This window comes from Papaver somniferum, unplaced genomic scaffold (genome assembly GCF_003573695.1).
Source record: "Papaver somniferum cultivar HN1 unplaced genomic scaffold, ASM357369v1 unplaced-scaffold_16, whole genome shotgun sequence".
In the NCBI taxonomy this organism is placed as follows: Eukaryota; Viridiplantae; Streptophyta; class Magnoliopsida; order Ranunculales; family Papaveraceae; genus Papaver; species Papaver somniferum.
Window position 1 is genome coordinate 1,498,998 of NW_020625486.1, and position 72,089 is coordinate 1,571,086.

At 35.8% G+C, this 72,089-nt stretch overlaps 1 pseudogene; it reads left to right on the forward strand.

Annotated features, from left to right (window-relative positions):
- The first annotated feature begins 7,446 nt into the window (after positions 1 to 7,446).
- LOC113337424 lies at positions 7,447 to 26,350 on the forward strand (annotated as a pseudogene).
- Positions 26,351 to 72,089: the final 45,739 nt, after the last annotated feature.

The window sequence follows — 72,089 nt, forward strand, 5'->3', positions numbered from 1 at the left end:
CTAGAAGTGGGCTTGAAGAGGAAGAATTGTTTTTAAAGAAGATATGGGCTTGGAATACCCAAGGCCCAAAACCCTTACCCAAATCCATTTCCATTATCCATACCCATCTCCATCTGAAGCCGTCAGTTTTGTCGTATCTCATCATCCAGCGGTCGCTTCTATCGCGTCGTTGGATCATTCCGTTACCTTTTCATCCTACGCTTTCGCTTCGCTGAGCATCAACCTTTGATACACCCGCCTCACACCCTAGCATCGGAACCTATACCCTTCACCCAAACACTCCCTTCCCTTCTTCCCATCAATCTTCTCTTCCCCAAATTTCTTTCTTCTTCCCCCGACAACAGTCTGCAACTCCATCCCTTCACCCTCTGCGCCACCATCTCCATACCCTGTCCATCACCAAAAATCCCATAAACCCATTCCCTAGTTGCCTCTCTTTCTCGTTCTTAGCACCCACACACCTTAGGTGCTACAATCAAGACAGAGATGAAACTAGGGTTTCATCATAGTTGAAGAGGAGACCCAAATCGAGGAGTTGAGCCAGCAGACAATAGCAGAAGAGAGATGGGTTCGACAGAGGAGACAAATTCAGGGCATGGGTAAGTTGAGTAACCCAAAAAAATTGTCTACTGCTACTTTTTGTGTAACCCTAATTTTTCTTTTGGGTATAAAAATTGAAGAACTGTAACAACATTGAGTCATCTCTGGGCTAGCCAGTGAAAAATATTTGCAATCTATTTTCATTTTCCAAATTCCATTTTAGCTACAGTTGATTGTGTGCAACCTGTGTGCATGTTGTATCTTAATTTAGCTTATTTGATGAATGCTGTTGCTAGTTACATGTTTAGCATGAGCTAAACTGCATTAGGCTGAGGCTCAGTTGAAGCCTTATGCACTGTCAAATGATAAGTTGCTAGGATAGTTAACTCCTTGCCCTGTTTTGCTTGAGCAATGGGAAGAGATTGATGCTCATAGTGCCTGTGATTGATTGTTCTGTCAAAAGACAGTCAATGCTAGGGGCAAACTAGTGAGCAAATTAGTTTTCCTCCCATTCTAGATGTATGCATAGGATATTCAACTCAACCTAGAAATATGTTGTTTGATTAGGACACAAGGTGGATCCTAAGCCTTGGCTTAACCACAATCCCATTTCAGTCACTTACAATTTCAGTTCTGTTTTGGTTCCCTGCTAAATTTACCTTCCTTCACTGTTTTTCTTGCATTTTGAAGTTGTTGTGCACTGAAATCAGTGCACAAACTCCCCCTGCCCTTGGCTTACAGCCTTGGTTCCCTTCTATTGTTATTTTATATCCTCTGCCATTTAATCTTTGATGTGCTGCCATTGTGTGTTAACTGCTTTGCTTTGTTAACTGTTTTAGTTCTTTGCATCTGCCACATTACCTTGCTTTGCTCACTGCCACAGTGCTTTGTGCCTATTTATAGCTTAGGAAAACTTCTTGTATGCTCCCACTCCCTGTGGACTAACCCCTACTCATCCCTATACTATAAAGCTTGGCCTTGTATACTTGCAAGTTTTGTGGGCAACCCCATTTCCACACCAGGACGCTTTCAGAATTTCGTCTCCCGTAGAAGAAGTAGTTGCATTGCCGAAGGAGGTCGCACCCGGGACTTAAGAGAGACACGATCCAAAGAAGATAAAGGCAAATGAGTGTGGCTGGGGACTGCTGAAAACTACGACCATCTCAAAGATGCAAGCAAGCTATCATTGTGATTCTAAGATGTCCAAAAACGAGGACATACTTAAGAGAGCAGACGTATTGTCGAAGACCAACGATATGTATGGAAGTCTATGAAACATAACGTAGACGCAAAGACGATCTCATGATCAGCAACTCATACGATCTTCATCAATATTTGGTTCAACTCCAACTCTCTTCCAAATTATTTCTTCAGAAACCCAGAGCATCTATCAAGTTGAAAGCTCAATAGATACTCGTGGGCAGGGGACTGTCCATGAGGAAACATCAAGGAAGCTATCGATTCCATCATCAGCTTCTCCCTATAATAACGAGACGATCTCTACCATTATATGAAGACTTCCATGTTCGTGCAAGTAGCTACCACGCCTCTCCCTGCCGGTCTCTTTTGATTACAACTGCTGCCAAGAATCGTTGTTTCTCGCCAGAGCTTCAGCATAGCAATAACCACTACGGACAGAGATAGATCCATGTAACTCACGCTTGGGGACTGAAGCTCAGCATTAAATTCCTTCGCCGTCAGTCAAGGACTTCTTCAACACAAGAGAGACGTTCGATCAAGAAGCATATAATTTGCAAGGGAAAATCAAACTGAAGGTTGGTCGGATCCTTAACCATTATTGTTATCTCCCTTATTTCGAATTACCGGAAGAGAGTGTTGCATGCATTGAGATGTTACAATAAAAACAATATTCTTTCCCGTAAGGAGAAAGCACGACTGGCCGGCCAGCATAATTTGTGTGTCGTCTTCCCATATGCCATATAATATCGCCTCAAAAGAAGGGGAAGAACTCATTTTTCGAAAATCAAGGGTTAAGGGAACCCTCACTGGAGTTCGCTCCAGAAGCCGCTTCAACGCACGCTCTTCCCTGAGGCTGTTTCAACGATCTCTTTTTAAGAAGAAGACGTTTGAACGCATGCTCCAGAAGCCTTCAACGCACGCTCTCTCCTGAGGCCGCTTCAACATATGCTCCAGCCTCAACACGCGCTCTCCCCTGAGGATGCTTCAACGCTCTCTCTAGAAGAAATCGCTTCAATGCTCTCTCTCCCGAAGCTCCTTCAGCTCTCTCTCCCGAAGCTCCTTCAGCTCTCTCTCCCGAAGCCGCTTCAACACTCTCTCCCAAAGCCGCTTCAGCGCTCTCTTCGGAGGTCGAAGCCGCTTCAACCCCTTACCAGCAAATTCAATGGAAGTACGTCTTTCAAGAGAAAATAAGCTCGGGATAATTACACCTGGGGAGTGCCAGCACAAGATGCCTTCACATCTCTCAACAGGTTTATTTCTAATATCAACATCATCACTATTGAAGATTTACGAGCCGCATAAAAATTCTCAACATGAAGATGTACATGTACATTAAAGACTCCAAAAATACAAATCGGGGATGTTTTCACGTATCTAGGCACGCCATCGTATCTGAAGTGTAACTGGGGACTGCTCATCGCATCCCATTCCATACAACCATACAAGATTTAGAAGACGATTCAAAAGATGTCTCTTGGAATGAAGTCCTTGAAGATATCCCAAAAAGCATCATACTTCAACATTGAGACGATGGCGCAATACTCAGTGACAAAAGCAACATGAATGAAGGATTATTATTATTCAATTAAGCCCCGACTCCAGCAGCATGAAATAAAAACTATTAAACATCAAAGAAGTGTCATCAACGCCAGGGAAAAGGGCGCCTTCATTAGAGTCTTTTCCAGAAGATGCTTCAACATCCTCTCAAGCCGCTTCGGCACGCTTTCGGGAAGCTACATGAACGTTCTCTTTGGGAGATGCTTCAACATCTTTTCCAGAAAATTGCTTCAGCAGCCTTTTTAAAGATATTCCTCATGATGGGGCTCGTCCACATCAGAGTCGAGAATTATGACGTCGTCATGAAAAGGGTATTCATGTTTATCCAGGAGTTCATGTTATGCTCCACCCTCCTTCACTTTAGGCGGGAAGCAAAAATTTCAGCACTAGCACTTGTTAGCTGAGATGCTTCACCACGCCTCCACTTTTTCTACATGCTACCGAAGCCAGGAAATTACGGACACGCTCTCGAACGATACTCAGATGTGCAAGGGACTTGGAACGCAGTTTAAGATCCCAAACAACAGTATGCCTAATCTACCTGGGCCGGCCGACATCATGCTAGGGGAACGCTTATATGAATGCCTCTTGAACGTGACATGTTTTAAAGATAGGCCAACCCATCTCTCTTGGTAACATCTAACTTTGTCTCATAAGTTTTACCTTTATTTGTCACCATCTAGTGCTTGCCCCGCAATAGTGTAACTATTACGTGCTAAGCAGGGGACTTAATGTTGATGGTGGATTTTAGTTCAGGGCTAAAATTATAAAACCATTATTCAATGCGCTATCACCATGCAAAGGGAAAGGCCGTTTAAGAAGTGATGAGTGCAGAAAACCTCCTCACTTTATTTGAAGCAATTCAATATATATACATCAAATCCACTCAGAATGGTGCAACAATCCCAAATATTCTGTGAATTCTGTTAGCATTATTAATTAATGCATGATTTGCCTAGTATTTTCCGTGCTATGTTCTCATCCGAACTCTCATCATTGACATGACATGACGATTAGGTGTTCACTCTCAGCAGAGTAGCATGAATCTCCCGAAGTGCCAATATTGAGATCTGCATGAAATACCCACATAGGCTACATCACTCTCTAACAAAGAGAATCTTGCATTGGCACACTTTTGATTAACGTTAGCTTAAGCAAACATGTTGAAATTCCTTAAGGAAAACCTAGACTATACATATCAGTCTCGGAAACGATCACAGACACATAAATTGGACGCGCAATTTAACAAGCCTAGCCAAACCCTGGCAGGAATGGGCAACCATCACGATGGCCATCGGCGGGCCCACCAATGTTCCGACCAATCGGACCTTGTCCAAACACCTCCAAGCACCGTCAAACGCCAACCCCAAGTAGGGTGGTCGCACTGCTAGAAAAGGAATTCGAACGAACATGGACTGTCCATAGAAGTCTCAAAAGTATCAAAGCCGTCCAACTTGGAAAGCTTGGTTGGACGACTTAGATTGCTCCATGAATGATCAGGGAAGTGCTAGCACGCACACCGCGGCCCCACTTTTCCCTCACTCGAACGATTTTCTCACGACGGGACCATAGAGCAATGAACGCTTTCCAAAACCATGGCAGGTGTGACGCTTCTAAACCCTAATTTGGGCCGCAGATGTACACTAACGTCTTAAATCAGTCACGACCATCCAACTTAGCCAGCCTATTTGGATGACTTAGATCGTATTTCTGATCATCAGTAAGGTACACATAAGTTCATCATCAGCCCAACATTGTCCCCACATGATCGATTTCCCCAAAGATACCCAATGACATGCCAAACCTCTTGGTTAAATTCGCGTGGACGTGGCGGTTTCAAAACCCTAATTAGGGTCTACGACAACGTGCATCTGTCGTAAATTGATTGTGACCACTCATCTTCTCCGGTCGAATTGAGAGGCCTAGATCCAATTTCTGATGAACCAGGAGGTGTAGGCATGCGCGCCGATGGGCCATTCCCATCCATGCCCGATCGATCCGTGTGGATTAGCACTAAGTGCTTGAAATTCGATTGGCCAAACAGGGGACCTTTGCACGCCCCTAAACCTTATTTTTTATCAACAACGGCAAACATGTGCCGCAACCCATCTCGTTCGTCCAACTTTTCCAGCTCGGTCGGACGACTTAGATCAAATACTAGGCTTTCAGTGAAGTATCTCAATGATCATCCGTCCACCACTTTGTCACAAGAAGCGATCGACCAGATGATGGCTCGTTCATGCGGCTTTCAAACGATCACCTGAAGATGGTTGGATATGCTGCTATTTTAAGATGCATAATCTGTGACTTATTCAATCAAGCTTTAAAACAACGATGCTTCATGCATATCGATTATTTTGAGCTGCTTGCTTAAAAGCGATGCATTACATACATCGAGCACGCACAATATTTTATGAATATCAACTCCATAAATAACTTAGTTATTTAACCTAATAGCACATCATGATATTTTTTGCGGCAGGTCCCACGACTTACCCACTCATTCGAGACATAAAACATGTCACAAACTGGGGGATACTTACAGGGGTATTGGTCTGGCGGTTTACAGCGTGCGGCGTGCAATGCGCCCATTACGAGAACGTGTTAGGAAAGATAGACGGTTAACATGACGAGGAAAGTGGGAAAGACGTGATCGTGTGACAATCACCATCCCAACACGACCCCACTACTCCATCACTTAACTTCTTCCACTTCCTACGAGATGAGGATTGCGTTCAAATGATTTGTATAAATAGGTTCTTCGACCTATTTTCAAACACACAAAAAACCAAGTCATGTTGTTAACACCATATCCAGAAACACCAAGAACTGATAGCTTACATTGTGCAAGCCAGTTCAACATTCTGATACAAGTCATAAACAACCAACACCTTCACAATCTCAAACACCTTCTTCCCTCCCTAAGATCAACCATTCTCCTTCGCTTTGTGACCTAAGTAAGTCTAGAACGACCATTCTTTGGTTTAGGATAGAATTGTACAGATTGATCCCTCGAATATAAAGTACTCCCATGCACTGCATTTGTTTAGGGTTTGGATTCGTTTCTCATCAACACACCCAAATTTACCAAAAATAGCTGATTCAGTTTTCACTCATAAACACCGTGTTACCATTAGATATGTTAGATGTGACGTCAGCAAATGGTGGGACTGATCCCAGTTATGTTACTGTTAAAAGGTAAAGCAGAATCAACAATAACTAGTGATTAATTTTGTGATTTATCATGGGATTATCCCAAACTTTGCTTCCGTTCTTCCCAATCCAGATACTCCATACTACAACAAGGGGAAAAGGTTTTGGGGCGCTATTTCTATATTTTGTGTATAATAATTTTCAATTTAGCATGACTTCTAAATATTATGTATTCTTATTATGATTACATTATCCACTTATTATCTATATTGCACTGGCCATAATTCCTACACATTTGATTTAGTCGATGCCTTTTCTTTAATCACTGGCATGGATGTTCTTTATTTTCCTGCATCATCTGTTTACATACATTGGTTTCCATTGGTGAGGTATTCTTTTGGGTATTTGTACTGATTTTGTTGTTCATTATCCACGTAGCTTGAGTATTTTCAGTTGCATCGATTATAATATTATTAAATGCTCTAATGTTCTTAGAAGAAGAAATGGTGTGATAATACGAAAAGTTCCTCTTTGAAACAAAAATAACGTAGGAGAAAAGATAATGATGAAAAAATATGTGAAGATATGTTTTTAGTTGCATACTTGTTGGGTGAATATATGTGAAATATTCAATAAGATTTCTTGACTAGATAACCAGCATTAAATCTAGTGTGTGCTTATGTCAGAATTCATGTATCTAATGGTAACCAAAGATATACACAAAGCAAAAATCCTTTTATCTTGGGTTTGATACCTCCCTATCCGACAGTGGCACCACTATTGAATTTCATTGGCAAAGTAAAAGATAGATTTTGTGTGGGACCATTGGCCCCCTAATTCCACACAAATCTTTTCATTCTAAATTTCTAATTTAATTAACCAAAAAAGAAAATAATTAAATAATAATAAAACTTCCTTTATTCTTATACCGTGGGACCCACAGCTAAAAACGCTGAGAAAATCGCAAAAGAAAGAAGAGAAAAAACAGAAGCTTGCCCTCTTCCTCCTGCTCCTCCGATATCCGCATTATCCGGGAAAAATGGTTCACGATTTCCGCCCTTCGTCTATAAATACGCGATGTTCTTATACTGGAAGCTTCTTTTTCTTTCTCATTTTCCAGTCTCCCCATTTTCTCCTTCTCTCAAAATTTCTCTCTCGCTCTGAAATTCTTCTTTTCTCTAGCTCAAGTTTTTCCTCACATCATCACCATCAAGCGTTTGATGAGAGTTTCAGTAGACGAAAAAGACGAAATTGAACCTGTAAGTCGTACTTTCAGTTGAAATTAATCTGATTTTACTTTCTCATTTTCTCCTCTTGAGATGATTTTTCAGATTTTTTTGGTGGATTTTGATAATTGGACTCTAGATCGATCTTAAAATGATTTTAGTGACTCTATTGAGTGATGATGATTATCGAACTTCATCTGATTTGAGTGTTTATCGAGATTTTTTTTTGACTAGGTTGATTTTCTAGGGTTAGTTTTCTGTTATGATTATGATGATGGCAATGTGAGATTCAGTAGACGAAATTGAACGTTTGAGAAGTCTCTCATCGATTGCGATTAGTGTTCTTTTCAGATTTTCTTGGTGCATTTTAGTTTGAGGTTTGATGAAGAAAGCTAGTTATCATTGTTAACAAATGCTGAAATTAGGCATTTATCTAGTAAGATCACCATCACTTGAAAGCTTTATTTTACTGTTATGTAGTTAGTTGTTAGATCCAAATCTCACTGCATGAATGTATTGTTAGCTTGCCGATTTCTTTTAGTGAGGAATTGATTCTTGGATTAGATATTGTTAGTTGTTGAGTTTCTTACAAATTATAGTATTATCAAATGCTACTATTTATAGATATTGTTGGTTGTTGAGTTTCTTACATATTATATTGTTATCAAATGCTACTATGAGTGCATGGATTAGATTGTTTAATACTAATAGTTGAAACAACTGAAAAGAATTTGTTTTAGTAAACGCCTGAATCTTGAAGTGGTCGTAATGTTTGTATACTAATTAAATTTTCGTTGGGTTCAGGTTTGATTTGTGGTTGACATCAAAAATCCGATCACATGAGAGCATTATTACCATAATGGCATCAAGGCAGCACGAACCCGAAGCATCAACGTCATCAGGTCCACGAGGTTTGGCCAATAGGCCGTCAACGAGTACTGCCACAACAAATTTCTCGTTGGAAGTCTTTGATAATGAAGTTGTGCCATCTTCGCTTGGTAGCATTGTCCCTATACTCCGTGTTGCAAGTGAGGTCGAACCTGAACGCCCTCGTGTTGCTTTTATTTGTAAGTGTCATCACTATACTTAACATACAAATTTTCCATAGTTAGTCTTTGTTTCTTTTATAATGTTGATTAAAGTTAGTTTACTGAAGAACAGTGTGTGTCCGAACTTTAATTACAAGGTCGATTATACGCGTTTGAGAAAGCTCATAGATTAGATCCGAAATCCATTGGTAGAGGTGTACGATAGTTCAAGACAGGTCTCTCCCAGCGATTAGAACGAGTAAGACATTTCTCTCTGCTCTCTTTTATGCTATATGTGCTGTCATTTTCAGTTTCAGTTTTGAACGGAAAAAGGAATATCTAGCAACACAATCTATCCAACAATAGATATTTCCACAACCTTGTACTTCATGGTTGAGGACCTCTGTTAAAATGTCTATGATTCGGTTATTACTTTTATTGCTGGAATAATTTATCATTCTTCACTGTTAATTTATTCCTTTAACTGCTCTGTATATTGTCAATAAGATTTGAAAGACTGGTTCAGTACAGTTGACACCCCCTCCAAATAAGCTCCAACATATAGTTGTTACCCAGCTGCTCAACATTTGCTTGTTTATCTTAATGTGCAATTCTTAGATCCAGATTAAGACTTTAAGTGAGCAACATAAAGTTATGTACAAGCGCAGTCATCGTTTGATATTTTTTGCTTGCATTGCTATTGTATATGATATATAGTCATGTAAAATTTGACTAATTAGTTTCTAATCAATTTAGTTAAATATAGGCATAGCTTTGACAGTTTTATTTACGGTTTGTCTGATTGATTGAGCAGGATAGGGTATCAACTCTCGCTACAGGGTTAAAAAGACTGATGAACGGGAAATTGAGAGCTTTTATCGGCAATACTATGAGCAGTATGTTAGAGCCCTAGATAAGGGGGAGCAATCTGATAGGTAATTTATGTTAAGTATGTCCTAGTTCTGTTAATTGGTGTGAGTCGTCTGATGACGACAGCCTTAAAAGGAAACGTAAGGTACTTTCATTAATGTATCTCATGCTCAAAAGGAAATCCATCAGGCTTCAGCACATCTAACAGGTTTTACCATATAAACCCATATGTCATTCTAATGGTTTGGCACAAAACAGCACTTCAAAATTCAATCTAAGCAACTTTGTCAATCCACGTGCATTGCCTCTATCCAGTCTGATGATAGACCATTACTGCAGTTTTCTTTTCAGCACGGTGAAAAATCCTCTAAAGTAGTATGCCTGTTGGAGTGATTTCCCAAGAATCACTCGAGGTTTGAGTATCCGAGTGACTTAATTTAGACTTACCCAACAGAAACTTATTTGTTGCAACAGTCAGCTATGATTTCGTTTGGAAAATGAACATAGTTAGCCTTCACTAACATCTAGCACTTGGTGACTCATCAGTTATCCAACTTACCAATTTTTGCAGAACTATGGATACTTAATTCGGCACATATAAGCAACTATTGGATGACTTTTTAATTGACACGTGGCCTACAGAGACAAACTTGGCAAAACATACCAAACAGCTGGAGTGCTTTATGAAGTGCTGTGTGGTGTTTCGAAGACTGTTTCTCCTGAGGTTCGTCCTTTTTCGGTGTTTTTCTTTTTTGAGACTTTCTTTTGTTATTTTTCTGCATATCTCAGATATTTTCAATTTTTGGCATATTTGGGGTGTTGCTTTTTGAGTAGATCATTGCTGCTGCTAAAGATGTCCATGAAAAGGAGGCAATCTATAGACCATATAACATTCTACCATTGGGTGCAGCTGGTGCATATCAGTGTATCATGCATCTTGATGAGGTACAAGATTCATTGGGTTCCTTCACCTGCTGGCAGTTAATATTGTTCTGTACTTTATTTTGGCTGTTTTATTTCTTTTTACCCCAGGTTAAGGCATCTGTTGATGCCCTTGGGTATACTCGTGGATTGAGATGGCCGTCTTCATTTGAGCAGCGTAGACAAGAAGTAGCAGAGTTGGACCTTTTGGACTGGCTAATTGCTATGTTCGGATTTCAGGTAAAAAGATCTGCATGCATATGATCAAATTTTTATTAACATGGATGAAACTTTTACATTAATCATTGTGTTTGCAGAAAGAAAGCGTTAAGAATCAAAGAGAGCATCTACTATTAATTCTTGTGGACGTTCACATAAGACTAGAGCCCAGGCCTGAACCCCTTAACAAGGTCTCTTCTTGTAAGACTTAGTATTCTCTCTCAACTTAGATTTAATTTTCCATGCATTTGTCACAATTTAAAGATGGCACTTTATTCTAGTCTGATGCATGCTATAGTAATAACTTAAGTTCCATGAACTATGCTGTTTCCATAAATTGCATAACGGTTTCCATCTTATGTAATTTATGTATTTACGCGTATCGTGGTCATACACTCTTTAGAGAGTCTGTCACTGAGGTCGACTCGTGAATGGTTGTTGTTTTTTACTTCTTTATGCGAATTGCGAAGTTAAAAAGGTAGAACGAGGTTCCACTCTATGTAAAAGCTGTTGTAACTTCTAGAGGTTGTAGTTTATCTGTTGTTCAATTTCAACTTATTTCTGTATTAAACCACTTGGACTTTCTTTAGCAGAACTCTGAATTGCATGCATTATCCTTCATCAACACCAAATCGATAATCCGTTTCCTTTCTCCTAACCTTTATGTTTGTGCAGCTTGATGGGCGAGCAGTAGATGCAGTAATGAACAAGTTGTTTAAAAACTACAAAACATGGTGCAAATTTTGGGAAAAAAGCACAGTTTGCGGTATGATTTAGTAAATTGTGTTTATTACCAACCTCTTCCACATATAGAATTTGACCTTCGATTCTTACAGGCTCCCTGAAGGACAGCAAGAGATGCAGCAGCGAAAAATACTCTACATGGGTCTTTATCTTCTTATTTGGGGTGAAGGAGCTAATGTTCGGTTCATGCCAGAATGCCTGTGCTATATCTTTCACAATGTGAGTGCAGCATTATGTGGTTCCCTTTCCGGTGCAAGTTATTTTTGCCTGGATAAATGTATTAAATTGCAAGATTTGAATGCATCTCCAGATGGCAAATGAACTTGATGGTCCGTTAGCCGGAGTTATCAGCATCGTAAATGGAGAAAATATCAAACCTTCGTATGGGGGAGAGGGTGAAGCATTCCTCAGAAAGGTTATAACACCAATATATCGTGTAATTGATAAAGTAGGGTTCTATGAAATATGTCAATTTAACCATCTGGCTTCCATTTGTATGACGAACTAATGATGTTCATTATCCAGGAATCCCAGAAAAGCAAAAACGGAAAAGCCCCTCATTCAGCCTGGTGTAACTACGATGATCTAAATGAGTATTTCTGGTCTGTATAGAATTTGATGAATCAAGAGTGAAACTAAACTTGAATTTCCTCTAACTGGTTTAATAATTGTGTTTGTAACATATTTTCAGGTCAGCTGATTGCTTCTCTTTGGGCTGGCCCATGCGTGATGACGGTCATTTCTTCAAATCAACGCGAAATAAGGCATGTATCATCTTCCTTTCTAGTTATCGGCAGCTATGACTTGATCAAGTTTTCATTTATCCTTTTTGGATCAGTCAGAGAGAATTTGCTTTTTCTTTTTGGTACATTTTTGCTCCTGAGGAATCTTCTGACCACTATAAAACTGATTGCCAGGGGAAACAAGCAACTCAACAAGAATCTGAAAGCACAGGAAAATCTTATTTTGTTGAAACAAGAACATTCTGTCACATATTCAGAAGTTTCGATCGGTTGTGGACCCTGTATTTGTTGGCACTTCAGGTATTTTTCATATTTGGGTGGTAAGCTTCACAATGTTGCTTGTCTCTTAGCATGAGAAATCACCAAATTTTAATTGGTTGTAATTCTTAGTTGATCATGGTATGTACTTACTGGTGCTGATAGATGTCTGGCAAGGATATGCTATTAGCTTACATGTCTTTTAACTTTTGGTTGCTGGCTATGATAATTGTTGCATGGCGTGGAAGTTCACCATCAGATATATTTGAAAAGGATATGTTGTATCATGTTTCTAGTATATTCATCACAGCGTCTTTCTTGCGCTTCCTTCAAAGTAAGAATGCATACAAGATTCAAACAGTTGTTTATGTTTCTAGGTTGCAGAGATATGACTGTCTTTTTTTTCCTTCCAAATTCGTATTTCCGAGTCACTAAATAGTTATTTTTCACGCACCAGTATACAACAATAAAATAGTAAAATACCGTCAATCATGTTAGAATAAGCTCTTCTCGTATGGCTGTAGTTAGTTTAGTGTAGGGAAAACTAGGCGAGGAACTCTGATCAAATTAGGTAATGGAAGGTGCAACATGCAGTTACACTCTTATTTGGTCCAGCGCGTTGCTATGTTTCATCAATGAAGAATCGTGAAATCAGCCAGCATCTTTGAAGGAGGTCTATACAGCACCTCTAATTCGGGATCGCTTAAAAGGTGTTCCAAGTGTTCAAAGTAAACTGTGTAGTGGTCCTATCTTAGTTCATCTTCTAAAATTTGATTTTATGATCCACTTAAAAGCTGAAATTTGGATACACAGTACGAGCTGCTGATTTAGTATTGGAAATGCTATTGAATACTGGACAGAGTTGGAGGTGTTCCTTAGAATCCACAAATTTAACCTGTAAAATGCTATTGATGTACAAAATAAATCACTCTGGTCTGCAGAGTATGTGATGGCTTTGCTAGAAATCCAAAACCTTATCCTGCTCTCTTGATGGAAAAATGACATATCAAAATTTAGTTTCTGTTTGCCGTTCTTATACTAATGTTCTTATTTCCTATGCTTCTGTTGTTTGCTCTTACCTTATGTTCTACTTTTATTCAAGAATCGATGTTTAAATTCACCTGTTCCATTTCTAAGTCGTTGAATAGATGTAGAAAGTATGACACCAAATATCTCGTCGCTTATTTTACCTATGATTCTCATATTCCATTTCTAGATTCTTTTTATAACCTGTGATTGTAATTGTGTATCACTATTGGAGTTTGCTGGATTGCTACTAATTCACTGATCTCTTCCTCCTTTCATGTGATGTCAGGTGTTTTGGACTTCATTCTGAACTTCCCAGGCTACCACAGGTGGAGGTTCAGTGATGTGTTGAGAAATCTTCTAAAAACAGTGGTTAGTCTTGGGTGGGCAGTTGCCCTTCCTGTTTGCTACATGCAATCGTTCTCCGTGGCTCCCGAAAGAATTAAAGACATGCTGACGTGGTTTCCTCAAGCGAAAGGCATACCAGCTCTATATATGATGGCTGTGGCTGTATACTTGCTTCCGAATATACTTGCAGCTGCATTGTTTTTTTTTCCAATGCTTCGAAGGTGGATTGAAAACTCAGACAGGCATATGATTAGGTTTCTTTTGTGGTGGTCACAGGTATGCCAGTTCGTCTTTCTTTTTCTTCTCTTGACTTGATTCTTTCATTTGTTCATCTCATAGGTATACTGAACGTGTGACGCAAAAGGTTACGTTTCTTTAGTAGAAAACTGACTTGTTTAACTGGAATAGGACTTTTTAGAACGTTCAGTAACTTGCCATAGAAATTTATGAAAGAGTAAGATGGAACTCGTGAATGTGCATAAATGGTAGCTTAGGTATCTGGGAGACTCGGACTTATCTCGAGAGTCTTGGCCGCTCATGTTGTTTTAGTTTTTAGTTATGATTCTGATTAACAACACACAGGTGCCTTCATAGAGTCAAAGCAAACTATATCTCTTTGCGCTATTGTGGAAGTTGGTGTTACGTTAGTATATTGTCTGCTCGAATACTTTACTTTTTTCCTTTATTACGTTGTTTCATTGTGTTTCTTTGCAAGGCTGCCAAATGAATGAATTCCCGTAGAACACTTTTGTACAACCTAGCAGTATAAAAAGTTTTAGGGAACTTTAGAAGGCACTAGCTCGCGTACCAGGTCAATATGAAAGTGCATTAAATAAGAAAGTTGAAATGAGTAAATTTGGTGTGTCTGACCTGACTAAACATATATGACTAAAAAGCCGCCTAAATTGTAACCATGTCCAAGGTGTCTCATTCCTTTATACAACTGTGAAACTTGAGAATGACTTTATGAGATAAATTTGTTAACAATTAATACTAGACTCAATTTGTTCCACAATTTTGTCTTAAATCTCGTTCTAGTATTATTTGTCATTATTTTAGCATTGTTGTGGACTGAAAAATGATCTCTTTTGGAACTCATTACACTTTTTTTTAATGATTCTCATTTTAATCCTTGCTAAATGTGGAATTTGAATCGGTCTCTATTCAGTACTTTTCTACCAAGAGAATATGCATAAGTATATGTTCTCGCTACTGTTTTGACATATTGGGTTTATCGTTGTAATGTAATAATTTTAATATTATGTTGTCCTTTAAGACATGGCCCTAAGGTATTGTCATGTACAATGTTCACCTTTAAGTGCTCAAACTTTAAGTACAGTTGGTAGTGTGCATCTTGTTCTGTTTTGATACATTAGCTGTTATTGTTGATCATTTCGTTGACTTACGTACATCCAAGAATTTACGTGGGAAGAGGAATGCATGAAAGTCAGATTCAACTTATCAAGTGAGTCTTAAGATGCACACTTGTAGTCGCATATTTTCGATCTGGTATGAGTTGGATTTATATCATGTTATTTTGGTTCAAATTTACCTGCTGTCTCTTTGAAGGTATACCATTTTCTGGTTGCTACTTCTATCTTCAAAGTTAGCCTTCAGTTACTACATCCAGGTGAGTTTTCGCTAAACGTTTTTAATTTCTTTAAAGTCTTTAGAACAATTTAATGGTCACTAAGAAGTTAGTGTCTTGTTAAAAGTGAACTTTAATTAGGTTTCTTGTTTCATTCATCTATGCCTTTCAGATTAAGAATTTGGTGAAGCCAACAAAAGATATTTTAAATATTCGCCATGTTCAATATGCTTGGCATGGAATTTTTCCTAATGGTATAGTATTTAATTTCCCACAAATTCATGAATACACCTTCGAGTTTTTATTAATGCCTTTCTTATATTGTGGTAAATCATAATCCTTTCTGGTCAATGCAGCTATCCCCAATTATGGTGCAATTGTGGCTCTTTGGGCTCCGGTTATTTTGGTAATTTTAACTTTGTTACTAAGATTTAAATTTTCAATAGTTTATTTTGATTCAGTTTGCGGCGAATGGCTACTTCTTTTTTGTTAGATAGATGTTCTCATAAGCGTGTTCTATGTAGGTTTATTTCATGGATACTCAGATTTGGTATGCCATATTCTCAACTTTGTATGGTGGGTTTGTAGGAGCTTTTGATCGTCTCGGTGAGGTAATAGGTTCCAGCATAAATAAATAATACAATTATTGTTTGATAGAAATTAAACGGAATGTCGATTTACACATTGTTGGAGTACTAAATACTAAGGAATGGATACCATAATATGGGAGACATACATCCTCATCATTTTACACTGTTTGCTATTTCTAAGGGAAATTAGTGTGCTTTCGCACTTTAGTCAGAAAGATCTTATCTTAATAGCTCGATATATGCATTTTCATTTCTGATTTTATTTTTTTTGTTAACCTGCTTTTCATTTGCCTTGTCATAGATAAGAACTCTCGGCATGCTAAGATCGCGTTTCCAATCTTTACCTGGAGCTTTCAACGCAAATTTGGTACCCTCAGACATGAGTCGAAAAAGGGGTTTCTCTTTGTCAAAGAAATTTGCTGAGGTTGTATTTCTTGTTTACGAAACTAATTATTCAGCAAACAATATGGTGAATAATGTCCATATCTTTGTTTATGTGGTCAACCTACTTGTTTAGGTTCCAGCAAGCAGGAAAACTGAAGCAGCAAAATTTGCTCAGTTGTGGAATGAAGTCATTGGCAGTTTCAGGGAAGAGGACCTCATAAATGATAGGAAAGAATCCTAACCATGTCAGAGACTCAAAAGTTTCTATGTGTACATATTCAACTCTTTGGTTTTAATATCAACTTAAACTGATCTTGGTTTTGCTATCGGTTCAGGGAGATGGATATGTTGCTAGTTCCCTATACATCTTACCCCAGCTTAAAAGTAATACAGTGGCCTCCCTTCTTGCTTGCTGGCAAGGTTGTTTCTCTCGCCTGTGGTTTTTATTTGAAGTCGTCCAGCTGTGGTATTTACTGCTGGTACTTAATTTTGTTGCAGATTCCGATAGCATTGGAATTCGCAGTTAAATTCCAATCCAGAGACACTGATCTTTGGAAGCGTATATGTGCTGATGAATATATGTAGTGTGCTGTGATTGAAGGATACGAGCTTCTTAAGCGCATCCTGGATCTCCTGGTTGTTGGGGCGAATGAAAAAAGGTAACTTTTGTTTCCTTACACTTTTGAGACTTCCGGGTGTCTTCTTTATGAATTGTTACCATAATTAATTACTAGTATAAAAACGAGATCAACCGAGATCTACATTGTTCACTTTGTACTGTTGTCGGCTAGTTTGAGGTAATTCACTGCGGTCAGATGTTTCTGGTTAGCTTATTCCATGTAACCCTTCTTATTACGGTCCTCTTATTCCTGGATGAGGCCTGGTTGGAGATGCTTTATGGGTCAATATATAAAGAGGAAGTTTCTTTGTCATCTTGATGAGAATCATTCCTCTAAGAACATCTCCATATGAATCCGTCAAGCTGGAGTAGCGGAAGTGTATGCATTGTTTTAATGGTCGTTAAGGAAAAGTAGCATGTTATCCCACCAATCGATGTAGTTCTTTGATATGGGTGTATGCTCCCGAGTGTGAAGACCATCAAAACATGTGCATAGGGCTCATATGAATAAGAAATTTCTTTCATTTTCTGTTATTTTCAGTTTCATCCTGAAATTGTACTCTTCAGACATCCAGGTTTATTAATTGACATTATTTGTTTATCTCGTAGCAGGACTATAGATGGATGCAACTTGTGTTTAGTTTTAGAGTTTTAGATATCTTAGTGTATTTTTGTGGAAGGAGCGACGGAAAAGGGATTTAGAAACAAAGAGTAGTAGAACAACTTCAGTATCAATATACTTGAGGACTAATGATATAAAGATTTCTCTTAAGAGTATAGCAATCAGTTATTTGATTATGCGCGTTTGTTCAGTGTTTCAGTATTAAAATTTCTCATACCATTTCTATTAAACAGGATTATAGGTACTATCATAAATGACATTGAAAGTAACATAGAGAAGAATACATTACTTGCAAATTTCAGAATGAATCATTTACCCGCTCTCTGCGAGAAATTTGCTAAGCTTGTGGAGATTTTGGTGAGTCATCTTAGAACGTTTAATTTGGTATACCTTTCCTAGTTTGTTTTCCACTTCTGTGAGTTTATACATCTGCACGCTGTTTTCTTTTTCCTTTTGTTTGTTTCAGAACGAGGGTGACCAATCAAAACGAGATGTTGTGGTATTATTACTACAGGACATGTTAGAAGTAGTTACCCGTGATATGATGGTTACTGAGATTCTGTAGGTGACTTGTGTTTCTTTCCTTCAGTTGGTTTATAATTACAGATGGTATGCTTTACCAAGCTAACTTTAGGTTGCTTTCTCCGAATTATTTTACAGTGAATTGGCTGAACTTGGTTACACTAACAGAGTTCAGCTTTTCGCTGTGATTGACCCAATACCCGCTATTGTGTTTCCGCTAGTAGCAACGGCACAATGGCGAGGGCAGGTACAGAAAATGACATAGCTCTATCTCACTCTCTCTTTTCTACCATCAGTGTCATCGTAATAAGATGACATAGCTCTGATCACTTTGTTTCAGATAAAGCGTCTCGTACTCCTTTTGACAGTGAAAGAATCTGCACTTAAAGTTCCAACTAACCTTGAAGCACGTTGAAGGATTGCGTTCTTTACAAATTCTTTGTTTATGGAGATGCCACGAGCTCCCTGAGTTCGTAAAAATGCTCTCGTTCAGGTTTTAATTGTATTGCTATTGACACAATTAGCTTCAGCCATATTTCTGTAGTCACTTCTCCTCGGTTTGAATCGTATTCCTATTGACACAATTAGCTTCAGTCATGTTTCTTTAGTCACTTTTCCTTATCACATCAGAAGATGTGGTATAGCACATCATATTATAGGCTTCATAGAAGGGGTATATCAACTGTTAGTTTTCTTAATTACAATCATCATTTTGAGGGGTTGCGAGTTCTCTAATAATATTCTCATTCTTATTCCTATTTTGAATTTATGGTGTCAGTGTCATGACTCCTTATTATAGCGAGGAGACGGTGTACTCTAAAAGTGACCTTGAGTTGGAGAATGAAGATGGTGTATCCATTATCTTTTACTTGCAAACAATCTTCCCAGGTATGAAGTGTTATCAGATAACAAAAAAGAATTGACAGTGTGACTTACCTTAACTACTTTTCACAGTTATAGTGTTTGTGATTGGTATCACTAATGTTATCTTGGCTGTTACTTGATTCTTCAGATGAATGGAACAACTTCATGGAAAGGCTCAAATGTAAAAAATCGAGCGAAGTGTGGGAAAATGAAGAGAACATCTTGCATCTTCGACACTGGGCATCTCTGAGAGGACAAACACTGTTCAGAACTGGTAGCTAAACGCACTTGATTCTTCTTCTTTTGAATCCTTATAATACCTACCTTCTGAATCTTTTCTTATGAACTATGTTGGTGTTTCAGTTAGAGGCATGATGTACTACCGGCGGGCTTTGAAGCTTCAAGCCTTCCTTGACATGGCTGATGAAAGTGGTAAGCGAACAACCACATCTTCTACAAATTTATATGTTTGACAAAGTTTGAAGTGCCTAATAAGTTGATGTATTTGAACTTCAGAAATTTTGGAAGGCTACAAGGCAGTCTCCATTCCATCAGAGGAAGAGAAAATGAGCCAGAGGTCCCTCTTTGCTCAACTAGAGGCTATTGCTAACATGAAGTTTACGTATGTTGCTACTTGTCAAAATTATGGGAGTTAGAAGCGAAATGGAGATCGCCGTGCAACAGACATTCTGAATCTGATGGTTAAGTATGTTCTGCGTCAATAAGTCAATTCCTGTTGAAACTTGAAAGGGCTCTCTTTTTCTTCAGAAGCTAATATTTGGTGCTTTCTCATACAGTAACCCATCTCTCCGCGTAGCATATATTGATGAAGTTGAAGTAAGCGAAGGTGGCATTCTACAGAAGGTCTATTATTCCGTGTTAATCAAAAGCTGTTGATAACCGTGACCAGATAATTATCCTTTAGTGTCATATTCTCTTCCACTGGCTTGGGAGACTGAACAAAGAAACAAATGTATCCATGATGTCTAGCATCATCATTTCACCTTTTTAAGCTACAAATTTCTTAAAGTGATTTCCCTTTACTTGAACAATGAATCAAGTTCAGATGCCTAGTCAGCAAAAGTGAACTCCACCTTGATGAAGAGGTCGTTTTATCCAATGGTGAATAAGTTGTAGTTTTGGTATTATATATCATGCCCTTTTTTAAATATTTTATGGGAATACAAGTTATAGTGTTTGGTACACCATATATTGTGCATGATATCTCATTACATTCATGGTCTCGCGGAATAAGTATCACACTAGTTACATATAATTACGGAGGAGATCTTAACTCAGTGTGTGAGACTAATTCGTGGTTTTAAATTTTTTCTGAATTTCCAATCTCTAAAATAGAAATTGATTGGTCCGGCTTTTTGTTCAGATCAGTCTTGACCCAATTTTGATGGTGAAGGTTCTAGGTTTCTTTTGTTTTGGAATTTACTGATATAAATGGTTATGTAGTACCTTCTCAAATTGTTTTGTCATTATCTAGTTTGTGCATAATATTTTTGGTAGAGATGACATTACAAAACATGGCTTTTCAGATCTCCTGTTCTAAATGATTACTCCCAGTGCAGCTCTTGTCAGTTTCTCATGGTTTATTTTTTTTCAAAAAGGAAATTTACCGCATAAGATTTCCGGGGCCAGCAAAGATAGGGGAAAGAAAGCCTGAAAACCAGAATCATGCTATCATTTTTATCAGAGGAGAAGCTCTTCAAACCATTGATATGAACCAGGTAATTCATGTTGCAAGTAACTTAATGTAGTGTGCTTTAATGTGTTTTCCGCAGCTAGTTTATGTATTTGATCTGTATTGTAGGACAATTATTTAGAAGAGGCTTTTAAAATGCGCAATCTCTTGGAGGAATTCAATGAGAACCATGGAGTGCGTCCGCCTACAATTCTAGGTGTTCGTGAGCACATCTTCACTGGCAGGTTGATTGAGTTGGTTAGTTCTTAATAATATGCCATGAAGTTGCTTAAGTCCTTTGATTTGAGTTATCTATAATCGTCTTTATTTGACATGGAATGCAGTGTTTCTTCATTGGCGTGGTTTATGTCCAACCAGGAAACAAGATTCGTCACTATTGGTCAAAGAGTTCTAGCCAGACCATTAAAGTGAGTTTCATCTGTAATTATCCTTGTGAAGCACTATTAGTCTCTCCTGCCACTTGCCATTAAAGTACATTCTTTTTCTTCTATATTTTTTGACTGAAGGGAATTTTCACTAGATTGATTGCCATCAACCTGAGTGGTGCACTTAAGGAAATATTTTTGTTCTCTCTTATTATGCCAACTATATGTATGCTAATGATGGATTTTGATTTAGCCGTTATCATATTTGTGCTTCCTATTTTAGTGTAATATCCCATGTGATTACAGGCTGATTGTTTAAACTTTTGTCCTGTCGACATAAAAGCAGGTTCCGCAGTAGGTGTTTGCACAAATTACTAATACTTGTGTGTACTTGCACAGTTGAACTTGGTAGTGTAGACTTTATAGCATAGTAATGTAGGATAATATCATCCCTGTACCTTGAAACAATGGCGATCTAAAAATACAAATTAAGGCTGAAAATTAAAGCATATAATAAAAGAGAGAGTGCACGCAGTATAAACATGATGTCTTTCTGCATTTCTGTGCCTGAGACCTTTATACTGTTTTGACATGAACACATACACGCAATATAGGTAATATCTATTCCACAGTTGTCTCTTCTGGTACTGGTATTTTACTCAGTCGTCCTTTGTAGAGTTTGCTTTGTTCCCTTGGTCATGCTCAATCTGTAAATTATCTCTTGGTGTGGCTAGCTGATTGGGGTGATGAGTAATATCCATCTATTGCTTTGTTAGGACATTTTAGATCTTTTTCGTTTCTTTCTTTGTGTTCCTAGTTTTGAATATCCTTATTCTGTGGTTGTGACAGGGTTAGGTTCCATTATGGGCATCCCGGCGTTTTTGATAGAATATTTCATATTACTCGAGGGGGCATCAGCAAGGCTTCCCGGGGTATCAATTTGAGTGAAGACATCTTCGCCGGTAATACATTCTGTCCTTTTCATCAGCAAGGCCTCTCTAAAATACTTCTTCTGTTCCAGATGCACTCAAACTATTTTTTTTAAGGTGGCCGTACTCGCCTTTAACTCTGTCCCATTTTCCTTTCAGGATACAACTCAACTTTAAGACGTGGAAATGTTACCCATCATGAGTACATTCAGGTTGGGAAAGGACGAGATGTTGGGTTTAATCAAATTTCACTCTTTGAAGCGAAAGTTGCATGTGGTAATGGAGAGCATATTCTTAGCAGGGATATCTATTGGTTGGGGCACAGATTTGACGTGTTCCGCATGATGTCCTGTTATTACACAACAGTTGGGTTTTACGTCAGCTCAATGGTAAAAGTGTTTTCAGCCTGATTACAGTTAACACAATTTAGCAGTACTTTAAAGCTGAGTTAAACTAATTCTGGAATGGATGAATGACCAAGTTAGTCTTTACAACTGCATCTTTCAGTTGCCTTGAGCATAAGGAAACTATATAAGCACGCAACATAGGAGCAAGGTGTTTTATGCTTCTTTAAAGAAACTTCACCTTTTTATTGAAATTAGTTAGATAGATCTGGTAGTTTTCCACTATAATTTTCTGGAGTAAACATGGATGCAGAACAAACGAATTCCCTTTCTTAAACCCAAAGTTGTTCTTTTATTGTGTCAAAGCTTCACCAAACAACGAGACGAAATTCTAGAAGTTCCCTAATAAACATAAGTTTTTTGTCATGAATGTAAAATGAGCTCATAACACATAGTTCTCTACCCAAGCCTGATTTTTACTGTTACACCATAGTGTAAAATATAGGAGCACTATCTAGATTTGACTGCAGTAAATTTGTATCTGTGGACTTCTTGGTAAGATGCCCAATTAAGTTTTAAGCTTTGGCAACTAATATCTTTTGTGGTAATTCATGGTTTAGATGTAAGTAGCAAAAAAAAAAAAAAAAAAAGGAAAAAGATACACAGAAGAAAAGATCAAAATATAAAGACCACTCTCTTTACCTTTCGTCTCTTATGCCAGTATGTTTATCTATTGTGTTGCTTGTGCAGATGGTGGTGATTGTAGTTTATGCTTTCTTGTATGGGAAACTATACTTGTCATTGAGTGGACTAGAGCAGTCGATAATGAACTTTGCTCAAGTCAGGCATGATTATCCTCTAGAGGCTGCCATGGCATCACAGTCCCTTGTTCAGATAGGCCAGCTTATGGCGTTGCCTATGGTGATGGAGATTGGACTTGAGAGGGGTTTTAGAACTGCCATGAGTGACTTTATCATCATGCAGCTTCAGCTTGCAGCTGTGATCTTCAGATTTTCCCTTGGGACAAAGACCCATTATTTTGGACATACTGTACTGCATGGTGGTGCGAAGCACAGGGCCACTGGAAGAGGTTTTGTCGTTCGGCATGGGAAATTTGCTGAGAACTATAGGATGTATTCAAGGAGTCATTTCGTGAAAGGGTTGGAGTTGGTATTGCTGCTGGTTGCATATGGGATATATAGTTTCGCCACTTCCGAGTCCCATGGCCACAGTTACATGTTTTACACGGCCTCGATCTGGTTCTTGGTCATATCTTGGTTGTTCGGACCGTTTCTTTTCAACTCTTCGGGATTTGAGTGGCAAAAGATAGTTGATGACTGGGATGATTGGTCCAAGTGGATAAAGACTCCAGGAGGTCTTGTGTTCCAGCAAGCAAGAGCTGGGAATCATGGTGGGAAGAGGAACAAGATCACCTCCATTTCACTGGGTTCTCATGCAGGTTCTGGGAGGTTGTTCTTTCCCTTCGTTTCTTTCTATTTCAGTATGGGATTGTGTATCATTTACATGTCTCCAACGGAAATAAAAGCATAATTGTGAGTATTATTTCTGACAACTCCTCTCTTGCGTATTTATTTGCAATGATGAGGACCATGAGATTCTGCTTTTAAAGTAGTAACTACCATGTTTATATTCCTTTTTCAGGTATTTGGTCTCTCTTGGCTGGTTATCGTTGCTGTGATGATCATCTTGAAGGTGAAGTCTGAAGTCTGTATTCTAAAATTGTTCTCAACAACATATTGATTTCTTCTATGAGTGCTGATTGTGAATGTACTTTTCTACTTTCCCGGGCTACTCAAATTAGATGGTGTCAGTGGGTATGAGAAGGTTCAGCGCAGATTTTCAGCTGATGTTCAGACTGCTAAAGGCATTGATGTTCATTGGATTTCTAGTGACGGCTAGCATCCTCTTTATGTTTCTGAATCTTACAGTTGGTGACATCTTCGCGTGCCTTCTTTCTTTCACGCCAACGGGATGGGCCCTATTGCAGGTAATGCCTTCCCCTCCCTCTCCCCCCATCCCTAGTTACAGAATACTATTAATAAAGACATGTAACTTGACCTCTTACCATATTCAAATCTTGATGCCAGCAAAGCATTATATCTCTGTCATAAAAATAAAATGAATTCGTTCTTCTTAAATAGAAATGGAATTATTAGCTTTGCACAGTTGCATACTCTCTGAACAAATTCCACACTGATACTGGTGGGCAAAGCAAGAAAGTCATACTGTGTTTTAATAGATAGACTTTGTTGGTGCTTGCTTTTGGAGAGAGGTCACTTCTTACTGGAAAACTAAAGAAAGTAAAAAGAAAAGGCTAAAATACTAAGATACAGAGAAGGGAAGAAAAGATGTGAAGGATAGATATTGGTCTTTCTCATCCGTGAATAATCCAGCACGGCCAGCCATGAATCCTCCACCCAAAGGATGCTGAACATTGTAAGACTTGCAAAAACAGCAGCCATTGTTTTTATCTCCTGAAATTGAGTCTGTTGGCCCCATGCCTTTGCAAATCTTGACACAACGTACCCCGCTGGTAGTTGTCAGTTCGGCAAAAAACATCTCCTCTGGAGCATCAGCAGCATTAGTCTTCTTAGCCGTGAAGTCGATATGGTGAAGAAAGCATGGCGCAAGAAGTCTGTTCTTTCGTTATAAAAATTAATGGCATCAGTTGCATATGGCCCTACGTAATCTTGCCGTTGTTTATGGAGGTCAATAGTTGCTGAAAAATATGGTGAAGATCCTTTGGGGTGGTGTACTAACATCTCCAAAAACTCGTACGGTTGTAATGTATCGAAGGGCATTCTGAAGTTTATGGAGTTATTTAAATCTAATTATAAGATGAAGGTGGGCAGTGGTAGGAAGACTTGTTATTGGGGAGATCGTTGGCTCACAGACGTTCCACTTGTCTTTGCGATCACAACGTCTAAAGGGATGACTGTGGCCCAAGTTAGAACATTCTTAGATGGTGCCGTTTCGTGGGACATGGGAATCAACAGGAGAGTTCAAGACCATGTGGTCGGAGAGATAAGCTCCCTCCTTGGTTTGTTAGATGGTTTCCTTTCGGAGGGCTGTAATGATGAAGATTATAGAGTGTGGATGGGCACTAACACAAATGGGAAGTTTACTGTGAAGTCGTGTTATTTTTGGCTGATTTCCGACTGTCCGTCTCGGGAGAGGTTCGTCCCTCCTAACAAGATTTACTAAGGTTAGTTTCTTCATGTGGGTGACAATTTTGGAAAAGATTTCAACTCAAGACTTAATGTGTAGGAGAGGTTGGTATAAAGAATGGGTGAATCATTGTTACATGTGTGTACGGGATGGCGAAACAGCTAACCATCTTCTCGTACATTGCGATGTGGCGTGGCGTATTTGGGGCATTTTTCTTAAGGATTGGAACATCAAGTGGGCAACTCCCCCTGACATTATAACTCTAATCTCTAGTTGGCCTACTAGATCTAGCTCGAGGAGGAATGGATTGGTGCTTCCTGCTGCTATCATTTGGAATTTATGGGAGGAAAGGAATCTAAGGGCCTTCCAAGGTGTCAGTAAGGAGGTGATGGTATTGTGGATGTAGTGAAGCTGACGGTGGCGTACTGGTTGCATAACAGAGGGGTTTTCAAAGGAATTTCCGTGGAGCAATTCATTATCAGTTGGGATGATGTCGTCTTTCAACCTCCATAGGACAGTTCCTGGAGGCTTTCTAGCTGTGGTGCTTAGAGAATTTTGGGTTTGGGTTTGTGTTCGTTTATTCTGTGCTCTCCTGGCTTTGGTTCTTGGTTTGTGTTTGTTCTAGCTTAGGTGCGTCGTTTTTTTTCCCTTTGTTGCAGTGGTGTTTTGGTCCTTGTGGGTGGCTTTTTGGCCTCCATTTTTATTTTTATTTTTTCTTTGGTCGAGTGAGCTTAAGCTCATACATCATGTACTTTGGCTCTACCTCAATAAATTTTTAATTTGTCGATCAAAAAAAAAAAAAAAAGAACTGTCTGAGGCATGAAAACAGTTTTGAGGCGAAATAGGGGGTGCAACCAAGGAAAACTGGGCTTGTAAATATAGGAAAATTTGTTATGGGCCTAAATAGGCTTTGGAGCCAGCTGGGGCAGGGGTGCAAGTGCAACCCCTTGCAATGGGCTGGCTCCGCACCTGCCACCTAAAATATTCTACATAATATTGCATACTGAGGTTATCAAAGTAAGTTTAACAATAAGCATGATTTCTAAAATCGAAATAGATTCAATCACTTGAAAAACTTACAACAATACCATGCACTCCGTACAAAAAATTGAATCATTATTTTTGGGGTTGGGAGCTCAAATTCTACGGAAGATTTTTATTTACACAATACTAGTTGTTAAATTGAAGAGCCCTTGGCTTCCCAGCAGAGTCAAGAGCACGCAGTGGCTTTGCTTCTGTAACTTGAGCTATGACAGATACAAAATAAGGAGTCCCATTGGATTAAATGTGATTTTAGTACTAATTGGATGGTGTAGTGCACTCAAAGGAAGTAGTCAATGGCTTCATTCTAAAGTTGGATATTTGGCATGAGTTCTATTACACATCGTAATTTTTACCGACTCTAAAGGGCTACATTGGATACCCATCTCTTTGCGTGTTTATTAAATACGACCTTTAACTACACCGTTGACCAATATTGATCTCTTATATATATATAATCAATCATATATATTTTCGTTATATTATTTTTAAACATCACTTTCGACTATTAAATAAAATATCCAACTTAGATATCTTTTTTTCTTCTAATTATGTGGTTTCCTTTATTATTAATTTTCAGTTCATTGTTACTATTTTTTATTAGTAGATTTCAATGAATTAAAAAGCAAGACATGAAAGATTATTGACAAGTGGATAATATAAAGTAAAGTAAATCAAGAAAGTGCATGTATATAACCTTGAATAATTATTTATTGGCTCTTAAAGTTCAATTTACAATTTTAAGAACTTACTAGTTTTAAGAACTTACTAGAAATCCATGTCCATCAACATCAAGTATACGATCAAATCTATGTAATAAAAAAAGTTAGGATGAGTCTTATTAATTGTACATATCAAATACTTAATCCAACATTACCAATTGCTTAATTTGTTGCACGGGCATGTAACGTACTTACTCTTAGGATCCACATTCGATAAGGAAATCTTGTAAACATCCATAAAGACCATAACTATTGGTGTCTAAGTAACAGAGAATGCTCAACGGAGGATTTGAAGTATGTAATAAATTCTATATACATACGCATGGTTGAACCACCTTACTATAACTTTTGTTGTTGTTGTTTTGGATATATATATATTATTTTTTTTGAAATAATTTTGAACTCATTTTGTTTGATACCATAGTACTTGGATAAAAAAAATATAGCATATAACTTATTACCATTACTTACTTTTAATACGTTTGAATAGTTGTTATGGATCTCAACAGGAGTGATAAGTTTACAATGGATTTCATTTCCTTTAATTAATATCTATTGGATTTTGTAAATCTCTTAACTATAGTATTTTATAAATATATAATTTTTTTTATGCTTATGTTAAGAAAAAGTCGTTGTTAAAAATCCATATTAAACCGCAAATGAAAATTTTGTTGAATAACATAGTTTGTGCATGTGTTAAAAACAATGTTTATAAGTATAAGAATTTATATGTTTATTTATGTAAAAATAACTAAAAATATTGTTAATAGTATACCTTTCCACATTCAAATGAAAATAAAAATCTATTAAATATTTTCTGTAGTTTGTTCGTACCAAAAAATGTGTATACATGTAAGAAATATAGCAAAAGGGTAAATTACCCATTTTCCATAAACTTAGCTCCACCATTTACCATATTACTTCCCGCTTTCTTAAGTTAATACATTATAATAAATTCAAAGAGACTAAAAAGATTTTATACTTAAAACTTCACTTGTAATGACATGACATAAACATCTAAAAGAAACCACAATTGTAATAATATAAGTATCGTTCTAAATGAACCCTTCAGCATATAACTTAGATTAAGACACATAAAACTTTAAAGAAAACTAATCCTTTTCCCAAGTTTCATTTTTTGTTGATATCAATTATCCCAGACAAGTTTAGATACTTTAAACTCAACCGAACGTTACCAAAAATATCCTCATCCGCTCCGGCAAAAAAATAAATTCAAAACAACTATTATAAGGAAGAAATTTGTTTGCATGATCAAGCGCATGTTGAGAAATCATATTAATTATTGGTCTTGGACTGCAATTTCTCTCGGAATCCAACACTTCCTCTGCCACAAGATTGAGTACTGGTTGTAAACTAAAGTGACTTCTAATTCCACACATAACAACAGTTGGGTGCTCCCCAATATATATCAACACACTTTTCAAACTCCGAATCTAAATAAGAGTTTAACAATTATATATAAGAAATAACAAGAATATTATTTGCATTAAGTTTATAACAACAAGTTCTATTACAAAAAAAAAACATAAATAAAGTAATATCATGTTGAAACAATGAGTTCACAAGAGCTAATTACCTGATTTAGGATGTAGCTTGAAAAGGGGTTTTCTGCTTCCGAACCTTTTTTGTTTAATCTCTACACGAAATTGCTTAAGACAAGCAACTACAATTCCATCTGTGCAAACCATAGCGATAATTTTGCCACCTGCACTCATACCTTTCTATCCGTATTTTATTTACTAGTAGTATAGGTTGAGCTGGAACATAATTGTCTTAATCAGAAATGAATTCAACAACAATATCAATAGTAAAAAATTAACCATATTTGAAGCAAACAACACCAACAACCAAAACACAAAAAATCTAATATAGTTAACTATAAAATTACAAGGATTGGATCAAAGAACGGGATACAAGCAATCAATATCCAATCAGATTAGCAAAAACAAACACAAAAGATATACAAATCAAATTCGCGTTTGGCAGGGAGGTGGTTGAGGGTGGAGTTCAGTCAACGGGAGGAGTCAATGATGGAGTTGAATTCCAAGGGTGTTTTGCATGGGCCGAATTAGAACTCTAGGGCCTTCATTCAGTGGAAAATCAAATGACACCTCCCCTCATAGAATTCAGAACTCCATCCTTCCATCTCCTCCCATTGACCATTTTGACATTTTGCTTTCTTTTTTTCTTCAAACAATAATTAATTTACAATACTTATAAATTTACTATAATAATTAAAATGTAGTTATATCTTATTTTATTTTAGAATTTATAATAATTTTTAACTAGAAATAATTAATACTTTAATAATATTTTGTTTTTTCAGATATCCAAAAATGAAAAAAAAATATTCTCTTATTATTTAAATACATTAATACTATTGATAAGTTATTAAATTTGAAATTTAAATTAATAGTTTTATTTAAAATACCAAAATTGACTATTATTTAATATTATATTTACTTAAATTATTACTTTAAATAAATTTTCAATTAAAATATAAAATATATTTACATAAATAATTATTTATTATTGCTAATAAATTATTTTTGTAGTTAAAAAATAGTAGTTTTTTTAAATAATTCTAAGACTGACTATTACTAATATTATATTTACTTAAAATAAAAGTTAAATATATTTTCACTTCAGAAATCACATTTATATTATATATAATAATATGATATTTAAAATATATATTATAATTATTAACTTTTATATATTATTAATTTTTTATATATTATTTTTTTTATATATTATTAATTTTTTATTTTATTATTATTATTAAGAATCAAAAATAATTAATATTTTAAACTCAATTTATTATTATTTACACATAATATTTTTTAATTAAAAAAATCTTAACTTTTTGTAATTAATATTATGTTTAAAATTAATGTTATATTATTTAAAATTAATATTATGTTTAAAACTAATATTATATTTAAAATTAATATATTATATTACATTAATATTATCATTTATTAGTATTTTTAATTACAGTTGTATTATATTAATATTATACTATATTATATTATATTAATATGCTAATTACTTAATTAATATTTTATTATATTTATGTCATGTTTAATTAATATTACATTTAAAATTAATTTAAATAATACTGTATTTATTTAATTATTAATATTGCATTTACTAATTTACTAGTCTTTTGTGTAGTTATTTATTAAAATATATATCATTAATGACAATTAAATCAAAAAAACTATTTAAAAATAATTAAATATAATTTTTTAAATAAATTCAATGATTCAAATATAAATTTACAAGAAAATAATATATTAATAAATAAATAATTTGTAGAAATAAACATTTGAAAAGGGAGAATGACGTAATTCCCAATTTTATCAACAATCATGCCAAACACATAAATTTAGAAGGATGGAATTCACTTTCTAGGTAGTTTGAATTCTAGGTAGTTGGAACTCCCTGGAATTCAAACTCCTTCCATGCCAAACGCAGCCTTACTGCATTCAAAAACAATAAGTTATATCATGTATCATTGTAAACCATAACTATACAGAAAACATGATCTTTCAATTACAAGCTAAGTAAGGCTAGTATTTTCTTGACATAGATTATCCAAATCATCTGTGAAAAGATGTTTAAGTTTACAAAACAGTCTAAGTATAACACAACCTAGACTGGGAATACTGAAGCAAATAAAGAAACAAACAAGATAAATAAAACCAAATATGTCACCAATTATATGAAACCTTTATGAAACTCTAACACATATTGTCAAAATTAACCCAAACCCATAATTAACCTTAACATAAAAATAAAAACCCTAAAATGTTTCAATTGATGAAAACCTAACTTTCAAAAATTTCAAAGTTCCAACACATCATAAGAGGAAGATAAAATGATTCAACATGCCTTTTTATTTAAGAAATTGAAGTAATTTTGATCGAAAAAATGACAGTGGTGGTGATGGTGGGAGGTTTAGATTGTGGTGGGGGTCTGTTCGTGGGGTTGGACTGGTGGTGGCGGAGGTCTGCTCTTGACACAGGTTCGAGAGAAGAAAAGCTTATGGTTGCTTTAAGATCTAGAGTTATTATCAAGGCCTCAAGGGTCATTACTAAAAATTAATCGGTTCAAACCTTTAGCTCTCGGTGCGGTTCCAGGGTTGCCCGCTACCAAAACTAACCCAAACCACTCGATAGCTTAATTAGTTCAGTTCAGGGGAAAGTGGTTTGGTTTGGTGCGGTGTTACGGTTTATTACTAGTTTTAATTAGCATGTAACCCGCACTAGGTGTGATCTGGATTAGCGAGGCTTCGCCTTGCACCCAACTCGAAAGGAATTTCAATAACTGAGTTGTATAATCAACCAAGTGCTTTTGGCAAAGAAAAACACCATTCAATTCATCAAAAATATGAGTTTTTTTCCACCCATTTGAAAAGTCGCATTCATTATCTCAGCAATCACAATGGGGTATCGATGAAATAATTATCCTCACTAGTGAAACTAACATGAAGATCTAAAACAATGTATCCTAAAATTGAGTAAGATGAGTAAAGATTCTTGAAATAGTTTGTAAAGGATGCTTATGTGCCTTCCCAATCAGTTAGACTAGCACCAGTGTTATCCTTAATCCAGATAATGGCATTTATTCTCCTCCGAAAGAGGGTCTCCACTACAAAACTGAAGGCCTTGAGTGACGGTTTCTAAACCGTCAAAAATAACAGAAAACCGTCACAAATAGCAGAAAGACCGTCCCAAAAACTCATTTGTGAAGTTCGACAATTTACAAATGCTTGGTCAACCGTCATGAATAGTTATTCTATTTGTGACGTCTTGTCAAACCGTCATAAATTGTTTTCCTGCCGCCGACGGTCAACGGTTACTGTACTCCGGTGCCGGATTTTAGATTCTCAGAATTTCAGAAATTTTAAGCCATTCACACAAAAAGTAAAAAGCTTTTCAGAACTCGCATCATCCACAATGAACCAGAAACTTATACCATTCATAACCAATTTTTACATTGTGGCACCATAGAAACTTACATATCCGACAGTAAGATGTTTTAACTGTTTAAAAAACGCAAATCTGGGCAACAGAGCAACACCCAGAGAATTAAAAGACCTGGTAACTAAGATTATCAACATCCAAAATGCTTGAGGAAAGTTTGGGACATGATAAGAACACACCTGATGGCATGAAAACCAAAAAAAAAAAGAACAAAAGATGGATCATCTGTGTAGCTAGTGGTTCTTGTCTAAGTTCCATGATGACATTCATTTATCATCCTGCGACTCTGCTTCTCCGTTCCTCATCAGGACCTGGTCTAGATACTTGTTATACCAGGCTGCAATGCAAAAAAGTAGCATGTTACCACACCTATAATTATCTTCATGTCATTGAAATCTAATGAAAAAGAGGAACAGATAGAAGTTTATCAATACGAATCCAAGGATGCACGCACACATGTTATCTGCAGAGTTTTATCTTTTATGGAAGAAGAGAAATATAAGTATGTTTGGCAGGAGACTTGGAAGTGAAGCAGAGTTTGTCAAGAAAGCTAACTTCTTTGAGAATTCCAACTAATCAAGTTTTTGTGAATTGGAATTCTGTAGCGAAGCATTAAGCTATTGTACGAACTTCTAGAAAATTTCTTTTCAATTATTTAACCTTTTTCATTTCAAAAATAAACAAATTCAAGACTGAAAGTAGTTATAGTATTACATGTAGCCGACCTCGGAGACGCAGAGCCAGGTTCATCAGTGTCTGGTGCAGATTTGTTCTTGAAATACTGAACCGAAATCATTTTCCTCCTCAGATTGCTACCGCTGACTGAGGAGAGCCTTGGAAGCCTAAATGTGAACTGCCTCTGGATGACAATCCTGCATACTGTTAACATCGAGATCATGAGAATTTACACATTCATCTCCAGCTTACAATGAATCTAATATAAGGAAGTGAAAGAATCTAAGATAAGGAACCTTACTATGACATAAATAACATAGAAAATCTATTTCTTCGTCCTTTATGGATGACCTAGCCGAGTAAGAAATACACAATATCCAAAATGAGAAGATTCCGAGTAATTTTCACATGACAAAGCAAGAAAATGTACTTGATTTTTAGTCACACATCACCTGATAGCATGCACCTTCTTCTGCCAAAGATCCAGTGCAATTGAAAGCCTCACCACCCTGCTGCAGCCAAACACACAATCTTCAGCTATCCTTTACATTGCTGCTTGAAGTTCTGTAAGAGTTTTCTCTAGATTAGTAATCTTACTGTTAACCTGGTTAGAGGGAAATGTATTTTAAACACACAAAAAAAATCATCTGTCTAATTAAATGACTTGCTAAGTTTCTAGCATGCATTCATACTCCTCTTAATAGCAATAGAAACTTATCCCAATATGCACGGTCAGAAGTCTATGTACACTTTGCTGAAAATTAAAAATTGAATTCCTAAGCAACTGAAAAGCTATCAAAATAGAGGTTGCGTCAAAACAAAAATAAGGCAACAGAACCCTTCACACATTTCCGAAATAAAACAACATTATCATTTAGCGTCAACGACGGGGATGTAAATATTAGTCAAAAACAAAGCAAATACCCAAATTTTCAAGCTACTAAAGACAATCCAAGCTACTAAAGCCCACTAACTTAGCTAACTAATCCAACAACATGTACAATTAATTTTGTACTTGTACTTTAACTTACTATGTCGCCTTAAAACTCAAGTACTTGGCTGTACCACAAGTTAGAAACCGATCCTAGCTACTGACATCTTTAATCAACTCTTTTTCAATACAGGGATATCAATTCACACGTCCCAAACAGCAAACATTTTCAATGTTAGACGACAAAATAGTGTAAGTATACTTTTCTTCGTGACTAACACAACAAAATATGAGAATCGATCGCAGATGGTAATTAGTCAAGCTTAACCCAATTCATCAATTTAATCAAAATACCAAACTATTCATGGAGTTAAATCAACAATATAGAGGACTTGTTTAATTTTAGAATCAATGACCATAAGTATCACAATGGAAGGATATTTAAGATACCCAATTAATGAAAATACAAAGATTATGATAAAACAAGAAGAACAAAGTCAGTTCAGGTTGAGTTGCATGTTCCGAAAGCATAGCTCATTGAGTCATTTCTGCAAACGGGTAACAGGCTACTTTAGAAATTAAATTATACTACACTTGATTGAAGATAAAAATCAGAACTTTGAAAGTTACAGAAATCCTAGGTTGAAAATTATGTAAATCAAACCCATAGAAAAGAAATTCATGATGTTTACTACAAAAAATTGGTGAAGAGTCATTTACTCTGTCGGAAGTCTAGAACCGACACAAAAAAAGTAGCTTATTTGACTAATCCAACTATTTCCTACGGTTGGTCAAAACACCCTCACAAATAGCGACGCCCATAAAATAAAACCCTCACTAACGTGACTTATTTTTGTACTGCCCTATGAAAAAATGGAGATTTTTGTCTCCTTTCATGAACCAAACTTATCTGGATTTATTCTTCCAAAAGAGTTCTGATCTTTAATGTTATGCGGAAAGGCCGAATGGGATTAGGATTATTTGTGTTGGAAGTTTGAGTATCATCTAAGTCATTTCTAGTGATATATGTATCAGTCTGAATATGAATATTACTAAAACAAGACTTATCCCATTCACGATGACCGTTTTTAGTACTCAACGTTCTAGCTCATAACTTGAAGGTCGGGGATCTCACAACATTAACATGCCAAGAATTAGGTATGATGTATTTACAAGTGGGATCCTCAAACTACATGGCCATAAAATAAAACTTAGGCATGCAGACATATGCAATATCAAAACCAATATGCATGAGGGCAATGGTCAGAGAAATCTCTTGGAAAATTAACACAAAACTTGGGGAAGAGTAATTCAGCATTTGATTAATCAGACATCTATCTGATCTTTCCAGAATAAGGTTAGTTCCAGTTTGCATATTAGGCCATGTAAGGGACCAGAAACACCAGGATCATGCAACTCAAAAACATTACAAAATTTCCTAAGATTATAGAATTCTTCATTATCTACATCTAACCCTCGTTCTTATCTTCCATCCCTATTAGGAAACTAAAGTCATCAACAAAGAAAACATATTCAAATGTAGGTATATGAGGAATCTCACATTGACTAGCAAAAAAAAATCTCTAATGCATTTATTTGTTTTACCATATTATGAAGTGGTGACATAGATGCCCGGCCCTAGACCTCGACGATAAAATATTAAGATCAATTTCTTACTTCCAAGCTAAAACCAGACCAACGATTCTGCCAGTGCAAGGTACATTAATGGCACATGTGAAACACATGTTTCTCAACTTCCTAGCAGCATCATCCTTTTTCATTTATGTTTTGGATAGAAAAACTACATCAGGGTTGATATTGCGAAATAATAGGTTAAACTCTTTAGTAGCAGATTTTTCCCTAGACCATGCATATTCCAGCAAAGCATTTGCACATTATTAACATGAAATTGAGATATAGAGTCACTAGTAATATTAGTGTATTTTTCACTAATAAGAGAGGCATTTGAGAGATTTACCTAATTGGTTGATTCAACATTGCGGTTAAGTTGGGAATTTACTGTATCATCATTAATTTGAGAACTTTTCCCAACATTCAGATCCAGAGACAAAGCCATATTGCAGAAATCTTGGTTAGCTCATAGGGTTGATAAGAATGTGTATCTAAACTCGAAAAGTTTTGAGAAAAATACTTTTGTGATAATAACCATTGATCTTGGTAAAAGTTTTCATCATTATATAGTAAATGAAAATACGAAACTAACGAGCCAAGAATTACTCAATTACGAGATATATTGATGAAGTTATGAGTGACTCACAAAACCTGGAAAAATATGTGGCTAAAGGTTAATTTCATGAATAGGAAATTATACACGAACTTTTAGATACAGTTTACGAACTAAAATCGAAAAATATATGACCAAAGGCGTATTTTAGTCAAGTACTTTGTGTTTCCTTTGCTGGACAAGGTGGATTTGTTTCGAAGCAACCTAGGCTTGATCATTTACTATGAATAGAGAAGTCACGTAATCACACAAACCATCCCTTGGAAAATTGTGTGTATGTTGCATAAGGTTGTTTTTCATTATTTTTTCTTCACGACAAGAGTGAGATTCTAAAAGACTTTACTCAGGGATACTAAAGCGAAGGAAAGAAGTTAGAGCACTGCACTGTCGAACTTACAAACAATAATATATATATATATATCTTGATTCCTAGTCTACTAAAGTCAAGTCTTGGACTAGGATTGAAGACTGGAGATCAAACGTAGTTGAGTATCAGACATCACTGAGTAATCCTCTAAGATTGAAGACTGGAGATCAAACGAAGACATTTGGATAAATTCATCAACAAAGAGGTATGTGAAGACTGATCAATCATCCTATTACTCACGATATTTACCATTCTATCTTTATACTATGTCGTGTGATTTTAATCGACTTAGTATTGCAAATTAAATAAGAAATTTTAAAGTCAAGTTTGTCTTGACAAATTATCTCGAAATATGATTCAAGAATTAATGGATGTTTCGGATCCTTGGTTAAGAAAAATTTATTGCTCATGAATTAATTTGTTTCAAGTTGATCATTTGGAATTTGGTCAATCAATGATTTTTATTATCTCTGGCAACTGGGAATGTTTCTAACTGTTTAAATAGAGTTTTCAGAACTACAAAATTTCTCGAAACTTCTTACCTTTGTGTTTTGAAACTTTTCCTTAAGATACACGAGTTTGATAGTCTTTGTCCTAACAGTCTTAACTACATAGAAGCTTTCCAAACAAGTTCGTAATCCCAGCCAAACAACTTGTTGGTCATAGCGTGTAACTTCGACCATTCTAGGACCTAACACTTATCTCCTTCTGCAACTGACTTGCCGATAACGCATAAGACTAGAATGTTCTGAGCATCATCAAGGATCAAGGTCATCTCCCCAAATGGGAAGTGCATGGTATCAGTTTCACCATGATACCTATCTACAAAGCAATTGATTGTAACATAATCATACTTCACATAATTTTCAACCAAAGGATATAGCCAAGACTCCTTTACTAAATTTTGGACCTCTTCACATTCCTTAGACAAATCCCAATGACTCGCGGCTTGGTGTTGACAAACACGAACGACTTTCTTATGATCCTAAAATTAGGAGACAATATAATTAAGAGTTTTTACATAAATACAACACAATACATATATATACACACAAGATAAAGATTCTTACATAGGTTTGATAGGTAGTACGAGCCCACGAGTCCTTGTAGCCAAATAGTGTCGGTTTCTCAGGTTGGCCCCAATAATTCCCACCACTAAGATCAGGTAACATGTCATCTGGATCAGGAAGGTGCGAACCTTTTACTTTTACTTTGACTTTGAATACTCTTTTATTCCCTTGTTCTTCCGCTGCCGGTTGTGCGCCTTCACATTCACCTTGTGTCGGTTGTTGACTTGTCCCAACACCTTCCTTTACAACTTTGTTTAGTCTCGTTTGTTGACTTAGGTGAACCTCATCATGTTCCTCTTCTTCGTTTGCATCATCCGATTCTCCAGTAGGTTCACGGATTTCTAATTTACTGCAGTCCCTACTGTGCCAAAGTTCCCCTCTTGCAGATGCCCCCAAACGCTTATTGCGACCTTTGACTTTCCCTCGAGGTGGAAGAGACACGGGAGTGACAAGATCATTTTTATTTCTTTCTTAACGCAAGCATCTATACTTTTTCCTTTCTTAGCTTCCTTGGATTTAGTCCTATCAAAAGACATAAGAAATAAATGAACGAAAAATAACAATTATATCTGATTCCGGCACAGATATATTGAATAACGTCATGAAAACACAATAGCCAGCATTATCAATCGACAACATGGTCATGCCGGGACTTAATGCTGGCATTGAAGAAAAATGCCGAAAATGCCAGTAATCCTTGGTCATTATAAGAAGTTTTCTAGGATACCTAAAGAAGCATGCCAACATTGAAGAAATTTTAAAACCATTGCCAGTATATATTTCCGGCGTAGACGTCAACCTAATATCAATAAAGACACTAAACATTCAGTTTACGGTAATTTTAGGCACTGTTCCGGCTTTGTGTTCATACTAAATTCAATGCACGAAATTGCACACGGAATGATTTTCATAAAAATTTCAATGCCGGAACTCACTGAAACTCAACTGTTTGAGTTAGGGTTCGCGATTCTAACCTAAACCCACTGCTATAAATCGATTGAAACACTTATAAAACATTTCAAAATCGCTTACTTTCTCACAGAATCCATGTTTACGAGAAATTGATCGTCCGAAGCCTCTTGTTCTTCTTCTTCTTGATCTTGAGCAATCAAAGCAAGCCTTTGGTCTAATTTTTGTTGAGAAATTGAGTTTGACTTCGATTGGGCATTTGATTTATTTCGTGGAGGCATGGTTATGGATTTGGGTAAGTTAATCGACGAAGAAATTTTTGAATCGACGATTAATCGTCGATGAAGAATTATTTTTTTTCAAAACCTTAAGCTAAATGTGTGCCAGAACTGATGAAGGAGATGGGGGATATGTTTTGCTTTTTGATTTTAAGTTTTTAGATTTTTATTTTGTGGGAAGGGTATAATAGTATTTTCATAATGAATTTTAATTAACCAAAAGGTATTTTAGTATTTCCACCCCCAAAAATCACCTCTTTTTTTACTCGGTCAATAAATTAATTTAAAAAGCTGAAACTGTACAGGGTCTAGGACATACTAGTAGCTAGCCGTGAGGCCATCCACCAGTCTAGCCTATTTGAAACAAAAATAAACCTCTCCAAGCCATTCTACAGATTGAATAAAACCTAGTCTACCTTCATAAAACTCAAAAATATCTTCGGCCAGCAAACATGTTTGCTTGTCCAAAACATCAGTTGAAAAATTAACTTCCCTATTCGTCGCAAGTTTCCACTTCTGCATTAGCTGTCATGGCAGTTCACCTTTTTGGAAAGATTGAATGCAACTCATCGAATCTGAATGAATGCAAATATTTTTAACATTCCACCTCTTGGCTAGCATCACACTATAAATAACAGCACACACTTCCGTATAATAATTGGTTTGCTAGGCAAGGACAACACTAAGAACTTCAAGCACCGCTGAATTTGCATCACGAAAAGTAACACCAGCACCGGCCTGGCCTGGATTACCACGTGAAGCGCCGTCACAGAAAATCAAGATGTTATCATGGTTAAAAGGAGACCAACTAACCTCTTTTGGGGTAGAAATTCTACACGATCTATGTTGCACCTTGAAATAATTCAAAATTCGTAACTCTTCAACATTGTTATACATATGGCCCTTCATTATAATTGAGTTATCACGTATTACCTGATAAACTCTACCTTTAAACCCAAGCCATTGCACCTTCATATCTTCAAAATCGTATTTATTGCGTATCCTCCATAATTATGTGACAATTACAAATTAGCAACCATCCACGGATATTTGATCATCCTACTTCTCCCTTTAGCAGCTTTGTATGAGGCCCCCAAGTCTTCATTAGGATGCAGGTTAAAAATATTGGCGGCCCAAGCCCAAATTCTCCTAGCAACTCTGCAATGCCAAGTGATATGGCTAATAGTCTCGCAACTTTTTCTACACAGGCTGCACATAGTAGGCATGCTCCTACCAGTATTCTTAATAATATTATCTTCACTTGCAAAACATTGTTTAGCCCAAATCTTCCAATGTTGTACACTAAATGTAGGATGCACAACTGACCTAGTAAACAAAGCGGCACTAGGCTGAACTTCAGAGGGCGTTCTTATAGCATCCTTTGCATACTTGAATGAGAAAACACCTTTACTATCAAGTTCCCCAAAAATCTCCCCTTAGCAGACACTAGTGGATGAGGATAGTAATTCATATCCCTCAATTAGTTTTAGTATCCCCCAATTACGCGTTCATTCAAAATAAGGGATTTGGTGAATTATAAATCTCGAGGGAAATGTGAATCCAAATAATTTGGGAAATCAAATGTACCAAGGGAATCATAATTCCACCAAATCCCCTAAACCCATGAATTCCAGTTTTAGGATTCTGCATCCAAACCCATTGTAATTAAGTATATTTGTAATCGAAAGGCGGAAATAAAACAATATGAAAAATCAAACTTTTCTTATCACTATATCATTATTAAAGTGTCAATATCTCTAAGACTCCGCTCCTATTATTTGCAATTATTCTCCAATTCCTTTCGCTTCGTATAACCTGGAAAATTGCAAAAAAAGAAAAGAAAAAGAGACTAGGTCAGAAAAATTGTCATCTAAACTTTTTGTATTTAACATTCATTAAGAATGGCTAACTGGAAAATTAGACTTGTTAACAAGAAATGCCATTTTATTGGCATATTATAATTTTCATCATCTTTACAAATTACTTTTGAACAGACAAACACAATTAAGGTCGAAACCTTTTTAGCTTTTGTTTATATGTAATATACATCTTGTGTTGATCTCATTAATGATGAAAAACACCGTTGACAATGGTATGACATTCAAAAAATACACATTGATGACTATTTATTATGTTCTTCAAGATGAAAAGCAATTTACATGGGAAACGACGTTCAACAATTATTTCATGCCAATTGGTGATTTTTTTTGACATTTCGTATTTTATTTATGACTAGAAATAAACCGTGTCGTAAAATAAAGACTAATTCGACATTTATATCTAATTAATTATTATATTTAATTATATTTCGAGATGTTTTTAGGTTGAATTTCACACATATGAACTTGTGGATCAGGAAGTGTCATATAAATAATCCTTAAATTTGGTTCAAAGTATAGTGGATCAAAGAGTAATTACTGAAATTAAATCTAGCTAGTCAAATTGTTTAATCGTGTTAAATTATTTTATTTGTGATGAATCAAACCAAAACAGCAGAAACTCGATCAAGCTTGGATTAATATGCAATATCTTTAAGATTATATCACATCTAACAACCCAAAGCATTTTACTAATCGATTTTAGTAAATAAAAAAATATTTAGTTGTTATCTTGTTTACTTGATAAAGAATTCTTACGTAATATTAAATTTATCTTGAAAAATATATTTTTGATCAATCTTTGGTTTCTTCCTACTAACATACAAAATAAGGGAGAACATAACATGCTTAGCACAGGAATTCTTACCGACATACAAAAAGTATTTTATTTTATTTTTTCAATTTACTTGATTGACAAAGCTTGACCGGAAATAATAATACTCTTAAAATAAATTCTAAATTTATTTGATTTAAATGAAGAAATCCAATCAATAATGAATTTTATGACCCTAATTATGAGGGAACCCAATCAATTTAAATTCATAATAAAAGAGGTTACTTGCATCCAACATGGTGATGCCAACATGGTTATTTGTATCATATAATTAAATAATTAAAACTAATTATCTTTATTTGTATTTATTTTTCCATATTAAGTTTTATTTATGATCTAATTATGAGGGAACCCAATTAATGCAAATTCATAATGAAAAGAGCTTACAACGTTTACATCCGTCAGATGTTTTTGGCTGGGATGAGACTGAGATGGTCGGATGCAACTTTTGGCTGTTTTGTATTATAGATTTAACATATTAAATAGAGTTCAAACCAGTCAAAGAACAAAATAAACAAATGTGAATTACTTTTTTTTTATCTCATTGGAGACATTTATTAGAGAAGTTTGTCCGAGCTACTTCTCTCAAGATGAGTTTGTCATTCTTTAGTGACATGTCTTTCTAATTTGCTCTTGTTATTGATTTTGCATTCGACCGAACATATCTTAGTAGACGGGGATCATCAGTTGGCCTTAATGTTTGGTTCGTACCACTCATGGAAATCGAATATACTCTCCGACGATGAAAGATTTCGATTCCACGCCTAATGAACGAAGGAATATTTAAAGTCGGCGTATAATCGATAACAAAGTCGTTTGAAAACAATGTTGATGAGTTTTTAGGGTCGACACTGATTTTAAATCATTTGAGAAAAATGATAAGAAAATTTTATTTTAGAGTCGGTATTGGTTCTAGATTTAAGTTTACATGATTTCCAAGTATTTGGGAGAAAAGATAGTATTGAAGTCTTATTTGAGGGTGTTTGGATACCTCCAAAAATATTTTTTTTGACTTTTTTTTCTTTTGAAAATAGCTTCGTGCAAGCAAAAGAGATTATTTTTTGTGAAACAAAATATTTTGTTTCTGATATTTTTTAGATTGACTTCTGTTTTTGGAGAAACCTAAGCGTGTTGCTTTTGCTATTCAAGCACCCTCTTAAGTCAGTTTAAGACACCCCTTATCATATAACTTAGGTAGATTTAACCATATCAACCTCAAATTGAAATCGACAGCCCCACTCGATCCTTCTATTATTTCTCAACTTTTACTCTCTCCGCAACCAAAATTTCAACCTACACGAAGTGACCTCCATCTTTAGTAGGCAGTTTTTGTCTCTTTTTTTGAGGATAATCGGTCAACTCAGTCTCCACTTTTCTATACCATTCCATGCCTTTTTCATGATTTATAAAGGGATATACCAATATTATTTTGGGGTGATACCGTTCCATATAGGACAAAAAATAATGAGTTTTTTATTAATGTAATTACTATTTTATCTTTTCAAGTGGTCCTCTTCTTTTACAGAAAAGGAAATATGATTCTTTTATCTCTTAATTCGTTAGAGAAATATACTTTTTTTTGTGTGTGTAAAAAAGAAATTTCATTGAAGGACTAAGACTCATAAGGAGCCATCATTACAAAATTAGTAGAGTCATCTAATTTGGGATTGTGAGAGACACCAATATTAGATTTATCTACTAAAAGTTTCCTTCGACAACAAAAAGGCGGGGAGTGTTCCTATTCAACAGTTGAATTTAAAGACCTAAAAAACTTTGCCAAAATGTCTGCAACTTGATTTTCTAGTCTAGGAACATAAAAGAAATCCAAAAAATTGGTGCAAAGATGAGCTATTCTGATTGTTTCATCGGGGTAGGCTTTAGCAAGCCATGAAATGTCTGCCTTTTTTCCAAGAATGTAGTTGAATAGACTTTCATAATCTCCCTCAATACTAAAGTTTTGAATTTGCTTGTCCTTAACCCAAATTGCCGCCTATAGCAAGCCTATATCTTTTGTCTCTTGTGGATTTGTCCCTGTTGATTTCTCTGTTATTCCTCCATTGCAGTCTTTGCATCATTCCTCAAGATTAAAGCATAAGTAGATGGTAACACATCTGATTGATATAAATGTGATGAATAAATTTGTTTTAGGTATCTTAGCTAGCTATCATTTAGCAATCTTTCATATGCCTAATAAACTGACTGATAAAATGGATAACATTCAAATGAATTTCTAGTGGGTGGAAAAAAAATGAGAAAAGAGATTATCTTAAAGGTTGTGTGTGTAGGTGGGGGTGGGGGTGGGGGGTATTGCTATTCCTAAATAGCTATGAGGTCTTAATATTATGAGGACCGGTAAAACATAGCTCTCTTTTCCAAATTAGCTTGGATAATCGTTGAATTTCCTGATCAACCATGAGCTATCATTTTAAGGGAAAAATATTTTGCTAATGTTAATCTTTTAACTGACAACATAAATAAGCATGGGTCTTGGATTTGGAATGGCATTTGCACTGGTCTAAAGATAGTTAAAAGGTACTATATTTGGAAAATAGGTGATGGTGTTTTTGTACTCATATGGAAGGAAAACTGGATTCCAAAAAGACATGGTCCTCCCTCGTCACATTTTCACTCATCTTGTATGAGTATCGTTAGCCAATTAATTGGTCATGATATGAAATCTTGAAACGTTGATACTCTAAAAGGTCTTTTTGATGATAATAGAGTCACTGGCATAACCAACATCAGAATTCCTTTTTTAGGTTAGGATAAAATTAGGTGGGAACCATCCAGCAATGGTCATTTCATTATTAAGTCTTTTTATAAATTATTCTTAATAAGAAGTTATCAATCTGTTGGAAATCTTTGTAGAAACATAAACTTTCCTTAGAGTGCATCATTTTGTTTGGAAATTCATGCATAACTACTTACCAACTAAGTCTAAACTGTCTAGATTTACTAGTCATCATGATGATTCTTGGCCTCTTTTTGGTAATGCTCCTGAAACACCTTATCACTTATTTTTTGATTATCCTGCAGTTAGTCCTATTTAGAGCTCTGTAAGTCCTAATCCTACAACTCATCTGCAAAACCAATACCTACATCACTGGTTCTGTAATTTTTTTCCTGACACTTTAAGATGTATGATATTGCTTGTTTTACAATATGGTTAATTTGGAAGTCAAGATGTGCATAAATCTTTGAAACTTAGTTCTTAAACTTGGTACAATTTTTTTAATGAAACTAAGTTCTTAAACTCATCTTTACAAAGTCAATCTAATAGACATGCATTACATAATTGGATACCTCTAGGGAATGATGTTAAAAAATAAATAAATTGATGCTTCACGCATAAATAAGACTAGTTTAACAGGGTGGGGACTAATATCACTAGTACAAACCTTCACATACGCCACGTTTTTTAGTTTACAGTCCAGCCACGTTTCAGGTTATTTGTGTGGCTATTGGTCATCAGTATAACTATAGCCACATTTTGTGTTACCATGTAGCCATAGTGCACCATTTAGTCATGGGTTTATTCCTAAACCCATCAACTGTATCCATAGGGTATCGTTTGGTCATGGTTTTCAGTTTAATCCAATCACATGTAGCCATAGATGCGTATATGGCCACATTAAATAATTTTGTATGTGTCAAAAGTGTCGGATGACAATAGACACACCTTTTAGACTGTGACGGAAAGAGGATTTATTTATCCACATTGGTTTGTTTATGTGTCCATAACATCTGGTTTATTAGACACGCATATACTAAGGAATTGACACATTATATCAAACATGACAAAAGATTGACATATGGTTACTCCATATTTTTTTTGGGAGGATTATGATATGGCTACACGAAAAACAAATTGTGAACATAGCGTCGGATCCATTAGACACATGAGATTGAATTTTAACTTTTAAAGTACTAGCCATGGTTGTTACCGAGTCTTTTCTAGGCCAAATGCTCCTAGTATGCTTAATTTTCAAGCAACATATGCTAGGGTAATGTTTATGCATGTCCACTGCAATAAAGAAACCTCAAGCTCTGGTGTATAGAAGGATACATTACAAGTGATTGTGGCTTCCAAGGTAATTGCAATACAGCGGGTGCAGCCGGGTGTTTTGTGAAAATAAAACATGTATAGTGGAGTTCTGTTGTGTTACTTTCTCCAAGAATTCCCGATATATAACCATGCCAAAATCCAAAATAGGAAACCATATCTTAAACTTTTCATACAAATCTAGAAGGGACTGCAAACGACAGGAGCCATCTGTGAGACCAACCAAACCTGTTTAACTTATCAATTCACAAAAGCTTGTATATTTTTAGCCAATATATTTAATGAAAAAATTTAGATCTACAACCAATATTTTTTATTTACCTCTTTCCAAAAGAAAAAAACAAAAATATTACATCAAATTGATTTTGGAGCCCGCCACTCCAAAACTACGATTGCAGTAGGAATGCATTTCTTTTGCTCTTTATATAACAAGACAAAACAATCCCATAATCAAATTCTTGATGTTTTAAATGCAGAGTTCGTATCCTACAATTCGAGTGTCAAACTTATAGAGGCATATGATGGCATAAAAATGACTTCGTCAAAGCTCAGGGACAATGTAGAGTGTTGAATAGCCACAACGAACCTGCAACAGGAAAATAGGGTTCTGAGTTCAAAAAAAAACAAGGAAGAAAGAACGAGGGCACAACAATTAATACAAGGTGTCAGCCCAACTCAACATAAATTGTGGTCAAGACTTCTTACAAAGAGGACTTTCACAAGATATGGGAAAAACCCTGTCAAGTATGGTATTCAAAACGGTTGAGGGTTAAATTGGAACAAGGAAAATGAGATTAAAATTCACTATTCTTCACAGGCTACACAATACAAACTCCTCACACAAGCAAGTGAACCGCTCCATGCAATTCACTTAGGAAAAAGCATCAGTCCGCCCCCAAATGCTTTCACCATAAAATTGAGAACCATAAGACCTTTAGCACCATCATTTTAAATGTTTTTTTTTGTGGTTAATGAACTGGAGTTTCCATCATATATCTACAGGGTTACGAATCTAATTTGGGTACTTGGAATTCAATTTCACCATATGCTTTGAGTAATGTTATGAAGTGTATAAAAGATTTCTGAAATACAAGTACAACATGTAGTTATAGTGCATGTGCCCATAAATATATTCAAGCAATAGGACAAAAACATACCAACTCTCATTCTCTTGGATATCTATTTAAAAGTGACCAGAGTAGCAAGTTGTAAAGTACAGTAGTAGAAATTTCAATTGAAGTTCCATATGAGACACGGATAAAATGATGTTATTCATTTTACAAAGAATAAAGCACGCAAACATACAGAAAGCATGCTAAGGAACAGGATTAAACATAAGTTCCATCTTTATCGTTCTTTCAATATCATGTCACTAACCGAATAACCACAGATTAAAGGAAATAAAGCGATGTACCTGCGGGAGTGTGTCATTTTGGCTTGCGTATAAGTAAACCTCGGCAGTCAGTTCGGAAGTAATCATTTCGGGATTCTTTACCCAAGTCTTGTGGATCTACAGACGGCAAGATATTATCATTCGCAGAAAAGATTACTGTACTGAATTCCTCATCGTTGCCATCGTCATCTCTATAATTTTTGGGAGGTGTCACAAAAACAATAGACTTTTTCTTATCTAACTGGTCTTTGACATAAAATACCTGCTTAGCTTGTGAGGCTAAAATAAAAGGATCATTTTTGTATCCCAACATAGTAAGGTCAACAATCTTGTAGCCAAGAGCATCTCTTTTGACCCCACGTTTATTATCAACCCAATTGCACTTGAACAGATGAACTTTTCTTTCACAGTAATCTAACTCCCATATCTCTTGCAAGACACCATAATAAGAGGCTTTACCATATGTAACATCATCATCTCTAGATATGTGCATGTCATTTGCTGCAACGCTAACCCCACTATTCTGGTGAATTCTACCATCACGGGATCTTGTGCGGAATAGATATCCATTGATGCGATATACAGTGTATTTCGTTACCTCGTAGTGCGGGCCGTGTGATATCCATCTTAAGTTCTCTGAGATACTTTCTCTGTCGTCTGCCAACTCTTTTTCAACCTGAAATTCATTATTAGGATGAACCTTGAGTTTAAAGGAATATAACACATCAAACAAGACACTTTTTCTATGACCTATTACCTCATTTTTTAACCAAGCGCCAAAAGTGTTAGAGTGCTCTTTCTCTAGCCATGCTCGCTTTTTAGTAGAATAGTTAGTTTCCAAATATAGCTTGTGTCGGCTGGTATGTACAATAACCAAATGTTATTATACTTTGTACAAAAAAAAACAGGAAAAAAAACAGGAAAAAAAAACAAATTAATACTTACTCTATGTAAGGCTCAATTTCAGGCGTGTTCTGCATTACATAGAAATGTGCTTGTCTCAACTGTTCAGGGGTAACTATACACGGCTCTTCAGCTGATAACGGTTCTCCCTCCTGAGATGTATTATGCCTATCTAGTGGAATACCAATTGTCCTGATGCTTTTATGGTACTCACAATATATCTCAATCGTCTCTTCTGCAACATTCTCTTCGGCAATGCATCCACAAGGTTGATTCTTGTTTCGCACATGCCCCTTTATAACCTTCATACACCTTTCGAAAGGATACATCCATCGAAAGCAAACCGGACCGCATAACTTCACTTCCCTGGTAAGATGTACAGTTAAATGAATCATGATGTCAAAGAAGGATGGAAGAAAATACTTCTCTAGTAAGCATAACGTCACACAGAGATCCTCTTGCAATTTATCTAGCTCTTCCACCATGATTTCTTTGGCAGATATTGATCTGAAAAAGAAACAAAACCTGATAATAGCATATCTCACAGGTGTAGGCATAATTGATCGAATAGCGACGGGCAAAAATTGTTGCATAAGCATATGGTAATCATGTGATTTGAGTCCGATCAGCTTACGCTCTTTTAGGTTCACAAGGGTGGAAAAATCCGAACAATACCCTTCTGGAACTCTTAACTCGGATAGTGTCTCCAAGAATATGTCTTTTTCTTCCGTAGTTAATGTATAACATGCTGCGGGAAGTATCGTTCCTTTGTCATCTGTCTTAGGGTGTAACTCCGATTTTAACCCCAAACGCACCAAATCCTTTCTGGCGTTTAATCCATCTTTTGTATTCCCGTTGTGCAGCAACGTTCCAACAAGACTTTGTCCCACATTCTTTTCGACATGCATGAAATCAATACAATGTTGGACATCATTATAGCGCCAATATCTAAGTAGTCGCTGCCATATGTTGTACTTGCTCCAGTAAGTGGTTTCCCTGCCTTCCTCTTCCTCACCTGACCTATCGACTTCTTTTGATATTTTTCTGATGCGCTCAATTTTCGTTTTTCCGATGCGCTTCATCTTTCCACCTTTTCCAGGTGTAGCCTGCACGTCTTCCCCTTGAGTATTCGTCCCCTTCTTTCCCCATGAATTCTTTATACATTTTACCTCCTCATATATTTCTTCCCCGGTCATTGGTTCTGGAGCAGTCTCCCACTCTTGTTTTCCGCCAAATGCCCCCTTCTGCCTTCTGAACGGATGCTCATAGGGTAAAAATCTTCTATAACCAACATAAACATTCTTGTTTGAGTCATGAAGCCTAATACTGTGCGTTTTTTTCGACACACCACACAACCATGATATCCAGCGTAGCGACAACCACATAGTGTACCAAGAGCAGGATAATCGTTTATCGTCCACAAAACAACTGCACGTAGAGTAAACATTTCTTGGGCATATGCATCCCATGTTCTCTTTCCCTTCTCAAATAAGAATTGAAAATCTTTAACAAGAGGTTCTAAAAAGACATCGATGTTGTTTCCTGGCGCACCATCTATAAGTAACGACAACATGATGAACTTTCTCTTCATACACAGCCCCGGTGGAAGGTTGTAAATCACAACCAAAACTGGCCATACACTGTGATGTTTGGTGCCTGTGTTTACATCAACTCCATCAGCCGAAACAGCTAACCGCAGATTTCTTGGATCACCTTTAATTTCTGGGAAATTGTTATCTATCTCTCTCCAAGCATGTGAGTCTGCCGGATGACGTAAAACACCGTCTTTGTTTCTAGTGGTATCGTGCCATATCAAATCTTTGTGTGCTTCGATTGAAACAGCCGCTGAAATCTTGGGATGATGTCGAAGTACCACAATACCTTTGCTGGAACATTCTCGTAAACTTTACCATCCCTGTCAACTTTCCATCTGGGTGCTTTACAAGTAGGACACACTTTTTCATCCTTGTACTCATTCCAATAAAGAATGCAGTTGTTGATACATGCATGTATCTTTGTGTACCCTGAACCCATTGCTTTCAATATTTTCTTTGCCTGATATGTACTCCTCGCCATTAAATTACCTTCTTTAGGAAGCATGTCCTTTAACAAGGGTAACAATTCATTAAAAAACATGTCTGATGCACCGTGCTTACTCTTCAACTTAAACAACTGCACAATTGCAGACAACTTTGTGAAGTTGGGACATCCTTCGTATAAGGGTTTTTCAGCATTTTCAAGTAACTTTTTAAACTTTATAGGGTCATATGCGAACTCTTCTGCAGCCTGCATCATATCTATAGTGTTTGGAGCATCAGTGGGAGTTCCCATTTCAAATTCAGCGTGCATACCATTGTTGACGTTAACTGGCCTACTACTAGTTATTGCGTCATCCTTTTCCCCATGCTTATTTGGTGTGATGATAAGATGCACACAAAACACTTGCAAGTATACAAGGCCAAGATTTGTAATAAAATGATGAGTAGGGGTTTGTCCACAGGGAGAGGAGCATATAAGAAGTTTTCCTAGGCTAACAATGGTGACAATGCACTAAGGCAGTGAGCAAAACAAGGTAAATGGCATGAACCAAAGATGCAAGGTAAAGCAATAAAGAAACAGTTAAGAACCACAGCAGGGAAAGATAACAGACAAGGTAAATCAGCAAAGAACCAAGGCTTGGAAGCCAAGGGCAAGGTGAGTTTGTGCACTGACTTCAGTGCACAGTAGCTACAAAGTGCAAGAAAATAAAAGGCAAGAAAATAACTGAATTGCAAACACACAGGACTGAAAATATAAGTGACTGAAAGGGAATTGGTGGGTAAGCCAAGGCTTATGATCCACCTTGTGTCCTAATCAAATGACATGTTTCTAGGTTATATTTGTTCCTAAGCATACATCTAGAAATGGAAGAACACCAAATTGCTCACTAGTCTACCCCTAGCATTGGCTGTCTTTTGACAGTACAACCAATCACAGGCTCTATGAGCATTGGTATCTCCCATTTGCTCAATCAAAACACAGCAACAGGAGAACCATCCTAGCTTCTAGTCACATGAAAGTGCACAAGGCTTCACTGAGCCTTGGCCTGATGCTGATTAGCTCATGTTAACCATGATGTAGCAACATACATTCATCATAAGATATAAATTAGACACAATTAGCAACATATCAGATAACTAAAAACATGTGCAATACTCAACTGTTCACTGATAAGCACTGAAATTTGAAGTTCATTAAAATTTAGCTCAATTCTCTACTGGCTAGTCCAGAGAGATACACAGTATCTTTCACACACTCCCCACAACACCAATTTATACCCAATTACCCATTTAGGGTTTCCCCCCCAATTTTCCCCCAAAATCAGTAGAACTAGGGTTTGGTGAAATTGATTTACCTACTGTTGATGAGATACTCGCTCCATCTCGTCGACCCACTCTTCTCCTGCTTCTTCTCGTTCCTCTCATGCTTCAATTGTTGCTTTAATCATCACTTATATCCCCAATTTCTCACCTAGGGTTTCAGTGAGCAGAGAGATGAGAAATTGGAGAAATTAGTGATGCTAAAGAGATGGTACGTGATGGTGATGATGGGCTTAGGTAGAGTAGAGTCGGGGAGAAAATAGTGGAGTGATTTGGGGTGAGGTGGTGATGATGGAGACGGACATGGTGGTGGTACGGAGTATGGTGGTTCTGCAGAGGGGGGTGATGGAGGAGATGGGTTCGATGGAGAAAGGGGAAGGGGGCGTTTGTTTGAGGTCTAGGGTGTTCGGCACTTGGGTGTGAGGCGAGTGTATCGAGTTTGATGATCTGCGACGCTGAGCCGTGGGATAGGGAGATGAAAGATCAATCGGACGGTGAGATGAAGTGAAGCTTGTAGCGACCGCTGGATTATATAATACAACAAAATCAACGACGCCAGATGGAGTTAGGTGTTGTAGTGTTAGGCGGAGATATCAAACTTCGATGCACATCAAGGGAGCGACCGTCGGATGCTTCTGAGAACTGATCTGACGGCTGAAGACGCAAGCGGGTATGGATTTGGGTTTTAGGCTTTTGGGTATAGAATATGGGTTTGGGAAATGAGTTTGGGCTTGGAAAACCTTGAGCCCACTTCTTCTTTAAGAACAACTTTCTTCTTCTTGAGCCCATTTCCAGCTTTTTGGACGTGCGCTCCATTCTTTGCGGCTTCCTTGCGTGATTTCTCCCGGCTTTTCACCACTTTTCTGCTCTTTTTGCTCCGCAACTCATCCAATCTTTATTTATTACCTAAAAATGCAAAATTAAGTAAGAAAAATATTTATTCTTGAAAACAATGAAAATACAGAATATGGGATAAAATGTAGAATTAATGCATAAAAGATGAGTTAAATGCCAACAAAAAGGGATAAATATATACAATATTTGGCACTCATCATTATTCCAAATAGTATACGTTTGATCGATTCCATTTACGAATAAATGATCTTCTACGTCGCCAACGGAGCATGCACAGAGATTTAAACAATTTGTACACGGACACAACATAAGAAATTCATCATATGTCTCACCCTCCTCCTTGAGATGGTTGACAGCATACCGCAGAAACGCCTCAACTCCTTCTCTATAACGTTTCTTCGTTCTATCAGTACTCATCCAGGATTTATCCATTCTGAAACGCAAAGAGACCAGTAGATCCATCAGTTGCACTCCAATGAAAGCAAAAAATGATAAATCAATTCAGAAATACAAGCTTAGCATTAACTAATAAATATGTTTCATTTCAAAATAGTAGTTATCCCCTGACTTGACAATTTAGACATACAAGTCTTGAAATTACCAATAAATTCAGCACCATTTGAAACATAAAAAATTTATATGGACAAACATGGTAATAACAGATGAAACAGGCAATATGCAATTTCCCTCATAGAAACCGATAATCATGCCACACAAACCCATAACCAGACATCCAGTATTAACTCAGGAAAATTGGTCTAGTACTTTCAGTATATTGAGTCATTTCAAGTTTTGGAATAACACATACTAAATCTGGAGAAGATGGGAGCAAATGAATCTGGATGATAATAAGACAAATTCTAAGTGGTACTATTTATAATGCAAAGAGTTTGAACTGTGGACAATTCATAGTGCAGCAGCGAAGATGAAGGGTCTGTATATCAGCCGCAGTTGGGAGATTTCGCGAGAATGAATTGCAGCAGCTCTAGGGTCAGTGTGTTTGTTAAATTAGAGTAAACACTGATCTGTGCAGTAGGCAGTTAGAGTCAACAGTGTCATTTCACAAACCCATAATCACACATCCACACAAACCCATAATCAAAATGTAATTTCAAATAAATACTCTAATTGATTAACTTAGCAATATCAGATCATAAGTAGTATGTCCCTAGTTCTATAATTGACATAGTTGGCAACTTTTATATCTCTGGGAGCTCAAATCTTCTTCTTTAGACAGATGTGAAGTCACATCTGTCGAGAAAGAGCTCTAATGTTCATGAAGAATGATTGCACAATGAAAATGAGAAAAAAAATACGAAGTACTTAACACTGGTGCATAGTACATCAAGGCTTGAAAAACATACCTATAAGTAACTTTGAGTCAGTTTTAGTGATTCTTTAAAAAAATGCCTTCCTTTTCTGGCTTTTCTCTCCTCGTCTCAAAGTGCCGATTTAGTAGAAATTAGATCCAGAAACAGCAAATCCCAGGCAACTGTTGCAAAAAGTTAAGAATTTTATCATTGCGAATTTTCAAATTCTTCCAAAGGTCTTAACTGAAAATGCTCGAAACTGCACGATGGTATTATACATAAAGCAAATCACTAAATCTGTCTCTCCTGGAACTGGAAACTCAATGCTTTCACTGAAGAATAATGACACCCCTGAAACAGATTGAAAACAAATACATGTACCTACAATACATCACCCATTTAGCTAAAGATTCAAAAACAAATAGGATAACATCAACCATTTAGTTTTATGAAACATCACCAGATTGAATGAAACATCACCCATTCAGCTACAATACATCACCCATTTAGCTACCCATTTTACTAGTCCCTCAAATAGGATAACATCACCAGATAAGTTCTATGAAACATGCTCACAGATTCAACATGATGTACTGAACAACAAAGCAGTAGTGAGCACAGATTCTATATGTTGCAGGAAAAAGAATAGACACAAACTTTAGTGCAGCGAAAAAGAATTTTAGTGCACAAACTTCAGACACAAACTTTACTCAACATATTCTATATGTTGCAGGAGTTAACAACATTTCAGGCAAACATGGGGTATATCACTCAAGACAGAGCATGAAAAGTTCAGAGGTTTAACTAAATTACAATGGGGTTACAGTTCAACAAGCTATCATGATAATTAACAGAGATAATAACTTTAAGGTTTGAGAATGATACCTCCAGTATAAACTGGGTTTAGGCACTACCACAGACTGTGATGCTCCTTCTTACCCCCTCTTTGGTTTGTATTTCAGCCTCACAAGTACCTGGTTGCTCAAAAGAGATTGTCAGGACTAACAAATTCAGAGAGCATCAATGCTGACTAACATCAAGGGAACCAAATGAAGCTAACACAGAGTGCAATGGGTTACAGCAAAATTCAAAAAGCTAACATAGTAACACTTATTACTACGCAAAAATCATCTAGTATAATGAGAATTTCAGCAATCTAAGAATGAATGCTACAACATACCTAAGATGGGAGTAAATCAGACTGATTTTAGGGTTGAATCTATAGATATTCTAAAACATCAAGGGGCAATAATCCCGCCCAAAAGTTATTTCTTTTGATTTCAACCCCAAAATAAAAAGGTTAGGGTTCAAATCAAAAAATAATTGACTGGGATTATTACCGCTAGATGTTCTCAATATTCTTGATTTCATCATATTTTCATCCTATGGAGGTGCAGAAATATTTCCAAAATTGAAGACTAAATCTTCCCTGAAAATCCCCTTATTTTCTGCCAGAATATCAGTTGGAGAATTTTTTTTCCTTAAGATAGAGAGATATGGATGAAGTGATTTAGAGATTTTAGGGATGAACTGATAGGCGTACATGCCTGTTTGAGAAGAATACCCATTTTACATTGTTAACATCAAAACCGAGCATGTGTTTGCCTTTTTTTTAATAGGGTTGACCGACACAAGTAAAGAAAATGCAAAAAAAATTTGTTAAATTAGTTTATGAATATAGTTAATTTATCAAAAAAAAAAGTAAAGTTAAATTATTTCCCCACACAAATTTAATTAAAATTAAATTAGAGTTAATTATAAATTATTCGATTAAAATTAAATTAAAATTAAATTATAAATTATTCGATTAAAATTAAATTAGTACTCGAACTCGTTCCGAATCGATCAATATTTCAGGTGAAGTGTCGAGTCTTGATTATGTAATAACTAAATTATGATTATGTAATAACTAAGTTTGCCGTGTCTCGATTCCAAAGGATGAAGTTCCGTTTTCATCAGTTTACTCGAACTCGTTTCGAATCGATCAATATTTCAGGTGAAGTGTCGAGTCTGATAGTAACTAAATTGATCATGTAATAACTAAATTTTGATTATGTAATAACTAAAATTATGATTATGTAATAACTAAATTTTCCGTGTCTCGATTCCAAAGGACGAAGTTCCATTTTCATCAGTTTTAACTCAAACTCCGAATCGATCAATATTCAGGTGAAGTGTCGAGTTTGATTATGTAACTAAATTTTGATCATGTAAACTAAATTTTGATTATGTAATCTTGATGTAGATAAATAAATTATGATTATGTAAGAACTAAATTTTTCCGTGTCTCGATTCCAAAGGACGAAGTTCCATTTTCATCAATTTTACTCGAACTCGTTCCGAATCGATCAATATTTCAGGTGAAGTGTCGAGTCTTGATTATGTAACTAAATTTTGATCATGTAATAAATAAATTTTGATTATGTAATAACTAAATTATGATTATGTAATAACTAAATTTTGTCGTGTCTCGATTCCAAAGGACGAAGTTCCGTTTTCATCAGTTTTACTCGAACTCGTTCGAATCGATAAATATTTCAGGTGAAGTGTCGAGTCTTGATTATGTAACTAAATTTTGATCATGTAATAACTAAATTTTGATTATGAAATAAACTAAATTATGATTATGTAATAACTAAATTTTTCCGTGTCTCGATTCCAAAGGACGAAGTTCCATTTTCATCATTTTACTCGAACTCGTTCCGAATCGATCAATATTTCAGGTGAAGTGTCGAGTCTTGATTATGTAACTAAATTTTGATCATGTAATAACTAAATTTTGATTATGTAATAACTAAATTTTTCCGTGTCTAGATTCCAAAGGACGAAGTTCCGTTTTCATCAATTTTACTCGAACTCGTTCGAATCGATCAATATTTCAGGTGAAGTGTCGAGTCTTGATTATGTAACTAAATTTGATCATGTAATAACTAAATTTTTATTATGTAAAACTAAATTATGATTATGTAATAACTAAATTTTTCCGTGTCTCGATTCCAAAGGACGAAGTTCCATTTTCATCAGTTTTACTCGAACTCGTTCCGAATCGATCAATATTTCAGGTGAAGTGTCGAGTCTTGATTATGTAACTAAATTTTGATCATGTAATAATTTTGATTATGTAATAACTAAATTATGATTATGTAATAACTAAATTTTTCCGTGTCTCGATTCCAAAGGACGAAGTTCCATTTTCATCATTTTACTCGAACTCGTTCCGAATCGATCAATATTTTAGGTGAAGTGTCGAGTCTTGATTATGTAACTAAATTTTGATCATGTAATAACTAAATTTTATTATAATAACTAAATTATGATTATGTAATAACTAAATTTTGTCGTTTCTCGATTCCAAAGGACGAAGTTCCGTTTTCATCAGTTTTACTCGAACTCGTTTCGAATCGATCAATATTTCAGGTGAAGTGTCGAGTCTTGATTATGTAACTAAATTTTGATCATGTAATAACTAAATTTTTATTATGTAATAACTAAATTATGATTATGTAATAACTAAATTTTTCCGTGTCTCGATTCCAAAGGACGAAGTTCCATTTTCATCAATTTTACTCGAACTCGTTCCGAATCGATCAATATTTCAGGTGAAGTGTCGAGTCTTGATTATGTAACTAAATTTTGATCATGTAATAACTAAATTTTGATTATGTAATAACTAAATTTTTCCGTGTCTCGATTCCAAAGGACGAAGTTCCGTTTTCATCAATTTTACTCGAACTCGTTCCGAATCGATCAATATTTCAGGTGAAGTGTCGAGTCTTGATTGTGTAACTAAATTTTGATCATGTAATAACTAAATTTTTATTATGTAATAACTAAATTTGATTATGTAATAACTAAATTTTTCCGTGTCTCGATTCCAAAGGACGAAGTTCCATTTTCATCAGTTTTACTCGAACTCGTTCCGAATCGATCAATATTTCAGGTGAAGTGTCGAGTCTTGATTATGTAACTAAATTTTGATCATGTAATAACTAAATTTTGATTATGTAATAACTAAATTTTTCCGTGTCTAGATTCCAAAGGACGAAGTTCCGTTTTCATCAATTTTACTCGAACTCGTTCCGAATCGATCAATATTTCAGGTGAAGTGTCGAGTCTTGATTATGTAACTAAATTTTGATCATGTAATAAAATAAGTTTGATTATGTAATAACTAAATTATGATTATGTAATAACTAAATTTTCGTGTCTCGATTCCAAAGGACGAAGTTCCATTTTCATCAATTTACTCGAACTCGTTCCGAATCGATCAATATTTTAGGGAAGTGTCGAGTCTTGATTATGTAACTAAATTTTGATCATGTAATAACTAAATTTTATTATATAATAACTAAATTATGATTATGTAATAACTAAATTTTGTCGTTCTCGATTCCAAAGGACGAAGTTCCGTTTTCATCAGTTTTACTCGAACTCGTTTCGAATCGATCAATATTTCAGGTGAAGTGTCGAGTCTTGATTATGTAACTAAATTTTGATCATGTAATAACTAAATTTTTATTATGTAATAACTAAATTTTTATTATGTAATAACTAAATTATGATTATGTAATAACTAAATTTTTCCGTGTCTCGATTCCAAAGGACGAAGTTCCATTTTCATCAATTTTACTCGAACTCGTTCCGAATCGATCAATATTTCAGGTGAAGTGTCGAGTCTTGATTATGTAACTAAATTTTGATCATGTAATAACTAAATTTTGATTATGTAATAACTAAATTTTTCCGTGTCTCGATTCCAAAGGACGAAGTTCCGTTTCATCAATTTTACTCGAACTCGTTCCGAATCGATCAATATTTCAGGTGAAGTGTCGAGTCTTGATTGTGTAACTAAATTTTGATCATGTAATAACTAAATTTTATTATGTAATAACTAAATTTTGATTATGTAATAACTAAATTTTTCGTGTCTCGATTCCAAAGGACGAAGTTCCATTTTCATCAGTTTTACTCGAACTCGTTCCGAATCGATCAATATTTCAGGTGAAGTGTCGAGTCTTGATATGTAACTAAATTTTGATCATGTAATAACTAAATTTTATTATGTATAACTAAATTATGATTATGTAATAACTAAATTTTTCCGTGTCTCGATTCCAAAGGACGAAGTTCCATTTTCATCAGTTTTACTCAAACTCGTTCCGAATCGATCAATATTTCAGGTGAAGTGTCGAGTCTTGATTATGTAACTAAATTTTGATTATGTAATAAAAAAAAGTAAAAAGAACAAAAAGGAAAAAAATAAAAAAAATTTAAGTAAAAATGAAAAATAATGAAAATTTTTATGCCACATTATGTCCAGCCAGTCAATTACATGGTTTAAGCTAACACTCCAGCCCAGTCCATTACATGGTTTAAGCTAACACTCCAGCCCAGTCCATTACGATTTTACTTATGTTATTTCAAAAATGCATCGAATAGGATGTCCATAGTAAATCAACGGTGAATATTTATCACAATCCCAACCAATAGTTAGATTAATAGGGAAGAACCTCTTATCTTACGCTCTGTAACATCTCAAAATTCTGTTCGTTTATCTTTCCTCCTAAACAGGTTACAGAGCGGATGGAGAAACTAGAGAAACCTAAGCAGAGTAAAAAGGGGATAAAGTTCTAGGCTTAAAATCAGGGAAACATTGAGATTTGTTAGAGTAAAAAGGGAAATCGGATTTCTAAAGTTTGGAAATATTTTTAGGTCTACCGTAGGATCAAAATCAAATGGTATTTTCTTAGGAGATTTTTCCGAAAAAAGGAAATCGTAGACCAAACTCAATCGATTTTTCAGTTCACCCTAAATAATTTTGAGCGGGATGAAAATGAAACGCAAAATTTTCGGCGGGATTATTCAATCTGTGCGACTTTATAAAGGGCCGTATGATGTTGAGGAATTGCATGGCTAAATCTTATAAAGGTATATCCTGTTCTCAATCTTTCTTTCGTCTAAAAAGCTTAGTTATTCAAACCCTAATTGATTCAAACCTTAATTTTTGAATCAGACCCAATTGATTCAAAGGTTAAGTTTTGACTCAAACCCTAATTCTTAATTTTTGATTCATTGAAAGCAGGGTTTATGCACCTGTTTATTTCTTATTAAGAAGAACAATGGTGTGCATGCATGTTTAAGCTTTTCCTATGTTATGCTTAGGATCTTTATGCAGATTGTATTCTAAGTTGCATAGTGGCTGGATAACAACTCAGTCTTCTATGGTTATGGAAATGCTATTCTTTTATGTTTTTTTCTTTCTTTTCCGATGAATCTGATTAATGTTTTTCACACTGCAAACAATAGTTTAAGCTTCTGTGGTTCTCCCTGAAACCACTCGACATCACATTCTTATCTCATTTAGCTGGCCACATTCTCTGTCGTGTATACTCCCGTGTCATTGACGTTTTGTATAATGGGATTATAATTATGTCAGAGCTAGGTCAATTGAATGTTATTCCTTGGTTTTTTTATCTGTCTATTCTGATGAATGTTTTTCACATTGCAAACCAATAGTTTAAACTTCTGTGGTTCTCCCTGAAACCACTAGAAATCACATTTTTATCTCATTTTCATCAACTTTAGCTGGTCAGTAAGCTTCCATCTGTCGTGTATACTCCCGAGTCATTGACATTTTGTATAATGGGATTATAATTATGTCGGAGATCGGCATCCGTCGTTTGTTTTTAGGGAACTTGGTAGGTTTACATAATTGTGTATGTTTGAACTGGAGTCTTGCTTGAGTTCTTTCAATGCTCTAGTAAAAACCTCAGCGATTAATAATTTTTTAATTGTTATATCTTTTAACAATTCTGAGACGGCATCCTGCTCTTGCATCTAATCATACTAATCAAGACCATGTTAGTACTGACATAATCAAGACCATGTTAATTGACTGTTATTTAATTTTGCTTGTGTCTAGCTTAATAACTTTTGACTTTGATTGAAAAGAATTCAGACCTTATTTGATTGAATCATATACATGTATATGCAGTTTCCTATATGACTACACAAGAGAATTCGAGTTGGGAGCCAGAGTATGATGATGATGAGTATGCTGAAAATGAGACTGCAGCCCTGGAGGCTCAAGCCTTGCAGAATTTAGGAGAGTCAGAGGATGAAGACGAAGATTCCGATGGTAGTCGCACCGGTTCCGATGGTGATAGCTCCAGTTCTGATGATGAATCGACTGAAAGTCCTGAACAGCCTGGTAATGCTATACTAGCTTGTCTGTTTTTGTTTGCTTTGGACTTAAAAAATATGAGTACACTCTTACACCATGTTTACTCTTATTTTGGGTTTTTGAACTATAAAAAGACACAGGAGCTCCAAACAATACAGTAGAGTCTAAGGAGAATAATGTTCGAGGTTTAACAAGATTGAAGAAGCTAAAGAAAAATTTTGACGGCGAGAAGCATGTGATAGAATTTGATAATTTTGGTCGATTTAAGGGGAAATATAAAGCTGAAATTGCTAGTTACATGGGTGTATTGGTACGTCGAGACGTTGGTCTAAGGCACTTGAAGTGGAAGGAAGTGAATTCAGTGATGAGGGATAAGTTATGGCACGAACTATTGGTATGTATATGCTGATCTATATTGATTTTTAATACTATATTTGTTATTAATTTGTTACCTGCCGTTAACATCTCCATATTTTGGCAGCGGTTTTATGAAATTGAGGAGACTATGAGAAGACAAATTATGAAATATTTTGGGGAACATTTGCGCAACTTCAGAAGAAAGTTGTATGTAAAGTTCATAGTGCCCAATTTGGGTAAACCTGCTAAACTAAATACTGTTCCTAAAAATATCGTGTCATTGTGAACCAAGAACAATGGGACAAGTTCGTAAAGTGGAGGTTGTCTGATAAATGCAAGGTTGTATATTGCACGTTTTAGTTTGGAAATATTGATATTAATTTCATTAATTAGTCTAACTTTTTTATGAATGAAATTCTTTAAATCTGTATGCTCAGGAGTTGTCCATTAGGGGAGCTAAGGCGCGTAAGAACCACAAATATAACCGCAGGACGGGAAGAGCAGGGTATGCAGGGCTGTTGGAAAAATTAGTAAGTCCAGTTTATTATAAAAAATTATTATTATTTCCAGTTTAAATTATAGTATTATCTATCTAATTTTTCTTCTTGTGTATTTTATAATTACTAGATTAATGAGAAAGAGATCCTTGAAAATGAAAATCCTTCACGGTCTTTACTATGGAGGAAGGCATATCAAAACAAAAATGGAGAATACGATGACGATGATGTTAGGGAAAAAGCAGCTCAGCTTGTAAGACGACTGAAACTATCTAGCTATTTGTTTTGTGCTTGAGTAAATGTGAAAATAATTTTGCTTTAATTGATTATCACTTCTAATCCCTTAATATTTTTTTTTGTGCAGGAGGATTTTGATAAGCAGCTGGAAGATGGAACTTTGAGAAAACAACCAGACAATGATTCTATCACCCTTGTGTTTGGGGAAGAACATGTTGGGCGTGTAAGATGTATAGGAAAGGGAGTGACTCCAAAAACGTACTGGCACCTGCCACGGAAAGGAGCATCCAAGGAGCACATTGAACTGAAGAAACAACTGGAAGATGAAAGACGCGCGAACCAAATGGAAAGAGATAGGAAGGATGCAGAAATGAAGGAAATGAAGGCAGCAATGAAGGCACAAGAAGAAATGATGAGAAGCTTAATGCCTCAGCTAAAATCTCAAGGTATATTGAAAAAGAAAATCAAAAGCAAAAAGGCACGGGTATGTTTAACATCATCCAAGTAATTTTGATTAAGTATGTATTTCCTAATAATTCTGCAGTATCTAATATGTCAACTGCACTATATAGAAATCTCCTATTAGAGAGAAGTCTCTTATGCTTGAATCCCCTGTTACAAGCATTTCTCCGACTGAAAGGAATGAATCTAATACAAATAGAAATGCCCCTGAATCTGAACATGTATCTCAGTCTACGGGATCGAAAGATAGTACTGAACTCCAAATGGTATGTTTCTTTTGCAGGTATTTAAAATATATAGTGCTTTGAGAGTTCCATTTTTTGTTGATGTTAATATAGCGTATATTTTTGTAGTCTGGAAAATACAAACAAAAGTCTCCTGCATCTGAGCATCTACCCCTTAGTTCACCAGACAATTCTCAATCGAAAGACAAAACTGAACTTTCAACGGTATGTCCTTTTCACATGCATTTAAGCATTTTGAGATTTGAATCTGTTGATGTCAATATAACATTTATGTTTTGCAGATTGGTAAATGCAAACTGGCTCATGCTTCACTGAGAAATATCATTGCATGGGGTTCGGTTCTTCCATCAGTGCCAGGTCAGAAGGTTCATGGAGATCCACTCCGGGATGATTGTGTCAGAGTGACGGTTGAAAAGTCGATATTAAAGAATCATTGTTTGCCAGTCCCATCTACTCATATCAAAACAGTAGAGGATGCTGAAAAATCTATAGTAGCTTGGCCTAAAGAGTTTGTGATCTCTTGCTCTAGTGTAAGTTGCTTTATTATACATGTTTATTACCTTCTGCATCCTGACCATATAACTGTTAACATGGTTTTTTCCCTTAATTATACATCCACTGGCTTGCTGCAGGGCCATCCACTTTCAGACCCCGGTGAACATGATTCTGACCCAAACGATGAATATGATTCTGACCCAAACACTAAGAAGACAAAGAAGAAGAGACCTTCATATATGAAGAGCGGGGAACTAAAGTCTCGGAGATCCAGCAAGAGACTCAAGACTGCAGCCTAATTATTAATAGAAATAGTCGTGGACTATAGGATTTGGATGTTTAAACTTTTAAGTCTCTCTTTCAAAGTTTGTTTTCTCAAGGTTACTGCACAATTATCAGATTGTTGTGAAATGAAATTATTTTGGTACAATTCTAATTGTAGTCTTCATTAATTTTTTATGGATGGTTATTTAGGTGATTTTTGAATATCTACATTGAAAACACTTGATGTGTCCAAAAGGTGAACAATAGCTACATTCAAAACACTTGATGTGTCCAAAAGGTGAACAATAGCTACATTCAAAAAACTTGATGTGTCCAAAAGGTGAACAATAGCTACATTGAAAACACTTGATGTGTCTAAAAGTTGAACAATAGCTACATTCAAAAAACTTGATGTGTCCAAAAGGTGAACAATAGCTACATTGAAAACACTTGATGTGTCCAAAAGGTGAACAATATCTACATTCAACACACTTGATGTGTCTTTCGAAAAAATTTAGCCACGGTGCTACAAATTTTTAGTAGCCATAACTTATTAATTGGCCATGTAAAATGTTTATCATGTGTCCAAAAATATGGATGACCATGGTACCATAGATTAAACGTGACTACAAATCATGTATTAGCCATGTTAAATTATTTTCCGTGTGTCCAAATGATAGAGATGGCCATGGTTGAGAAAAATTAGTGTGACCGCAACTCATGAATTGGCCATGATAAAATGAATTTTGCGTGTCCAATTGATGACAAAGGCCACGACTATAATAAAATTTACGTGACTTTAAGGTAAACTTTAGCCACATATAATTAAATTGTGTGTCTATAAGGATCCTATGGCCACAGTGATAGTGAAAATGCTTAACTACCAAAAAAATATTGAGTACCATATAGACACGGTTTTAGAGTTATGGCCATGGTTAATCATATTTTATAGCCACTCAAAGTTTATGCAGCCATATGGATACCTTTTTGTCTCGGCACCTGATGCCACATTTTTGTAGTGAAAAAAATCCATGACCAAAAGCCTATGGACACGGTGATTAAGTGTGGCCAATGTGAAGATTTGTACTAGTGTTCCAAGTATGTGACTTATTGCAAGTTGGAGGCGTAGGAATACTAAGGGAACTAGGTGAACTATAGGTTTAGTTGCTTGGTCTCAACTATACGAAGTTGATTTGATTTTGTATAGCAGATTAATTCTGAGAGTAATCAATTCTGGATTAGGTCCCGGGATTTTTCTGCATTTGAGGTTTCCTCGTTAACAAAATCTTGTTGTGTCTTTACTTTTCTATTTCCCAATGATAATTGTTTTATTATAATTAGAAGTAAAATACACAAATGTTAATTCATAATTACTTGATAGCAATCCTATAGTGTTTGGTTAAGTCGGAACCTATTATCAAGTAATCATACTTCGTTGTTGTATTGTCTCGAACTAGTATCCGTAGACGATCACACGAAGTGTGAGCCGATTAGTTGTATTGTCTCGACTCAGTCCATAGACAATCATTTTCGGAGAAAGGACTTATAGGTGGAAAAGTTTTAGATTGAGGTATATTTGGGTACCCTCGTCTTTTCAGTAATCTAGTTGCTCGACTATTAATCTATCAATAGTTTCAAAATATATGTTCAGATAAAAACACATGTATGTATTCCAGTTTTTGTGGAATAACTCACAAAAGATGATATGAGTCATGAAATTTCCACTTCTCTACTTCATCCATGATACCAACGAACCAGTATATGTTGAAGTATGACAATAAGAGAACTATATTTAGTAATATATTCAACCTAAAGTAAGTGGTTGACATGCACAGTGAGATTCTCTTGGCCTGTTGAGATAAAGAAATTTCTCAAATTAAGCTAAATGCAGCAAAAAATTGAACATAGAAAGAACCCCGAAGTAATGAGGGTTAGACATACCGACTCATATAAAGTACGTGAAAAGGGACATATATATCATGAGACAAAGATGTATTTTTTTCCGCGGTATTAATGACACCAAAGTACAGGTATCAACTGAACATGAGATGAAGCTAATATGTAATTTCTAGATCTCGCCAAAGAGTTGGGAATGAATCTTCTTACTGGTATTGGTACAAGCAATGCAATGCGGGTACCATAGTGGCGACCAATTTTCATGAGAAGGTCATACTTTAGACACCAACTTTAATGACAAGAAGAACTTTACCTGGCCAATTGACTTTTTATTTGAACTAGATCCAATGTCTGCGCTTATGGAATGAAAAGTACATCATTCCCACGAGACATAAATTATCTACAACATTTGAGATATATATGGATGAAAAATATATCATCCCCCCTGAAACGTAACATATATTCACTCTAAAGTACTTGAGTTGAATCTCACTTTTGTTACTAATAAGGAAACACCACTTATTTAATATCTCAAGACTCAATGTCTAAAAGATAGTGGTTTCCCTCCCACCAGCTTAAGGAATATAAACTAGTTGTTGAACTATTTACTTATAATGTGACTACGAGGATTGGATCATCGAGCGAAGCACTACTCAAAATTCGTTTTCAAGACTAAATAAAGACGTCACAAAATAACTACATGTACCAAGAGATAATCACACCTTGTTAAATTCCACAGAAACCCATGCAAGTGGATATCATGTGGAAGCTCACAGTGATGAAAATGTAATTGACTGCATCTTTTATAGTCTCTAATGTATTTGGAAGGAAACATATTTTAGAGAAACTAATGAGTCAATCTAGTGAAATGTAAATCACTGCAGTATTTGGATTATTGAATCCATATTGTCTCCGACAATGAGATGATGGGAATTGACCCATACATGTGACATGATGATCGCTTTGAAAGGACTCATACAAACATCAATTTATTTGAGTGAACAAAAATGGGAGACAGATTGACATAATGCAAAATGACGGCATATATCTCAATAAGTGTTTTTCAAAAGTACTACCCCCCATCGCTTTTAAGTAAGAAATCATATAACTCATTTCACAAAGTCTTCAGTAAAACAGGATTGATATCATCCTAAGGTGCAAATGGTAAACAATCCATATTACAAAGAAAACAAGGTGTAATTTAGAAAAAAAATATTCATGCAGAATGCGGACCATTAAAGTGACTTATGGCTCTAGTGAATGTTTTGACATTTTGGACTAGTTATAATTCCCAAGAAATTTGTGTTTGAAAACTACTAGCACGTATTTTACATGTAAGGTCTCACCACACCTTGTAAATGCTAGCGAGTGTACATCAAAAGGACTTGATGGTGATTGCATGTTTAAAAGGATCAATGCAGAGCAACTTATACCTCATGGTCACGCAAAGGCTATCATCAAAAGTTATCGATGATGTCTAAGGTATAGGTTACGTGTACCAACCTATCTTTTATTGCTTTGGGGATGTGCAATATTAACGCCATCTTTACTTAATTCATTTTAGAACCCAATATTAATCAACATTTTATGTGTATCATTTGGTAACTGGATATAATCCTGACATTCGTGTTCTTACACATTTTGGGTTGCACTATATATGTGCCATTACGAGTCCACATCGTACTATGATGGGTCACGAAAATGATTAAGCAGTTATGTTGGATATTTACTCCCAAAAGTTATCCGTGTTTTAAAACCTTTGGCAGGAGATCTATTACCACTAGATCTGCTGGTTGTCATTTTAATGAGACAGTCTTCCTGTCGTTAGAGGGAGATAAGAAAAAGTATTTTCTAAGGGATGACAAGAATTGTCCTGGTGTTTTCCCACTATGTGTCATATTGATTATTGTCGTCCACAAATGTAAATGTGAAGTGACAAAGAATAATCAATTTAAGAAAGTGCACTGATATCGACAACGTGACAACATCACACTTACAAGATGCAAATGTTCCTGCAAGGTTAGAATCTTCAATATGGGGTACACCATAGACTAAGGTGTTACAACTAAACTTATTGGAAGGGTAGTTAAGGCGTGGCTCCACAAAGGAAGATGAAGAAACCACCAGGTTCGATCAATACTCACCTAGAGATGAAGTAGATGAGTAAGGAACAAACTAATTTGTTTCATTAATGAAATAATCTCATTTGATTGTCTCTTACTACGTCCACGAATCAATACTGGAGGACGCTCCGAAGTTTAATGATTCCAGAGAACAATGAAATCCTAAAGGATTATGAGAAGACACACGAGTCAATGGAAAGATTATGCGAGAATATTAATGATCATTTTTATATATAGTTGCTCTAGGAAATAGAGAACGATGAGATGTAACCATACTTCTTATTTTTTAATGTCAACAAAAAGCATATTTGGCCTACACAATCCAGTTAGAACTTGGTTCTTTGACAAATATACAGGTATTTGGTGTGGTAGTGCTAACCAACCAAGTGTAAATCCTATAGGACATACATGATTATTTTTCATAAAGCACAGTGGTAGGAATAAAGTCTCAACGTATCAAGACTCGCCTTGTGGCACGTGGATTCTCACAAAGCCCTGGAATTGTCCTCTTGTAATGAACGTTATAACGTCCTGCTACTTAGTTAGCTTGGTAATTTCATAAGGACTTCAAATGCAGCATATGTATGTGGTTTTTACGTATCTCTGAAAAAATCAAGAGATAAAAGATACTTACGAAAAGGCTTGATAGCCTTTTGTTACCCAAATCAAGTGATTTTAGACCACAAAGTGCGTTTACAATTAGACTGGACGTTCACTTACGAATTGAAACAATCATGTGAATGTGGTATAGACGTCTAAGTGGCTATTTTATTTAGAGGGGATAGACAAGTAAGATACTTTTTCCTTGCGTATTCACAAGCAAGTTCCTGGTTTGGAATTGTAGCTATTTATGTCGATGGTACATACATGATGAGAGCTCTTAACGTAATAAGAGATCATACAAGCTAGTCTGAATCCAAATTTGAGATGAGAAATCTGGGGAAAGCTCGATCAAAAATTGAGCTTGTGGTATATTATTTCACCAGTTTGCATAGGTTTAAAGATGTCAGGCAATTTAGTAAGGACATGCATCCTTCTAGCACTCCCATGGTTATTCGAGGTTCAAATGTAAGTAAATGACCCATTCTTCTAAAGGGGAGATGATGAAGATGTGTCGGGAGATGAATTTCCCTATCTAAGTATAATAGACGCATTATTGTACTTAGTATAACGTACTCGACCAAATGTTACATCCTCAGTGAACTTGTTAGCTAGATATAGCTTAGCGCCAACGCAACATCATTAAAATGGTATAATGAAGGTAATCATATACTTAAAAATAACCATTGACATAAGTTTTTTTATCCCTGCAAATACATAAAAAAATAACTGCAACCCAAAGGTTGTTGATTATGAAGGAACAATAAACTTTTCTTTAACGAAAGTAATCAGGGAGAAATATAGTACACCAATTTTTAAGTCATTACCGATATTCAGTTTCGAAAAGTACATGACTAAAGGAACTTTCTAGAAAAACTCTGAAAGTAATCAGGGGGAGAATCTAAGGATATGATGTCGACATATTTTTACTTCAAAATTGAAGTTGTGTTGTAATGTTTTCCTTCATCAAGGTTACTTTTTCCCACAGAGTTTTGTTACTCGACAAGATTTTTAACGAGACAACAACAAACACAGGGAAGTAATTTCCCAACTAAGGCTATTGTCTTTCCCATGAGGATTTTCTGCCTTAGGAGTTGTGAAGCAACTAGTCAACTTCAACTGAGAAAATTGATCATCTGCAACTGATCACCTTTACTTTCATTTGTCACGTTGTACTCTTTTCTTTCGTCAAGGTTTTGTCCCACTGGGTTTTCCTTGTCAAGGTTTTAATGAGGCAACATGTTCGAGTCCAGCCATGTTGTAAGTTTGCTTAATATTATACTCTTTTTCTTTAGTTCTGGTTTTGTCCCTTTGGGTTTTTCCTGACAAAGTTTTAACGAGGCAATTAACTTATACTAGTTGGTCCATGAAGATCGTATTTCATGTGATGAACTACATGTAAAGTACGAGATTACATGTGAATAGTTGTACCAAGGTTTTGTCCCACCGGGTTTTTCGTTATCAAAATTTTAATGAGACAATTGATTTCGGCACAAGTCATCAAGGAGAGGACGACATTTGAAAAACTACATTGGAAGCACTACATGTGAAGCACTGCATATGAAGTTTTATTGGACCGCAAAAGGGGAAGTGTTGTAGGGCATGCGACTCATAAATTTGCGGCCCAACTAGATACATAGGTTTACCTTTCTCTGTATATAAAGAACATTATACCCATGTAATATCTAATGCCTCTTTTATGAATAAGAAGTTCCTTTATTTCTTTGCTTCTAGATTTTACCTAATTATTACTCCAAAATTGTGAGAAAATTTAGACCGGGAAATAAGAGTATCTGGCCCCACCATAAAATAACTTCTTATGTAAAAAAAAAAAAAAAAGAATAAATCACGGGTAAAAGATAAAAATAGAGCTTCTGGCCCCACGAGAGAATATTTATACCAATAAAATCTTTTGATAAAATTTGACCAATAGGAAATAAGAGCTTATGGCCCCACCATAAAATAACTTCTTAAGTAAAAAATAATAATATCTTAAATAAAATATTTTTAAGTACAAAAAAATAAAAAAATCAAGGATAAAAGGAAAAAATATTGAGTAAAATATTGATATATTTTTTTTAATCTTTCTACTGTTTATTGATTTATTTCTTTCAAAAAATAAAATATATCTTGAATTAAAGAAATACTTCAAGTGTAAAAATTAATCGTTGAATTTACGGGCGTCCCACCTAATTTATGGAGAATCTGGAGAGAGCGTTGAATTTAATCGTTCAAATGTATCCTTCTTTTAAGTGGTGTTAAAGAAACATTGTGCAGTAATAAATAATCTAACGGGCCAGATGCGTGACTCATAGTCGACCGCAAAGGACAAACCTGTAAACTGTCATACCTATCCCAATTCGAATGAGTTTGGACGTAGTTTACCAACCACTTCACCACCCTATCAAAGGAAAAAAGCAAGTTTGGTAGAAGTTTCGTTCTAATCTGTCATACCTACCCCAATTTGAATGAGTTTGGACCAGTCTACCGACCATTAGGGGTGTAAATTGGGCTAAGTCGTGCAGTCCGGCGTGTTTCCTACTGCAAGACAGGCCCGACATGCCTCATAATTAGCAATCCAAAAAGTTCTTCAGTCCGGGCAGGCCAGGTAAAACACTTATTTTAAGGTCCAAAATCTGCCCAAAATCCATTCTATAAGCAGGCCAGACAGGTCAAACAGGCTTCGGATTTTCTGAATTTTCAAAGTTCTGTAATAACCGATTTAACTTCAATTTATAATTTGGATATTTAATGAACTATAAGTTAAAATAATATTGAATAACTAATCTTCTAAATATAAAATGGAAATGAAAATAAAAACTCTTAATCCAAAATATAACCAAAACACACAACAATTTGCTCTAACATTAGAACAAAACCTTTAAGATTTTTAAACGGATACCAGATCGGGCTGTTCGGGCAGATACCAGACCGCGCTATTAAATTTTAGGGAAAACCCGAACACCCCCATTTAAACTAACCAGGCCAGGCCAGGCGGCCCTTGATGGACTGCAACGGGCTTTGGTCTCATTCGGATACATGCAAGTTCAGACGGGTACATACATGTCGAGTATTACTTACACCCCTACCAACCACTCCACTACCTATCAAAGTAAAAAAGCAAGTTTGGTAGAAGTTTCGTTACTTGCGTAACAGGTGGCGACCTGGAACTAATCTGTGGCTGGTTCAACACTGGAACCATGACTTCGCGTGCCTTGTATATATCTAGACTAGGAAACATAACCTGAAACAACAACATCTCTTAAGGTCAGTACAATATGTATTACATACACAATTTAAGATGTACCTCAAGTATCGCAAATCTCTAATCTGATCATCCCAGTAATTCTCTTGAGATACAAGGGTATTTGTATACGCCTGATATACTTCACATTTACAACACACATTAAATGCATCGAGTTTGACAAAGACCATTTCCTTCAGAATATCTTCTGGTTCCCTTCGATCCTTTAGATCAAATCAACCAATTGGTCTTTCAGTCAAGTCGTAAATATCACATAGTTCATAGGTGGTTGTAAATCATATAAAAAATACATGTACTATTCAGTAGTACATTCTTTACATCTTCCTCAAGATTAAGGTTAGTGCAATATATATCACATATTTGAAATTAAATATGTACCTCATGCAGTCCAATCTCTGATCCTTTAGTCAGAGCATCCCTGTGATTTCCCAGGTTAAACGCGGACATGCAAATCTGTTTTACAACACATACTAAACGCGTTAGACAGAAACTATATCCTCAACATTTCTCTCACTTGGAGTGTTTGTGATCTATCATTGTATATATATATATATATGTATTTTGTTTTTCTGCGAGAAATCTGTTTTATTTCTCCTAAGAAAGTTTTATTACATTTCTTACTTAGTGATAGGACTACTCCTGTCCAGTTTATTGAACGTAGTGCATTACCAGGTATAACAAACAAAGATGGTTTTATTCGAAAACTAAACTTTGTATGCATCTTACTTTTAGGAACTGCAAGTTAAATTGGATCACGAATATGCTGTGGCCAAAGATATATACTTCGCCTTGCAATTTGCATTTGTCCACGCTCAGAAAAAGGGCGAAGATGCTTCAAGATCTTAGCAGTCTCTTTCAGAATGATTCCGGTATAGAAGTTAACTTTCATGGATGGATTAAAAGGCAGCTGCTTCATGACAATTGTTTGGAGCTCCTTGAGTTTACCAATCTCATGGAAAAAAATTTGATAGAACAAGCAGAAGAAAATGGCGTAGATGTTCGTTCCCTGATACAGACAGCAACATCTGAACCAATCGAGGGCAAGGACCTAAAATCT